This window comes from Phaenicophaeus curvirostris, chromosome 3, assembly GCF_032191515.1.
Source record: "Phaenicophaeus curvirostris isolate KB17595 chromosome 3, BPBGC_Pcur_1.0, whole genome shotgun sequence".
In the NCBI taxonomy this organism is placed as follows: Eukaryota; Metazoa; Chordata; class Aves; order Cuculiformes; family Cuculidae; genus Phaenicophaeus; species Phaenicophaeus curvirostris.
In genome coordinates, this window is record NC_091394.1 from 75,182,900 (window position 1) to 75,254,574 (window position 71,675).

Here is a 71,675-nt window from a genome sequence, read left to right on the forward strand (position 1 = left end):
TTCTAAAACAGTAAGATCTTCACTGGACTTCTTATGGGTGAGTGCCCAAACATCTCCTAGTTGTGTGTTTCATTGAATAATTATTCATTGCGAGTGCCTCTGTAATCTAAAATGCAACATGCTCTCTCACGTAGTAGAAGCAAGTCTCCACTACAGAAAAAAAATCCCTGGGTGTCTGGTTTTCTCTATTAATTCTTTACAACTCACAAAACAAGCTTCACATTCATTGTTCATTAGTAGGAAAAGCAAATGTTCACATGCATTTATTTTCTTGTACAATATTTTAAAATGAGATCGCTCATTTATTGTATTTTGCCTGTAAAACAAATGTTGCTTTGCAACATTTAAATGACCCCATGTAAAATCATACGTAGCACCAGTAGTGTCAAATGCCTTGGACAATTTACTCTCCAGCAATGATTAATAAAGGCTATTACCAGATACCTCCATTTGGTGTAACATATTGAAAGACCCAGCAAAATCAACAAAGACTCATTTTGACTTCAGCCATGCTGTTGTTCTCTATATGGGTCCTACAGCTGTGAGATTGAATGTTTCACATTGTTTTAATACCCCTACTCCCAAGTACTTCTTTGAGTTTCATAGTGTGGTTACCTTCATTTCACTGGCAATACTTGGATGCATGACAGGTTTAAGGTCTAAGAGCTAAGATACATTAAAAAACTGATTTGATGGTAAAATATCAAGCATGCTACACCTAACTTATAGGTTTTCTCTGCTCAAGGTGGAATATGAGCCATCAGCAGGTGTCCAGCCCAGCCTTCCATAGCACACTGGGGAGGAAGGACACTTCAAGGAAAGACCTCAAACTGCTTTCCAGTGCAGTTAGCCAAAGGGGAAAGCTGGAGACAAAGCCATCTCTTTAACACCCTTTCTTCTCCCCACACAGGCATAGTGCCCAGGTGCACCTTACCAGTGCCCTCTCCTGCAGCAAGGACTGCTGAGAGGGCCAAGAAGGAAAAACATGTCTGTGAAACATAATCTTAAGAATGATTTAGCCCCACCCTGTATTTCCTGATTGTGTGCTTTGTCTCAAAGCCTGAGGAAAAGTCAGCTTTTCACTCAGAAAAAAATCCTGAAAAGGTGTTCTTGTTGGTGGTTTTCAATAGACAGACCGATGATAAGATCTCTCCCAGAAATTCCTGCTGGTTCAGAGCTGCTCTCTGCCTGCAAGGACTTGAACCCCAGCAGTTTCCATAGAGGAAAGAGAAGCAACATCAGCGCCTCCTGCTGAAACTGCTCCACTTGACAAGGAGTCATTAAAGATCTCCCACAGGGAGAGAGCAAATAAGAGCACTCAACCTCTGAACTCAATCATTCACCCAGAAGAGGACACCAGGGGTCCCATTCTCGCTGGAACATCTATTTGTGTAGTTCTTGAAATGATCATTTAACATAGAATAATTAACTGGTCATCAGAGCACTGCTGCAATCGCCCTTCTCTGGCTAAACTCCTGCAGAGCACAACATAAGGCGTAGACAGAGTTGGCTCAACCCCTTCAGGCTGCATAGCTGGAACAACATCCAATTTAGGAGAGGTGTTGAGCTGTAGCAGTCTGCCAAAATGGAGATGTTCCTCAACAGGCAGGTGCAGAGTTTCAGGCACCTCGGTGCTAGGCAGCCACTGCACAGAGGGGTCACAGTTTTGGACTTAGGCCAAGAGGTCCTCATACAACATTAACAACATTCTAAGCTCCTCAGCACCAGGACTTCAAGCCCCAGGCAATAACTTAGGAAGGCAAAGATGCTCTTTTAACCCAGCTGAGTGCTGTACTGGTCACTAGTACATGAGCAGCTCTGTGGAGCCACACTAGTACGTCCCTCTTTTCCCAAGCCTTTGCTTCAACCTAGTTTCTCAAGTCAAGCCTAGTCTCTCAGTCCCAGGTCCCTCAACATTTCCATGCCCTGTTTGAAGAAGGACGCACAGCAATGACACCTCTGGAGGAAGCCCTAAGCAAGGCTCTCTGCCTCAGCCCCTTCATCTCCCCACGTTTGAGGAACATCTGTAAGGAAACTGTCCATCCCACTCTTACTACCTGTGTCCACCATGGCACACAGGGAAGGACCTCCCACCTCTTCTAGCCCACACTGAAGCTCAAGTCCAAGGGCCTTACTAGAAGAAGAGGTCAGTGACCATATGGACACCTCTGGCAGCAGTGGCTGGGTTCCCTGCCCCAGATGACAAATTTCACTGGCTGCTGTCATTCCCGTAGTGTTGGTGCTATCGAATTCAAGACAAAAACTGGGCCTGCTTAGGGCTGCCTGATCACATTGCACCAGAGTTGATAATGCAATGGCCTAAGAAGTCTAATTCATTATATGATTCAAATAAGAGCTAAACATTTTATTAAATCATAGTGACTCTTTAAGGGTGTTTGTTCCTCTGCGGAAAAATGGGTCTAAAAAACAAACAGAGCATAAATGTATACTGCCTGCCATAATTTGGCTGTCAGTTTTGACAGGGCAATTCAGCAGTGACAGGGGACAACAGAGGGCTGAAACCACTGGGTTCCAGTGCTCTGGCCAGGCTAGAGCCCATTTCTGTGCACACTGGGGCTTGCTTTGACTAATTCCCTGTGCCCAGCACACTGTTGTCCTCCACTCCAGCCTCCTTTCTTCCTGGTGCCTCCTTTCCTTCACAGCCATCCCCTGCTTCTCTGTCCTGCCCTTGGGCAGCAAACAGAAACACAATTGCTGAACATGAGTTTCTTAAACCCTTGTCCCAAGTCCTCTCACCATCTTGTCACCCCTTTTTTACTATCTACTTAATCTTGCAGGGCTGCTGTGACCCTGGCTCTGAGGAAATGCAGGGGTTTGGGGTTTTTTTTGCTAAAGCATACTTGATGGCCTTGGTGTTACAGAGAAAAAGGTGCAGAAGAGTCCATATTTGGTTGTATGGTCTGTAGTCGGTTTTGTGAGTCTAAGAGAAGGAACGTCTAAAAGAGATAGCAAAAACCAGGCACAAGAAGTAGATCATCTCAGGATACCAGCAGAGCAATTCTGAGGAGTGCTAGAAGGAAATGTAGGCACCAATAAAAAAGTTTTTTTCATGAAACAAGGTGGTTCTCAGTGTGGAATCACTGATGAACAGATATAAGTGGTTCAACACAAGACACACAACTGTGGAAGCATATTCATCTTCATACATTCCTTTGACGTTTTTCAAGGATTTTGAAAGCCAAGAGCTGTCTTCCCCCATCCCTGTGTGCCAGGAGAGCTGTGGCTAGATAGAAGCTCAGCAATCAAATCTTATCTTGCCTTTACATTTTTCTCTTAAACAAATGGATAAGCACCATCTTGTTTCACTACAGGAAGCAGCTTCCAGCTCATTTGTTCTTGCACGCTGGACTGATGTGGGTAAAGTGCTCCAGACTAATTGCAACTTCTCCTTATCATGCCATATAGGACTGCTGTTTCCAGCACAACTGGTATAGCTGGAGTCCAAGAAGGACCAAAAAGAATGAGCTGTTGATAGGACATTCCTGCTGGGGTTCTCAGCTTATTTAAATGCATGTCTCCTCTGAAGCCAAAACAGACATAGTCCTTGAAGATGGGCAACAAGGTCTACCTCTTCCTTGGGATTTGGGCAGGGACAACATGCTGGGGGTGCTAGGGAGGCGGCATGCAGCAGGCTGGGCTTGGAGGGCAGCCTGACGTGTTTGTGGCCTGGACCAGAGCAAGAGGTTGCCTCCTGCTGTTCAGGTTTTATTCTGGGACAGGAGCAGATGGGTCTGCTCCTGCTGGTACATTGTGGCTGCATTTCTGGCATATGCCAAGTGCCCTGCATAGCTCTGCTTTTCTTTCTTCTTCTTCTTTTTTTTTTCTTCTTTTTTTTTTCTTCTTTTTTTTTTCTTCTTTTTTTTTTGTTTTGGTCTGGTTTGGTTTGGGGGGGGTGAGGTTTCACGGGTTTTTTAATGTTCCTTCTCTTCTCTTCTCTTCTCTTCTCTTCTCTTCTCTTCTCTTCTCTTCTCTTCTCTTCTCTTCTCTTCTCTTCTCTTCTCTTCTCTTCTCTTCTCTTCTCTTCCCTTCTCTTCCCTTCTCTTCTCTTCTCTTCTCTTTCCTTTTTCTCTTTTTCATCTATCTAAGTACGGAAAAAAAAATTAAAAGAAGCTGAAAACTGAAGCAGAGAAATGATAGAAAGGAGAAAGTCCAAAGAAAGGTCAAGGTAATAATGATGACTTGATTGAGAAACTGTGACTGAGTATATTACTTTATACCTGATTTACACTGGAGTTCCACACCTGAGTTAACTGTGTAACAGCAGGAGTTTGTCTCAGGGAAGGGGGAAAGCTGAGGAGACAGCAGCAGCGTGGCTGGGTCAATTCCCTGGCAGCTGTGGTTGCAGCAGGGGCAGAGCCATGTCTCCTGGTGCTGGGTGTCCCCAGGGCCCAGCCGGTGACTCCCAGCAGCACCTCAGGGAGATCAGTGAAGCTGAGAGGTGCCTTTCCCAGAACGAGAAATACCAAAGCCCCTCCCAGGAGGGGGGCAAAGGGGCAGAGGAGAAAGGCTTGTCCATAAGAAAGTAGAAACAGGTCACTTTCCCATATGTTTCTGGTCCTGTAGGAGTATCTAATGAAAAATACAGGGTTACACTAAGCACTTACATTTTCTGTAACTAATAACAACAGAAAAAGCAAATTCTTGGCATTTGCTTGTAAAGTAAAGTGAGTTCCTTCACACTGCACATTTTTGACAAGTCAGGAAAATTCAGCTTTCATCTAATGCACTCCCACTGCCCCCCTCACCCCATGTGCCATACATACTTTCTGAATCCCAGACAACTGGCAGATAGCTGTACAAAGATGAAGGTAAAATAGTCATTACCTACATGGCTAGAGGGCATCTGATGTAAAGTGCATTCCCTAGGTTTTGGCTTGTGGTTTGTAAGGAGTGCAGAACACTTTCATCTCCCCTTTCAGCCTATCTGTGGCTTCAGCTGACAGGACTAAATGTGGCACAACAGAGCCAGACAATATACTATTGTACAGTGGAACAGGAAGAAACAGGTAATGTTTAGAGGAATTAAATTATTTTTGGATCTGATACTGATAATCACTTTAGTCAAGGGGTAGCCAGTGCAAAATTATCCAATGGTTTTAAAAGACTAAGAGCACTCAAAAAGCGGATAAGTTGAAGTGCAGTATAAATGAAACATTCATGAAGTCCTGGACTTCCTTGCCTGCATACAAAGCACATGAGAGCAGACCTTGTTGCCTGTCATCCTGGACTTTTTTTAATTAAGAATTGTGAGCCATTCTTCTGCAGTATGTCTGATACTGGAGAGAGAGCTTTATGCCATTTGCAGGGGAACAGAGAACACATTAACATGATATTCCTGGAAATACAAAAAAGTACAGGATATCATTCCATCTTCAAATATCTGAATTTCATCCAAATGATAATGTGAAACCTTCACATGATATTCATCTCTTAAAAACTTAGGCAATGGAAGTCAGGCTGATGTACAGCTATTTAAAACAGCTGCTAGAGCAATACTTAAGTAATTAATCTAATCTTTGTTATATCCTAGGTGTCTACAGATTGGTTCCCATGCAAAGCCATGCCAGTTTTTGAGAGTGACCACTGTCATGATCCAAATAAATAGGGACCAGTGTTCCCCTTACCTGTGCTAGGCAAAAAATGCTGGAATAACATTAGTGTCAGTCAGTGCAGCTCTCTGCTCTCATGGTGTATGTTTTTATTGCTATCATTATTATGATTTGTTTGTATTTAGGAAGTACCTGGTTCTGCAGCCCTTTCTGCATGGTAGGACCTGTGCACTGCAAGGCTGTGCAGGGTACTGTCACCAGCCAGGCAGCCGGAGGGGAAGGAGTGTTGATGCTTCTTTTCCAAGAGGGCAGGAGAGAAGAAAGAAAGCAGGCTTCCCCGGTTATCTGGTAGAAGCAATAAAGCACTTTCTGCAGCTGTCAAGACAACCCAGGGAGATCTACCAGACAGCATTAGCTCGACCCTGGTTTCTGTCCCAAAGCCAAACAGCTGACATGTCAAAATCTTGCTGCCAATCCCCGCATCAGCCCAGGTCTCCACGGGGACCGATCCAGCAAGGTGCTGAGCACCTCTGAACAGAAGCCTAGAGACCTTTTCGTCATAACATCAAAATGCATTATAAAGTATTATTTGCAGTCAGTAGGGCACAAAATGAACTGTCATTTCCACTGCCCCTGTTTTCATAGTCACTCTGCATAACATGTACATATATTTTCTATGGTGGGGTGAGTCATCTGATCAAGGCAAAGTCTTAACCTGGAACTATGTAACCACACATTAACTGAGCAAAGAGCAGCTCCAGCATCTATTCCTTGCATAGCTCCAAACAGCTATTGCAAATAAGGGGAATATTTGTTTGTGTGAGTTGTTTTCAGCTTGCCGGGCTCTAAGATGTTATCAGTCCACGTATGTGGAGGAAATTTGTAAGGACTGAGTTTGTGCTATTGGGGAACCTCAGAAACAAGGGGAATTCAAGAAGAATTCTTAGCAGATGCAACCTGAAAACAAAGAGTGGTTTGTTTTTTTAAAGAATTCAGACAAAAAAAAAGTCAATTATCTTCTGAGGATCTGGTGTGCCTTGTCTGGAGACAACCAAGTGGAAAACAAAGAGTTTTAATTCTACTTCAAGTAAAAATGTTAATTCAAACTGTAACATGGAGCTGCTACCAACATCTTCATTTTATAACATGTAAAGCACACATGCAACCACAGAGCCATTAATTTCCATGCACAGAAACTTTCAAAGGCACATCAGCAGCTGCTTAAATATGTCTATAATTATTCACGCATTAACACCTACTGAATTAACAGCATTAGCACCTACTGAATCATCTTGTATGCATTTATAAATTAAGGCTGGGACTTGGTGGCACTGGCCCAGGACGCTTTTGTTGCCGGGGCTATGGATGCAGTGCTGCTCGATCTGTCAGGCTTACAAAACAGGCAAAAGATGTTACAAATGCCTTTTTTAAAAAGCCTGCCCTCTAACTGGGGGCAGTGGTGTAACCCCTTTAGACGACATCAGTTGGCACTGGAATTTACTCCCTCTAATTCCTTGGTTTTGTTTCAATTGCAGAAGAATTTTTTTGCCTTTTTATTTTCCTCCTATGCTCTTCTTACTAGGCCCCATTAGGAAACTCACATTTCTCCATCTGTCTTAGAGCTTATTTTATGTGGAAATATTTCAAAACTCATGGAGCTCTTGTTCAGCCCTATGCAACTGAAAGAAGTTCAAAGTTGGGCAGGGCACCAAGTCAGCAAACATTAATAACATTACCTTGCAACCATTCAAAACCTGTCATTTGTTAAGTCTATCCCTCTCTCATTTCAGCAAGCATAAATCACGTGTATAAATGAGCTCCTACCAACAAAGGAGAGCTGACTCTAACATCTAAGGCTGCGCTGTCACCATCAGGAATTCTTTTTTTTTTTTTTTACTGTTTTTATTATTGAGTTCAAACCCAGAAGGGAGATGACTCAATGCAGATACACCCCATGAACATTCGGGGAAAAAGAGATAATCGACTTCTGCATTAAAACCTCCTTGCCCTTCCCACGCAGATCTCACATGAACATCTAGCATGTCAGAAGCACCTTACACATCCTATCATCAAAAGCTGCATCAGCAGAGTGGGCAGAGGGGCTACCCGAGGGAGGGCAGTGGGTGTTTGGGCTGCCCATGCAATGACAGGGCTCTGGAGGGACCATCCTCTCCCACAACCTCTCCTGCTTTTGGTAACTGCTCCTCTAGAGCTGAAACATCCTTGTCTGCTGGTCTTCATCAGCAAAAGTTCATCTTCACATCACCACACCAAATTACCATGGGGTTGAGGGCTGCGGGTTGCAGGAGACATTCCCACCTGTCAGGCAGCCCCTTGTCCCTTCCCTCCCCCATCTTCCGCAGGCTCCCATGCACTGTGGACTGACCTCACAAAGTGAAATACAAGGAATTCCACTAAAAACGTAGGAGAAAAGATTTTCTACAGTGAGGGTGTTCAAGTACTGGCACAGGGTGACCGGAGAGCTTGTGGAGTCCTTTACTGTACTGTGAGGCAACAGCCCTAAGAGTACATTTCCCCTGGGCGGGAGTGCCTGCTGTCCTGCAGCTTATAGGAAAAGCGGAAGTATCCTTCCCTTTTTATGCTTTTGTCTATACACCAGTTCATTGCTTACCTCTTGTGCCAACAGCTGGAGCATGGAGACCAGGCACTGGAACGACCTGATGCAGAGGTACAGCCCTGCAGCACCACTCCTTTTCCACGCAGACTCCAACTAGCACAAATGGCTGCACATGATCGTGGCAAGTGCTGTCCTAATCACAGACTTCCTGCCATGAGAAATCATAGTGAATAAGAAATTGTAGCTTTCTGGGACAAACCATTGCAAAGCAGCCCTTTAGAACCTACTCCAGTCTTTTATACACCAGTAAGTCTGAATCACTTTGGCTGGCCACTTGAAAGCCACTTCAAACTGCTCTTTTTGTTCATACTCTCAGCTATGAATTTGGGGATTTGAAATTGATCTAATCTGCAAAAACTCCTAAGGGTGTTTTTTTGCTGCAGCAAGCAGAGAGGAGTTTCCTGCCTTTTTTTATATCACTGGAGATAGGCAAACTGACTCATCAGGGCTCCATGTCATGAGTAAGTTAAGAAAGTGCTAAAACCAATCTTATTTATCACAGTAAAATCCAGGTACTCTACGACCACTGTCACCTCCAGTATCCTTCTCAGAGCCATAACGGAGTTTTCATTTCAGTCTGTTTCTGCTGACAAGTTTAAAACCATTTAAAAGTTTCTTGGGCTCCTTCCTTTTAGTGGAAAATCTCCCGTAGAGTATAACAATCAGATTATCAAGAACCTCAGCAAAGCCTTTGCAGACTAAAAATTATGTACCTGGGCAGGCTCCTGAGCAGGAGGTAGTGCTTTGTAGTGCTGCCTTCAACAACTTCCTATCTAAAGACTGTCCCTTTGCCTTTCTGGGAAATTTCCAGACACTGTTTTCAGTTTTTTGTAAAGCCCCTAGATCATATTATGCCCTCTTTTAAATCCTTCTCTGATGTCTCCAGCTGGTTCAAGTCTTAGCTCCAACTGCAAAGTCCATCGGCCTTGTTTTAGACATTGTCTGTGATTTCTTCAGGTTTTATCCTAACTCCAGTGAAGCCACTTAGATATTTCTGTTATTTGGTTTTTCTTAGTTCAATGAGACCATCAACTCACAACTGCTTTGCCAGGACTGATTTTCTGCCGGACTCCAGGGCTGTGCTACCAACACAGGCAGCACTAGGAGTTCTGTTCATTTCTGTTAAGAAAAGTAGATGGCAGAATTGTGGATTTCACTGATGTGATTCTGCTCAGTTACAAAAAAAAATAAAAAGAGAAAACATTCTACAAACACATTTGAACTCAAAGTAGCAAGATAGGATTTCTTAGCTATTTCTGTCTCCCATTCCCAGGCAGTACTCTATTCCAGTGTCTATCAGGATCACATTATGAATGCTTCCCTCTGGCTGCCCTTTTTGCCTACTTTTCTGGTGATCTGCCATCAGTTTTCACGTCATGATTCTACCACAGGTAACAGCTAGTCACTGGTTATCTGCCCTGAGTGAAACCTCTCTGCTCACAAAGCTTCCCTCCTAACAGAACTGCCATTTCATCAATGGATTTTTTTGTTTCACCTGTCATATGCCTACAATAAGCTTCACTATCTCTTAGAAATAATGTATAGGATGATTCATGTTGGTTTGTGTAGTAAGTAAGCCTAGGAAGTGTTCCCAGGTGACCAGTCCCTTTACCATCAAACAGCTGTACCGAACACTCCCTATGTCTTACAACATCAAAAAAGGGAGACCTGGAGGATGCTCTTACCCAGAGATAGCAGTGGTCTTGTTGCCTTTTCTCAGCCACCCTGGCAGTTTCTACCCCCACTTCCTTTTTGAAGTTTTCAGGTCCCCGAAATGGGAATAACCTGTGGCCAGAAGTAACTGAGACAAGGGATGGAGATACAGAGGAGAAGAAATGTGGAGATGAATTCACCAATCATTGTTTGTGGTATCCATGCCCACTTTCAAGGAAATCTTGTATCCTGACCTTTGCAGTCACAGGCTGTGTTGGACAGTCTGGGTCCAACCAGGCCTGGGGTATGGCTGAGGGGGAGTTCAATGGGGATGACACTCACTCGTCAGGGGCAGACTGCCAGGCAACAGGATAACATGGGCTTCTTCCATGACAAGTCACTTCTGCTGAGCCACCCTATGCCCATGACCCTCAAGGGTCACCTAATGCTGTTTCTTCTCATGATCTGCAGCAGAGTTGGGTTTTCTTGGGTCTACCTTGGCCAACAGTACCAGCTCCCAGCTCCTCACCCAGACCATGTGCATGCAATTCTGGAGCCTCAAATTAAGCACTATCCTCCCCATCCTTCTACTAACTCCCACCAAAGTGGGACCTCAAATCCACATACTACACTTGTTCCCCTCACTACTCCTAAAAGGTAGGAGCACATCTTCTCAAACCATCCTCACCCCTCACCTCCCAACTACAACACTTTTTGCTTTAGCTTCTGAACTCAACCATTGCTTCTTCTTGTCTTGATATATAAATACTTAGAAATGTCAAGACAGCAGCACCAGCTCTGCACTCTGTCAAGGAGCTTCCACTGGAGATAAAAGATACCTGCCCCATAGCAAATCTAAGAGCCCATACCAGAACTAGCAGCATCCTCTGCCCCCAGCTTTAGATATGCTGCTTTGAGGTGCTTCAAGGTCATTTGGGGGCCAGCTTGAGACACCTTGCTTCCCAGCAATCTATTTGTAAGTCTTTCAAAGATGAGTATATTCCCATAGCCAGATGTACATAGTTTTTACAATTTCTGCATTTTTGCTTGACCCTATACCCTCTTTCTGCTGTCCCAAAAGAATAGAAGTTGACTGCTACTGTCCTGACAAACCAGAAGCTGACTGTAGACCAGTTAGAATCCAATTTTTCTTTTCTTCTGAGCCATCAGCAGCAAAGCATTGAGTTTTGTGGGGCTGCAAGAGTGCCAGAAAAACAGTATCAGATGAATACAGATCTTAAACACCCTTCTTCCATCCACAGAGGCACACACATACACATCCAGAGCAGAGACCTGGCGGGACAATAAAAAGCTCTGTAGAAATATTTATTTTAAAATAGAAGCTATAGCTCAGCTCTGTACTGTCTTATAGGACAGTCATCTGTGTTGCTTCTCTGCAGGGGCCTGTGAAACATTGCCTGTAGCAGCCAAGTAGGCTGATAAAATCCTGGCAGTTCCTGCAGAGTTGGAAGGACTCAGCACAGCACTTCTAGCAGCCAGCCAGCACCACTACTCCATATTGACATTGGCAGGTCTGCATAGGTCCGTCAGAGGGAAACTGGTGACATCATGCAGCCTTCCTCCTTCCACGGTGACCCACATCAAAGGCAATTTAATCACTGCCCAGAGGAATGGACATTCTATAACACACAATGAATCGTATTTTAAAGTCCTTGGAGGTCAGACACAGCTCCTGGCAAACACGGAGGAGCAAGATGATGTGGATGACAACCCTTTACAGCAGATCCCAGAGAAACAGTAACTGTGATGATGAACTAGCCCCCTCAAAGCTTTAGCCCTCACATACCATAATGGCTGGCTATTGCGAGTTCATCAGTTGCTCTGCAGGGACACATATACACATCATGATTACACCAAGTGCTAACACAGCTCAAGAAAGAAAATCTTGTTGTAAATATTCTCAGTAAGAAATTATAAGGACAGTTACACCAACTGAAGATCCAAGTTGTCTGATTTAGCAGAGAACAGCTTGGTACCACAACAAAGTTCTAGGCTGCCTTTCTAGTCCTATGAATTCATGCTTGCTTGCTTGAAAAAAGTGTTATTTTTCAGCTGTGTTTTCCACCAGCAGCTGTCTCCTCTGCTCTTCTTGATTCAGCAGTACTCCTGCACCAGCATGGGCATGATGGAGGACCACTGCTTGCCCGGCCTCATCACACTGCAAATATCATAGAATCATAGAATCATAGAATCACAGAATCATAGAATCATAGGATAGTTGGGTTGGAAGGGACCTCAAACACCATCCAGTTCCACCCTCCTGCCATGGGCAGGGACACTTCCCACGATATCAGGCTGCCCAAGGCCCCATCCAACATGGCCTTGAACACCTCCAGGGATGGGGATATGAGACCTTGGAGTTTGTACGCTGCAATTGGTGCCTATCTACACTGCTATCAGCATCTCGTAGCATGTCCACTTGGCAAGGCCAGAAGATTTGGCCTAGTAGCTTTGAAAGAGGTAAGGAAACCAAAAACACTGGCCAGATACAACCACAAAAGCTCATGACATTTTCATGGTTTCGTTAATAATGAACATGCATCTGAAAGGTTATCTGGCACTGATAAAGTTAAGCCCTATCAGTGCTCTAGAAGAACCATACAATACATAACTGTATCTCAAGGATAACTTGAAGCTATACACAACCATTTATATATGTTCATTGTTGACCGCTTCCACATATATCAATTTTTACTCAAATGCTTACAAACACACACTCCCACATACACATATGCAAATAATGTATTCTTCATGGCTGGATAGTAAAAAACTGTAAATTAATATCTCTGAGAATCCATTTTATTTCAAGATCTGTAAAATATTAATTAAAAAATTGCAAAATGTCCAAATCATAAGCAGAATATAGTATCCCTAATGTTCAGTCTTATTACTCACTGCTAGCTAGGCCTGTTCGGAAAACCAGGACTCTATTTCATGCAAAACACGAAAGTCATGTTATTTCATTGAAATCAAAATACAACCTTATCCATGAAAGTTTTCATGTAAAAACAGACCGGCAAGACATCTGGTGGCCCCAGAGGATGACCTGGACTCTCTAGTTTGGCTGAGGGACTTGAATCTCAGTCTTTGATATCTCAGGCTCTCCCCAAGGAAAGGTAAAATTCCTTCTGAATGTGGGAAACCTACTCAGCAGCTTCATTTAGATACTGCTGTGTTTTAGAAAAATGTTCCACAATGACAAATTTTGATGAATCTGTGATTTCGCATTAAAAGCCTTGTTCAGCTGGACATCAAACACTTTGTTCTGGTTAATTCTTTAGACGAACTCATTGAAGGCACACCTTTTCTGTCCATGGGTACCACCTCCACCACCACTTTAATACATCTCTGAGAGGAAAGAGCATAAACACAGAAAAAGGTGCAATGGGAATTTCTGGATTTCTGAAATCAATTGAATGTGTGTGGGAACCTCTTATGATCCAAGTGGATCTGCCTGCTGGTACCGCCTTCCCTCTCAAATCCAAGTTCTGCAAGGCCATGGAGATGGTTCCCAGGGAGATGGTTTGTTGGCCATATACTGCCACCATGGGCCTTCAAGCCTCACCAGCTGAAAGCTTTCTGGATTCTCAGCAGCTAACAAAACGTTAACTTGCAGGTACTTCAACATGGTAAAGACCAGGACATTTGTGAACAGCTGCTTGAGGGACAGAGGTGAGTGGAGACCTTTGCTTTTTTTTTTTTATGAGTATATTGCAGCTGCTAGCAGGCGTCTGTTCACAGTTGACAAAGGAGCAGAGGAAAACAGAGGTTGTTGCTTACAGAGGGGAGGAGGCCTGTGTCTGCATCTGCAAGGGATTGGGAATCCAGAGATTATTCACCGCAGCTGCGAGCTTCATCATGGGCAACTTCAGCAGGAAGAGTTTTTCTACTTGCCAAAAAAGATCATCTCAGAGTGTTTAGTTGTCCCTAGCTGTACTGAGTGAAGCAGAAATGTCATGTTCACTTTGATCAGCTGTTCGAAGGACTACTCAGAGTGCTGAGGTTGTTTACAAACTCATTTTCAGCTGAACCTAAAGAAGGTAAGGGCAAAGCTTTTTCAGAACTCAGTTACATGTAGTGATCCACTCTCCTCACGAGCTTCCAAACAGAAAAGTGAGGGTTTCCTCTAAAAGCCTGCCAAGTCACAGCTCCCCTGAGTCAAGTGAGAGAGCTACCATTTGCATAAACCTCTCTGAAAGTCCTTCTGTGTGTGAAGAAGGTTTGGTTGTTTTTTTTTTTTCTGGTCTGAATCTGACCAAATAAGAGCATTACAAGTGCTCAGCAGACTTACAGAAATTCCTCTGGTTATCTCAAAGGCAAAGTTGTTGGTTTGAGAGGAGCTAGGGACATATTTCCCATTGACATCACTTTCCTGCCTGTGACAGGAAATCATGATGTCCTTATTGTTCAGGTGTTTAGTGCAGTCAGTAATAAAATATAATGACTCTGTGTATATTTTGCAGACCAAAATTCTGTGATATAAAATTCTGTGCAGTCCTCAGGCTCCCTCCGTGCACTTCTGTCAAAGTCATGAACCTCTGCTGTGCAGTTCTAAAATACGTCTTTTTTGTATGAAACATAATTACCAGTGTTTTTTCCTGAAAATGGTGAGACTATTTCTCCTATTTACTGCACAGTTCACCTCTTTAAGAACTCCCACAGAAAGTGGACATTACAAACCAAGAATCCAGAGATTATGCTGCCTCCAGGGATGCCAAAGTACACCTACCTGCTGCCTTCATTGAAACACCTTCTCATGTCTTTTACAACCATTGCTAGTGGGAAAGCTCCTAACTTTTCTTCTTCACCGTGCTGTGTGATTTAGCCAGCTATTTAAGAAAGACAGGTTTGTAAAAAATTGCACTTCTGAGGACATGCCTGTGCTCCTGGTTTGACCTCAACCCAGTCCTAAGGCCTGCAGACAGTGGTACCCATATTGCAAGGCTGGGTCTACTGTGAGACTGGCCCAACAGTACATCTATCACTCAGACCCTTGGCCGTGCCCTAGACAATGATCAATGCTGTGCCAGCAAACCCTCAGCAGTCATGGAAAACAACCTCAACTCCTGTTTGGAGATATATTGAACTGGATGTATGTTCACTTTTTTACACAGTAAGTAGGATTTAATTCCCTCAGCATCAGTTTTTGGGGCTATTTGAGATGTCCCAGCCAGTCTCAGCTGGCCTCAAGCAGCTGGAGAGCAGAGTCTCCTATAAGCCCTCTCTCCATCAACCACCAGCAGATGTCTTGGTGTGTCAGGACCTCTCAAATGGCACTAGGCACCTATGGCTGAGAAACTGCCCTGAGCTGGTTGGAGCCTTCGCTCCAACTCCCAACTAGGGGTTAGATCACACATCTAAATGCCTAAATAGAAATTCGTGGTTTAAGGCTGGGCTACCCATTTTCTAATTTGGTTTGGAAGTGATTTTGTTGTCTGACTTAATTTGCAAATGCAGACAGTAGTGAGTGCATTGGCTTACATATATGAATGTAGATTTTGTTCTCTGTAGGTGTGTCTGTTAATGGGTGTGTGCATAGCAGGCCCAGCACACAGATGACACTCAACGAGCACCAAAAGCAGGTAGAGATAGTGCAGGTCTGGCTTGGCTCTAGACCTAGATCTGAATTCCTTCAAAGTCGAGAGGTGTTGGGATCTGAGGTTTCGCAGCAGACAGAGCCCTGCAAACCTCACCTTTCACCTTCTCCCTCCCCCTGTCTCCCACTGTGGAGTGGCAGAGGAAAACAGGCAAAGCTGACTTTGCCGCTTGGGCACAACAGTGCATGAGGAAAAATATTCTTCCTGATCCCTGCGGAAGAGTTTGTGTGTACATTGGTGCAAGAGGTCTACTAACCTCAGTCTTTTCTTGCCCAGCTCCATGTTTAATTAATTGACATAAAATTATCCAGCCATTTTTCAAATCCTGACTCATCGTTTGAATCAGTGACCTCCTGCAGTACCAAATTCCACAGGTTGACTACATACTGTGTGAAGTAATATTTCTATCCATTTACTAGCCATTAATTTCTAGCCTTTGGGAAATCTGAAATATGTATGATCATGAGGAGGATCTTAAGCCATTCATAGTAGTGTGCTGTGCAAAACACATTTGCTCGTTTAATTAACTCCCAAGATCATCTGGCCCTGACTAGAGCACCAGGCAAGACAAATCAGTCCAGAAAGCAAAAGGAATAGCAAGAAGCAAGCTGCCAGCTGTTAGACGAGCAAATGGGGAGCTAGAGAGATTCCCAGAGCCAAATTCTTATCTTATTTATGATAGCATAAATCTAAAGTAACTGCACTCAATTATTCTGCATTTGCCCTTCTGTAAAAGAGATCAGAATCTGACACTCATTTTGGAAACTTCCTTCCTCTGATTTCCATTCTTCCAAAAAACAGAATGAGACACTGTTGTGCCACAGCTTTCTCAAATATTTCTTTACGGAAAAGGATCAAATAACCGACAGTTCTGGGGAATAAAAAGCCCTTGCAAAACTTTCAGTAATCAAAAGAAATCTCACAGTTTTGCAAATCCAGAGAAATGCCAAGAGAACTAGCTGGAATTAAAGTTTTAAGTGTCCTTTGTCTATTTGTTTAGCCCATGCAAGTATGTGTTGTGAAGTCCAGTTATGGATCTCGGCTGATCCTGTGGACCTGAACTTGATGAGTGGAAAATGCAGACAGCAGGAATGGAGATATTGCAGATGAAGCAGAAAAAGTTGCAGACAGGTTTGCATATGCACTAGAAATGCAAATGCTCTGTCACCTTTTGGGTTTTTGTATCTTTTTGTTGTCCCTTACGAAGCTGCTGTGAGAGAAAAGATGTAAATGCTGCAAAAGAAATACAGGGCAGGCTGTAATGCTGACTTATGTAATAACATGTTGCTACAAACCAGACTGTCCTGAAAAGAATATTACTGCTTCCCTTGTTTCTTGTAAAGCCCCCAGCTTCATTATTCTAACACATACTATTTTATTGCCAGAGTGTTTTATGTAAGACATGCCTGATTTGCAAAAGTAGTTCTGAAAATTTTCTTAAACCATTACCTTGCAAAACATTCTGGGACATTTAATTGAAATGACATCACCCTGTTTTAAAACGTTGTAGTGTTAAATAAACTTGACCTGTAGCACCAAAGCACTCATTTTTCTCCAGCTACGTCATACCTTTGAAATGCGTATGTACGTACATAACACCCTGACTTCTCCAGCTGAAAGACAAATGCAAGCCCCCGTTTAAAAATAATTACTCTCCCACCTTTCCTCTTGTCATGGAGACTAATGGAGGAAGAGGCCCTAAGAAAGAAGTGGCTTGATCCTAATTACCAATGGAAAATGAAATTGAATGAGACAGGTATTTTAAGCATACACTTGCGCTGTGAGTCCAGCTCCCACTCCAGCAGTTACAGAGCTCTGCCTGCAACAGTCCGCAGGCAGTCAGCTCTGTCTGTGCCTGTGTGCTGGGGTGGCAGAGGGCAGGGGTGTCACACCAGGGATGCGAGGATCAGAGCATCCCTGTGCCACAGGGCCATGGGCAGCAAGGGGAGAAGGCTCCTGGAAAGACATGGGGCAAGCCAGGAGCACTCACCATGGCACAGCCACCATGTACATGGTCTCCACATCACCAGGGCTGCAGAGGTCTCGAGCTGCCTGCCAGGGACCATCTCACAGCCCTCGCAAAGTTTGAAAGGGCAGAGTCCCTCACCCTTTCCTATACTCCAGACTCTGCTAGCCACCCCTCCTTTGGTGCGCTTTTGTCGGTCAGAATTAAAGAGGAGGAAAGCGCAGCTCAGCCCAGTTACTCAAATCGCATAGCTGTGCTGTGAAGACCAATAAAACTATTAGCTGCTGGCATCAAGCCAAGAATCCATTAATGACAGACTGGTATCTCTCCAGGAATGTAAAATGTTTTACTAAATAAACATGAAAAGCAGGAAGCATTCAACTTCTGTCATTAGGTAAAAATCCAGTGTGATTCTACCCCAAGGAGGGATAGCCAGGAGGTGAGCAAGAAAACGTTGTTTCCCTGATAAAAAAAACTATTTAGTACCAGGAGGAGCTGGTGAGATGTGTTTTATAGTGCCTTAAACAGTGTAAGGAATGAAGCTCGATGCATTTGTGGGATGAAGTCGCTGACTGCACAGAAGGGAAAAGAAGGCAGCAATGGTCTGTACAGGCAGAAGTCTCCATCACGCAGGATGAGACTCAAAAATCAGCTCACCAAATTTTGTACCTTTTTCTGACTATAGAAGCAAATCTGAGAACAAATGAAAGGAGAAAATTTGCTAAAACCCTACTGGGCTGTTTTTTCAGTTTTCTTTTTATTTCTTTTTTTTCATATACGTATCACTGCAGTTTCCTTGCAATGTTACACCTGCGAAACATGATGAAAAAATATAAAAAATATACAAGTTAACATTCCCTTCCCCCAGCTCACGTCACTTCCAATACCAGAGAGCCTCTATCAAGGACCTTCCAGTGCTAATGTACGAGAATTCCACTGGTGGCAAAGAATACTGTTCTTTAAGCCAGCTGTCCACTCTAGACCCTAAAGAAGGCCCATGCCAAAGGCAGAGCACTGTGGTATCAGAGGTTTTCCAGTGAAAATCAGAAACAAGGATATTTTAAGTTCCCACAACCCACAAGGAGGCAACTTACCCCCATATAGCTGAGAAACTGAATTAATCTCTTGGGATTCAGAAGAAAACAAGAAAGCATGGCTAGATGGCTACTTCCTACAGATTATGCCATTGAAAGTATTACAATGTACAGCAGATGGAACATCCAGTAGATATGAGATAGGCTAAGGGGGGGAACTTAAATGGTGGGCAGCTAAAGGGAAAAGTGCACAGCAAGAAATTTTAAGACTATCAGTGGCAAGGCACATGCAAGAAAACCTGTGGCTCTTCTAAACTTAGGTAAAGCCATGTATGCTGCCACCTACAACCAGTATAAGCGAATATAACCCTTCTTGAAAAGGGGATGAGATTTCCCACAGAAACTGAAGTCTGTGGTGGCAATACTGGGTGCAGTCTCAGTGCTGGCCAGGGAAGACCCAGCTCCAGGACACCCAGCCCCAGGGATCCCAGCGGGTGCTTTGAACTCTGCGCAGCTTTGTCCCCAGAGAGCCCGCAGAACAATTTGGTTTGCCCTGCAGCCTAGGAGTCTCTTCCATCCAGGTCTGCCTCAGAGAAGGGACCTCTTTGGTAAGTTCAGAGCATGAAGCTCTTAGATTCCCACCCCAGATCTGAAACTACTCCTGCAGCCTTGACAAATACTCTCATGTCTCTAAAATACCTTTTACACAAGATAGGGTCTCGGTCTTCCCATGCAAACCTGAAATTAGAGACTGTACAGAAACTGGTCTGCGGTTGAAGCAGCTGGATGCAGTCTCAGCAGCAAGATGCCCGTGAAAGCCACCTGCAGGACATTTCCATCCAACTTCCAAAGCCAGCACAAGAGCTTGTTTGAGGAGCATATTCAAGACACAAGAAGGCAGAAGGAGCTACTCTGCTAGGGAGGAATGCAGCCTGCAATCCCCAAAGGCAGCTTGCTGCTGCCAGGGGTGAGGGGAGGAGCTACTGCTTGAGCAGAGGTTGAGAGGCAGCAGCTTAAGGGACTTAGGGATCTGTTTGCAAGGGGACAGGAGGAAAAAAGACTCAGAGAGGGAGAAGCGTAGAGTCCAGATCAAGTCCTGTGGCTATTGAGAAAGTACCACCCAGAGCTACAAGGTACAGGTCATTTTGGTGCACTTTGGGCTAGAGGCAGGGTTTAGCTGAACACTGACATTCAGAGCTTGAAACATTACTCCCCTATTTACTCTCTGTTGGTTTTTACGCAGAATGTTCATCTGTACACACATGTACCAATGGGCTTGACTATAGCTACATCTATGCAGGAAGAAAACGGTTTAGAGCCAGATCCTCAGCTGCAGTAAATCAAGCGGCTATGGATTCAGGCCAACAGAGATCATGCATGAGATCTCACGGTTTCTTCTTTCTCAAACTAAACATAAGATTCAGTAGCTCCCTATCTTTGCCTTGTTTTTGCACTCTGACATTTTGTCTGATTTCCCATGCCAAGGAAAATACAAGAAAGATGACCACACCAGAATTGCATCTAAATTGCTAGTGACTCACCCACTCAGACAACTACCTCTATAAGGAAATATGGGGATAGTTTTCACCTCTCACTGTTTTAGGAAAGCAGAAGCACAATCCATGTGGTCTTGCATAGATATCATCCCTGGAAGAAGATCTTTATAATTCTGCAGCCAAGTGTGCAGGATCTAAGAGCCAGTCCTGCAGGTACAATGGGGTCTGAGCAGCCCTGCACAGGTTTCATCTCTCTTGAAGTTCAGCAGTGAAGAGGTGCTGCTACACCACAGGGCACTGCTTGCACGGGACTGCCTGAAGCTGGGACAGGAAAGCAAATACCCAGCAGTCCACCTCTTTCTGGGGCTTCTGCAGGATACCTATGCTCTCCATGTCACCTCGAGCCACCAGAAGGCTGCTGCCACTTGTTTAGTAATTTTTACAGAGCTTGATGGGCTCTGTGAAGTGTTGGTGGGGGATACATCGATGCTGCCCTTTCTGTGAGTAAACCAGAGTTGTTGTACAGTTTGTTCCATCAACAAAAAAAGGACCCCCTGGCATCACAGGCACCTTCTGCTGGTCAGGCAGATAAAACAGCAAGGTGCTTTGCATAAGAAGACACAAGCATTGAGTAGCCTTTGCAGCATTAGAGGTCTCATACCTGGGAATCAGAGAGGAGCCGTGAGTGCTCTGGCACACTGCAACTTGGGGTTGGCCATGACTACCCCATGAAGGCACCTCATCTCCTCCTGTGCCCAAGAGGGCACCCCACAGCCCAGTCCATTCCTCCAGAACTGGTTAAACGGGCTTTTATGCTCTTCTGAAAACTTCTCGGGTGCATTACATGAAAAACGCCACCTCTACATAAAGCTCACAGCCAGCATCAGGCCTCTTGGCTCAGATTCCTTCTGGAGCCCTTCTTCAGTGAGGAAGGGTTTGAAGATGAAAAATAAAAAAAATCCTACGTTTTCCCCTGACAGCTTACAAATGGTATGCGAGCATGTACTGACCTGGACTTCCTAACTACATAGAGATAATTCACGTGTACAGCCCATCTAACAAATAGATGAGCAATGGCTGTGGCATCAGAAGGTGACTAGTGGCTTGCTGCTCCGCAGTACTCAGGGGAGGCTTTTTGGTTTTCACATCTGGGACAAGTTGTTACATTTATGTGACCTTTCAAAATCAGAGGAACTTTCTGTGAAATACACAGGCAGCCAAATATTTAGGTCGGCAGATACTGTGGGCCATTATTTACTTATCACAAACACATGGCTCAGGAGAGACAGAGCTCTCCCACTGTCTCTCTGGCACGAATAGTGAATCTTCATATTAATGTACTTTATCTATCATTGAAGAGCAATACTCTTTTTCCTCCAAGTACTTAGTCAAAGCCCATTTTTTGTAGGAAGAGATATCCAGCTCCATCATTGTAAGGTATTGACCAGACTTTTCCTGTATTCTAATTTCAGATCCTGCTCTGAAAAAGCAGCTCGTCTCCCTGTCACAACACCACTGAGCAGTATTCCACCTTAAGGGCTAGGGAAATCAAAGCTTGTGTTTCCTCATGGGGCCAATAACAGTGCGTTTTCTCCGTGCACCACGCTTGCTTCCCTGCCTGGCACAGGTGACAAGACACCCTCCTACAGTTGGGTCACAGGAAGACTTGCCACCAACTAAGCCTCGCACAGACCTTCAGACAAGATTGTCTGCTGGCTCTCACAACCATGTGTTTTAACTCCCAGGAGCCCTCCTCTAGGTGAAAGGTTTCATGCTTGATGCTAAAAGGTTAAAATAGTTTAAGAGCTCTTTACTATATTAATCCCAAGGAACAAATCCAATGCCAGTTGTTGCTGGTTGATTTTTGAAGACACCTGATTTGGGAGACTTTAAGGGAGTGTGACACACAAGACGTTCTGAGAATCAGAACTGTTAAAAAATCAAGGACTTTTTAACAGAAATGGAAGACCTTACTATTGCTTTTGTGTGTGGCATCAGTTGCTCGGGGATGTGCATAGCTGCAAGCACTCAGAGTGAACCCTTTGCTATGTAGTAGCTTTTGGACAGCTTCCAGCAGCCATACACTGCACCTTCCAACCAGTGTCACCCTTCCTCATCAGTTGCTTTCCTCACTTTCAAGCAGATGCTGTTTGCAGAGCTCGGATCTGCTTTGTTGCTGTAGCACATGAGCCATGACCTTCACAGAGAGCATCTGCCATCTCAGAGAATCGATATACCCACATCCTTCTGGGTTTTCCTTGCTCTAGATGAGCAGGAGAGACTTCCTCTGCAGGGTCTGGGGACCAGGGAGGGTCAGGAAAGGGACATGGCAACGAGCTCTTTGAACTCCCTCCATCAGAGTAAGATCAGGTGGCAGCAACTAGACACACTGGAGAGCTATGACCACTTCCACCAGCTACCCCAGAGGCCCTGAGGAGACCTATAGTCATTGCTTGGGGACGTGTCTGAGCCAAAACCCAAACCAGAGTGTTCATTACACTTAATGACAAATGCCCTGCTTTTCCTACTCACTTGGCATTTATGAGGAGCTCGGTCCATCACATACCTCTAAGCATCACCTCTGCTCAATTGATGGTTGGTCTTCATGATCTTAAAGGTCATTTCCAACCAAAACCATTCTATGAATCTCTGATTTTGACTTGGTCACAATTATTCAGAACTAGGGCTGTGTTTCAGAGCCACTGCTGGTGTCACATAAGTGACATGACATCCTCTCTCCTCTCAGCACACAAATACAAATCTAAAGCAAGAGAACTCTGCAATTTTTTTTTCTACCTGCTCTTTTTCATATAATATTTTTAATTTACTTTTTATTGTTAATAAAATTAACATTTTAAAAATCTGTTGGGTTTTTTGCCTGTGGAACCCAAACTTTGCAAATTTTGTGCATGAAGGAATGCAACCACATTGGATCTATTGAAAATTGCAACATGTACTGACAGAAAAAGCTTGTCGCAGTTTCCACACTCTCTGTGAAGGACAATGCCTGTCTTTGTGTTACTGTTTTCAGTTCTCATTGCAGCAAGGAAAACCTTTTAGAAATATTCAGTGTAATTACAGCATTTTCTGCATTGAGAGACATTGCAGGCTATCTGAGGGAAATACCGAGTTACTCCAGAGGTCTCCAGCACAGGAGCCACCTACCCCTGCCCTCAGGTCATGTACATATTTCTCTGCTTCCCACTGCCTTCTAGGAGGAATCTCTTTGAATTTGCGAAAATAGGGGAGGGGTTGCACTGTGCAAGTTGCATCAGGTTAGGTCAAATAGAAGCCACCAGTGTGCTCGAGAAAAGCCAGAGAGGCCAAGTGTGGTGCCTGTGTTTACCAGTTAGCTGTGCCAGGAAGGTGTGTTCAATATGGAAAGGCACAGTCCCTGTTCCCCGGGGCCACCATCACTCCCTGGGAAGTCCCACAGTGCACAAAGGACCAACACATTCACCTGCACCTGATCCCTGCAGCACTGAGACTGCCAGAGCATCCCAGTTGCCCCAGCAGCTCCTGCTGCAGAAGGGAGCAGTCACTGATACATAAAAATACATAAAACCGTGATAGGGTGAGGAAGATTGCTAAGCAGCTTAGTTATTAATGTAATAAAAATGCTCACTTTGCTTATAAAAATAACTTTAATATTTTTACGGCATTGTCTTTTCTTACTTTGGTTGGTATTGAAAAAATGGAGAAGGCAAAGATGAAAAGCCACACAAAGTGGGATTTTATCTACATCCTGGCAACAGCTTCATTAATACCAACAGTGAATTTTTTTTCAGTGATATTTCTCCCACATAAAAATCCCTTTTATTCTTCTTAGAAATCTGTCTTTTCTAGTGGGAATCTTAGAAATCTGTCTTTTCTAGTTGCATCAGAAAAATAGTAGCCATTTTTATATAAAAATGAGAAAGCACAAAACAGGCACTGGTGAAAACAGTTTTTTTGCACACAGATGGCTTCCACTTTCGCTATCAGCATTTTGCCAGGTCACTGCTGGGAGGGGGTATGTGAATTGAACTAGCAGGATTTCAAGGGTACAGGGCTCCTGAAGAAAACGCAACTTTTGTAGCTTTAGGATTTAGGATCTGGGAGTAGGGAGGTACGACTAACATGGAAAAAGCCACAACTGGGAGACGAAAAGGCAGAAGGAATGAGCAGATGCCATGACGTCTGAGGAGGGCCGAGAGACTGTGCCCTGAGAAACCACAGCATCCAGACTGGTAAGTGGCTGCACGAGGTCTTGAAAGTAAAACTAAGCATAAAAGGAACGGAGTCTGCAAAAGAAAAGGCAGAGGGATGGGTGTGAGAGGGGAAGGTTATTAGCCTGAGCAAAAAGAGAGGGATGGTTATTTACTAGCTGTGCTTGGCTAGGACGAAGCCAAGTGATGTCAGAGCCTGGACGGGTGCAAGGGTGCAGAGCAGGGGATCTGTAGGCAGGGAATGGCAGCATTAAAAAGGATGGATCACTCTAGGGCAGCGGTCTCTACTTGCTTCATTATTTAAAACTAGGCTGAGGCAGGTAATTACTCATGAGTTTGACCACGAGGTATTTAGTAGTTGAACCACAGAAGAAAGTGCACGCACAGCCTACCTCTGCCTGGCAGGATGCATAAGTTGATGATTAATACACCCTAAGTAACTTACAGCTCACCTCTCCATGAGCCTGTTTTCTTTGAGGAATAGGTCTGCCACATGAAGCTCGGCTCCTGCCAGCCTATGGTTACTGCAAAGTGATGCTTGCATCTTGTAAGGCGTATGGCCAAGCAGAACCACAGTCCCTCTGTCCAAGCATGAGGTGGACTGAGGGTGGGCTCTGCTGAAGAGAGTGGGTTGCGCCGGGGGATGCCCTGCGCCCAGGAGTCTGGGGGCAGTGCCTAGAATTTGTGTTGTGCCCTGAGCCAATGTGGGCCCGGGACAGCAAAGGAGAAGACACGGCCATGCCAGCCCAAAGTCACTGTGCCAAGCAGTCCAGCCTGTTTGCATGGGTTGGCTTCTCGATATGTACTTAGTGGTGCAGAGTTCAGCAACAGATTTTTTTTTCGGTTGTGCTGTGCCTGTTGTGACAACAGGAGGCTTGATTTTGAACAACTCTATGAAACTGGCGAGATAGACGTAAGTATTAGCTGATACTCGATACCAGGAATGACTTGTCTTTTATGTCGTCTCACTGTTCTGGTAGTAGCCTACCAGAATGCAGGACACATGTTTTCCAACTTAATAGCAGGTATCCAGCTGGAGAAATGTGTTTCCCTGAATTATGGCCATATGCTATATATCCTACTTCAGCATATCATATCATGTTCCATCTGCACAGAATTTGACACTGCATTAAACAATCTGCTTTGAATTTGAATGCATATACTTCCTCACACAAAACAAAACCCTCTTGCTAGTCTATGAACCTATATGCCCTGGAGTTTCTGGTGAAGCTTCTGCCACAAGCAGAAGAGACCAGAAACAAAGATGTAGGAAGGAGAAAGCATTACCACTTGGCTGTGCCACCTGAAACAAATTCCACCTTCGCACCAATGAACTTGTGCTGGTGGTGGCTGAGAGTGGACAGCACAGAACCCAGAGCAAGAAACATTAGCAGACATACTAAGACTAGCAAGCTGTATGAAGCATTATACATAGGAGTACATTGTTTGGGCTTTCTCTAAGCTGCTCTAGGCCTTTCACATCCATAACAACACACTACTTAAAGGACAGCTAGACAGTAAAATCAGCAATTTCTGATACAATAGCACTCAGAAGTATAGACAAATGCAAAAAATTTTCATGCATGTTGCAGACAGTTTCTCCTTGCACAGACTGACTGGTATGCAAGTCAGCCGGGCATCACAGAGTGGTTTTTGCTGCTTTTCAAGAAAATGTGAATATTTTCAAATTGTTTGTCACAGTTCTAATGGCCCCAAGGTGATCCCATCTGCCTCACACCCTCAGACATTCGTCCTCTCCTAAGGAGGCCCATTCCTTTCTAGGAAGAAATGTGAAGTCAGAAATACTTGTGAAGTCCTTAAATGATGAACACTTCTCCTTTATTTCCTCTTTCGCTCACAAAACCTTTCAGCCAGACTAGCTGTAGCTGCTTTATGTTTGATGGCTCCACTGCCTGTTTTGTCAGTGATGAATTTGTTTGCATTGCCTCCCAGCAGACCAGCCTTTGGCAGAGGTATATCCCAAGTTAAACAGGTTTTTAGGCTCTAGTCTAAAAGAAAAAAAAGAAACAGCAACTGAATGACAGAGAAGGGTCAGTACAACTTCAGCACCATTAATGAAAAGAGTCTGCTTGTAAGGTATTGACAAAAGGGCACAGGAGTATGTTTTACAGAATTCCAGTTGTGGATGACGGAAATCATTTATTTTACCCCAAAATAACAGAACAAAGCAAGTAACATTTGGGAGCCTGTGGAATACTGGATGCTGATCTTCACTAGTGAAAGGAGTGGATTAGCAGGTACACTGTACCCAGTTCAGAGCTGTGCCAAGGTCCTGCAGACACATCCAAGACTCGCTTCCCCTCAGGTCTGCAAGGGTTTCTGGTTCAAGATAGACCAGAGCTTTCCTTTGTTTTTATCTGACTGATCACAAGGTCCAAAACTCCTCTCCAGAAATCCTCATCTGAAGCAATATGAACACTAAATGACAAACAGGACAGCAATGCCAGATTAAAGCTCTTGAGGACAAAAAACACAGTCTCTGAAACATATTTGGGAGACAGCTGTAGGACACAGTACTGCTGGGTGCAGAATATCTGCTAGAAAGTGGAGATAACTGGTTTTAAGCAGATTGAGGTTTGGGACTTATTTGTCCAGCATCAGCTTCAACAGCAGATCGTGCCTGGTGAATTCACAAAAGCCCATGAAAACAGCACATTGTTGTCATGCCATGAGCCATTGTCTGGTTTATGATGGCAACAAGAGACTCTCATCCAGCACAGGACTCCACTGGAGTGGGAGCGAACAAAGGGTCTCTCTCATTCTGAAGCATTCAGCTGATTGTACTAAACAGAATGGCTTATGTAAAGTTATGGGAGACATTTATTCCACTCTGTTCAGTACTAATGACATCCCAGCAGGAATACTGTCCAGTTATGGTGCCACAATAGTCATTGCAATAAATCCCCTTTTTCCCCTTTTAAGAGGGAAATTCAGGCCTGTATTTCTCAAAGGAGTTGATGGCAGAAGAGTGCATATCATTTTTTTGGAGTACCACGGCATCCAATTCTCCTTGGTCCCAGGCAGTTTATGATGAAAAGATCTCATCTCAGGCACTGTGGCACTGCAGAGAATGCTCCATGCACTGAACTTCTGGGAGCTCCACTCCTTCCTCTTCTGATGATGAACGACCAACCAAGGCTCATCCTTGTAGACATATTTGAAAATATTTCTCAGAGCACAGAGAGAAACAAGGCAAAGAATGCCTGCAGAACACAAGCTGCCCAGGGTTACATAGATATCTGTCAGGCCCAGCTGTGTTTACGTCCCAGTCCCTGTTAGTCAGTCTGTGGTCAACAGACCACCAATGGTCCAGAAGACATCAGAAAATTACCTCCAAAAGCATGACCCCTATAACTAGACACAGAACTTCACCTAGGCCCTCATCAATCCAGAGCACTATGGTGTGTTTCTGACATCTAATATTCCAGTTATTATATTCTGGAATATCTGGGGCAACAGCATCATTTATTACATTATATTCAGAATTCATTCTGCTGCAAAGCCCAGATTGTTTCTTGCAGATTCCACTATAAAGCCCATATTCTTTCTACCTAGACAGATTTTCATCTTATGCTTGAGGTTATCCTTCCTAAAGCATAATATTTTGCATTTGCTGCTATTACATTTCACTGTACTTACATCAAACTCTCCCTTTAATGCAGCAAGATGATTTTGAAACCCCTTTTCTTAAGTGCTTGAGTTACATTTCACTCCTATCAAAGAAAAACATTAGATTAGTTGGATATGATTTGTTCTGGATAAATTCATGTTGGATGTTTCTACCACATGATCATTCTACAGTTGCTGTTCCATGAAGCACTTGAATGTTTTGCAGTAGTTTGCAAAGTATTTGAAACATTCGGTCTCATCAGGTTGGCTGATCTGTTATTCTTGGTACCTCCTAATTCTTCTCTATGTGTTATTAAATAGACTTGTTCTATCTTAAATAGACTTGTTAATATTTCAGAAATGACAGTGGTCAGTTCTTTAATTATACCAGAGCAAATCTCCCCAGGACTTCCTGCTCTGAGTACGTGCACTTTATTCAGATATTCCTTCACTTCTTTTCCACTACCTGCATCTGAGTTCCCTTGCCAGCTCTGTGTTCAGCCCCTCATATCAGGCGTCCCCTACTTGCAAATACCGTGTTTCATGCCTCAGCCCACTCTGTCGTTTGCCCGTTGTTCACCATCCCCATGAAGTGATAATCCTTTTCCTTCTTCTCATTTATTTTTCTGGCCCTTTTTGCATTCTTTATACTTCAGCCTTTCTCTTTTACTTTTCCTAGTACAGCGTCTTTGCTCACTGTTTGTATGATGGGGTTTTGTTGTCAGATAACTAAGCGGCTCCTGACTCAGACTTCCTGATTTCTTCCAAAGCTGTCTTCCTTGACAGCAGGATAGCTTCCTATGGGTCCTTTAAACAAGGACTTCTTCCAATCTGCCTGTTCCCTTAAACTCCTTTCTCCTTTCAGTTCCTCCCTACAGAACCTTCCCTATCAATTCCACAACATGAGGGAATCTGCCTTACAGGAGTCATTCGGCCTTGCTCTTCTCCTTTCAAGCCTCCTTTTCCACAGATGCATCAGCTCAAATTGCCTCATAGCAAGTTTCTCTTTATTAGTCATATTTATCATAGCTTATCTGGCCATGTCTCCTTTAACTGCCTCAACTCTTTGAAACAAAAAGTTGTCTCAACACATTCCAAAAACTTGAGGAACTGTCTGTGCCGTGCTATTGCTTTTTTTTTTTTTTCTCTTACAGCAGATATCTGGTCAGATAAAGTCCTCGATTACCACTACCTCATATCCTCAGGACACTCCCGGTAGTTACTTAAAAAAACGTAACATCAACCTCCTGCTCCTCATTAAGTAATCTTTAGAAGAGCTTTGCAGTTCCTCTCCATTTTATCTCCAACAACTCTGTGTCTCCCCTCTTTCTGGCCTTCTACGCATTCCTAATATACCAGATAATACTCCTTCCTCTTTTTCCTGCCTGTCCTTCCTTAACAAATTATGCTCTCTCTGCTAATATTGAAGCACTGCAGCTTATTCCACTGAGCCTGTGTGATGCCGATTAAACTGTAGTCTTTGTTGTGTCCCAAGACTTCCAGTTCTTCCTGTTTATTCTCCATTCTCTTAGCATTACCGTAAAGACATCTCAGATGTTTGGCAGTTTGCCCTTACGTTATCCCTTTTGTTCTACGGCCCTCCTGCAATTTCCCACTTCCACTCTAGAAATGTCAACCAGACGCCCAGTTTTCATATTCACCTGAGGTCTTTTCTGCTCACCCAGGTGAAAAACAGCCTCCTAGGAGCCTTCTCACTTACTCTCTAGTGATAAAATACTCACATTCTGAAAAACAATCATTTTTCACTGATTAAAAAACACTCCATAGCATGGAGATTCTCCTAACGGTCTTCCTAAAAAAAGAAGCATAGAAATTTGTTAGTAGGAAAGTGGTCTTATGGGATAAAAGTCTCCAGTCCAATTTCAGACTTCTCAGTTCCAGAGAGAGGGCTGACAACATTCGTAAACAAATGCTACTTTTGTCAAAATGCTAGCACGTGGGCAAAAACAGGGTCCCACACTCTGCATCAGGCTGATGTTGTACAAAATTAGCTCCAGTTAATTCTCCAGCTAAAAAGTTCTCCAGTTAAAACCTTGGGAGAACCCCTTCTAATTCCTAGCAGTACAATACATTAAACAGTAATGTTAAATATTAACTAAGACAGTGGTACTTTTCAAGGCTGTAGTCATCAAGGAATAGACAGATGATGAGCATAGCAGGGATAACGTGTTGACTCTCCTCCCCCACAATTACGAACAGCTGGAACATCCTCAGTTTACAATGGGTCTAACACTGCAGAGGAACAAGAACAAATATTTGGAAATCTAATCACTTAATATAGTTGAACACTGACAGAAGGACCCTGCTCCAGGGGACTATACTCCTTTATAGCACATGGCTGCTATGTGACAGAACAAATTACATGTTATTGAAATCTGCTGTCCGGCTGCCCAGCCTCTGAATGATTGACAAGGGTGAAGTTCACTCACTCGACTTTTCCAAAACCTCAGATGTGCTTCTGAACCAAAGATCAAGAGGTTATGAAGGAAAATGTTTCACACAATGTGACCAACTCTGTCCCTCAGCTAACATTTGAGTTTAAACATTGAGGCGCTGAAAATAAACATGCTTATTTTATGCACTTCAGTTAAACAGACCAAACTATCATCTATGTGAAGATAATGAAGAGGAAGATTGGATCTACTCTTTATGGGAAGTTTCCAGCATATTCCCACAAAACCAATTTACAAAAATATACTCCTCCCACAAACCAGTTTAAGAGGGATTCTGCGGTCCAAAAAGGAGTAGTATTTACAAAGAATGGGCTTAAACCCCACACGATTTTTTTCATTCGTATACTCGGAATTTAATTGTTCTGATACACATCTGTACTTCAAAGATGAGCCAGTGGCTTTCTTGTGTTTGAGCAGCACAGCCAGTGCGATGGATGAATCATGTAACATCTGCTGGTATGTATCACACCATCAGTCAGACCAACTTCAGCTGTCTTCTGTCCGCTGGTATCTATTCCCACTACTTCATAGATTCTACTCCCTCTTCTGGCCAGCAACATAATAAAAGAAATCATTTCCCCTTTTTAAGTATGATTTTGAGCATGGGGAGTTGAGAAATGGAAAAGAAAATTCATATTGCTTTGGCAGGACAAAGAGATCTGAGCTGTGCATCTGCTCAATTTCCATATTTGTGTTTCTCTGTAACAAAGGCTTGCAGTATTTGTAGTAAAAGCAGAAAAAAATAATTACTGGTGGTTTTTTGTTCAGTTTACTGGTTAGCTCTTAGGGGGAGAGAGAAGGGGAGGTGCAAGGAAGGAAAGACTATCAATCAACTTTGCTGTATGTTTTCACTTCTTTCCCAGCACCATACTGCCCCTTCTCAGTTTTGTGCAAAAGAATATTACAAACCTAAAAAGGGAAATGAGCCACGATCCCATCTTTAGGAACAGCAGATTTGCCAAAACAGGCTCAGATAATGTTATATTAACTACAGTATCCAGACCACTTGCTCAGAAAGGCCAGCATTTCCCCTCCTTCAGTAAGTAAAATCAAAAATGTTTGTCTCCAAAGCAGATACTGCAATTTCTGACTATTTCTGCCATTTTTCAGGTCCTGTCACTTCCCTTGAAGGCTGAGAAGCACAGACCAGTCATTTGGGACAAAGCGCTTTCAAACCTTTTCTGGCCATTAAAGATGTCACCAAAAAATCAGCTAATGTAGAAGAAGGTACGAACTGCTCTACGCTGTACATCCAAGACAGTAAAATCTTCTCTGTTGCTTCTTTGAGAACTTCCCTTGAGAAAAGATTTCTTAGGCCTCCCACCGCTAAACTGTGACGAATGTCTCCAAAGCCACAACTGAGGCAGAGTAGAGGGGACAGCTCAGGGACAGTACAGCTTGCTACGAAGCGTGCAATTCACAGGCTTGCATTAGAATCGATACTGGTTTTGAAATGGAAAGGAAACTGCATTGAAAACCTCAGCATAGGGTTTTAGTCAAAGCATTGTCTCTGCAGGCAGTAATTCATTTGCTCACTATACAGCAAAATAAAGAGATGATTCATTCAGCCTTCACTATCTGGGAATTTTGTAAAATTTCAGATTTTTACATCGTGTTCATGTCTAGTTGATGGTGTCTTATGTATCTTGATTACCTTTACACAGAGAGCTTATTGCAGCTTGTTGGTCATCATTTACCCATCACTTTCCTTCATGAAGAGAACAGGAGCTTGATCCATAGCAGAAGACTGAACCGGTGTGACTGGAGCAGCAACGGAAGTTCATACCAGTCAAAGTTGCAAACAGTGAACCCAGCTTTAAAACCAGAGCTCCTTTTAAAGCTGCGCTTTCTGAATCTGCTGCTAGTCACGAACTTGAAACGCTATTAAGTACAAAAAAGAAATATTCCTCTGCAAGTTGTACCCACTCTAAGGCTGGACTCTCCTACAGGTCTCTCAGCTGCTGCTATTCAAACACTCTGGCCTCGTTCTGCACTCCTTTGTTCAAGCACCAGTCTAAGGGAGTGAAAGTTGGCCAGCGGAAAAAAAAAAAAGTGCGATCAGATCTTGTGATACGGTAAAAAAAAATCCACTTTCCATGAAAAGAACCTTGTTTTCAAACACATTCCACAAGGTGAGCAGCTCTTTCAGCCCTTCTGCATATGAGATGAGGTGCTTTTTTTTTCTGAGAGTGCAGCTCACAGCCCTCATACTGCCTGCACCACCTTCTCCACACCCAGTGCTGCGACAGAGGAGGGGAATCCTTCTTTTACTGAAACAGCTACTCATTGAATAGTTCTTCATAATCTAAGGGATAGCCAGGAAATATTTAATAAATATATTACCCATTGCATCAAAATAAATATCAAAATTTATAAAACATTCATTGTCTTTTGCTCATCATCATACAGTGTATATAAATGTGCCCAGTACAGATGAGATTTACAATGGTTTGCCTGATTTTTTCCCCTTAACGCATTCTCCCAGTTACAGAAACCATTGCATAAAACGCATAAAAACATAATGCAGCTTTATGCCACCGGCATATACCAAAGACGAAACTGAAAATCTCGTGAGAGTACAAAAAGTCTTCAAATAGGAGGAATGGCTTTAGACACGTCTTAAAGTGGCACTTGCTCCAACTCAACTCTGCAGCATTTTAGAACGAGAGCCAGTATTTACTTGAGAACTCAGGATTACTTAACCAAATAATAGAACATATAAAAGCAAGCTGACTTTTTGGAAAAAAAAAACGTTTAATAATACAGTAATAGTTGTAGTATTGTCCAGTAAAGATGTATTGTAAAAATGTTCTGAATATTAATTTACCTCAGATAACTTTTAGAGTTGTAAATACTTGCATTATAGTGAGGTAGACAGTAAAAAAAAAAAAAAAAAAAAAAAAAGAGTTCTTTTCTCCATTATTATCACAGAATTTAAATCTTGTAATAATATCTTAAGGAAATGATAATGTTAAGTAAGGATGAAATATTTGATTAATGCTTAATTCTGTACAACTCAAATATAAACTTTTAAAAATATTAGAAATTATAACATTTTGAGTGCATATAATGTTTTGTACATTAAAAAAAGAAATGCCTGTTGTTCATCTCCATTTTGCACTTTTCAGTCTGTTTAAATAAACAAATATTTACAACTTTTATATGAACAACAGCGCATCCAAAGCAAAATGTGCATTTTAAATTATTGCTCCTGGTTGAGTCTTTTTATTAGCATTTTATATTATTATTCTCTTCTCTTTTTTTTTAATTATTATTATTTTTCCACCAGTTTGTAGCTCTGTGAAACCAGATAAGCCAGCAATTCTAGAAATCAGCGGAGGAAAGCCTGAAACTAGGGACATAATAGTTACATTAAGAAAGGGCTGGGCGAGCTTTGAAGTGCACTTCCCTCAGGTGAGACCAACGATGGGAAATAAACAGAAATCTTACACAAAACGCCTTTTTTTCCAGCACAACATTTGCGTGTAATACTGCTGCAGGTTGCTGCCGAGCTAGAGCTACCTAGAGATGCGGTGACAGCATCCTCCGTGGAATCCGAAGGAGTTTCCTTTCCCAATCCACCCAGGCTGTGTGCGCTTTCTGTAACACTTCGCTCTTCACAGTTTTTCGTCGCTGTCTTCAAATAAAACCTAACCGGTAATTACAATCTTGAGTAATTTTTTTTTTCTTTTTTGTTAACTCGGGGGGGGGGGGGGGGGGGGGGGGGGGACGGCGCGCAGCCTATTTCTGGCTGTTCATCTTCCAGGAAGGTGAAAGAGAGGGGCAGAAATGAAGCAGCCCCCTTCAGAGCAACTTGAGAGAGAGGGATCGGGGCTGATCCGAGTCGTTTCGCCCCCGGTAAATCGCCTTCCCCTCGGGAGGGCGGAGGGCGGCGGCCCCGGGGCGGGGACGGGCCCGCTCGGCGCTTGCCGGCCGGACGCGGCCCGGTGCGGGCGCTACCTGCAGCCGCAGGACTCCACCACCATGTCCTCGTACTGCTTGTACACCACGTTGTTGCCCGCGTCGATGTAGAGGATGCTGATGGGAGTCAATTTGGTGGGGACGCAGCAGCTGGGCGGCGTGGAGCCCGGGTCCATGGAGTTCATGAGGGTCTGGATGATGGCGTGGTTGGTGGGCTCCAGGTGGGAGCGCAGCGGGAAGTCGCACACCCCCTCGCAGCGGTGCGCCTCGTACTCCAGGGGGGCGATGATCCAGTCGTCCCAGCCCAGCTCCTTGAAGTTGACGTGCAGCGGCTTCTTGCCGCAGCGCAGCCGGGACTTCTTCCCGTGCCGCTTGCCGTGCCGGCTGGCGAAGGCCGCGCGGCGCTGGCGCCGGCGCCGGGGCGGCGGGCGGAGGCGGCGGGGGCGGCGCTGGGCGGCGGGAGCGGCGGCGGGAGCGGCGCCGGGCGGCGGCGGCGGCGGGGGCGCGCCCAGCTCCGCGCGGAGCTCGGCCAGGAGGCTGCGGCGCCGCGCGCGGGTGAACACGACGAGCAGCGCCCGCTCCTGCGGCGGCCGCGCGCGGCGCCCGAAGCCCAGGCCCCGCAGGTCCAGCCAGCGCGGCGAGCCGCGCCCCGCCGACGCCCGCAGCTCCAGGCACAGGCGCTCCCGCGGCCGCCGCCGCCGCTCCGGCAGCCCCCGCCGCACGTCGAACACCTCCCAGCCGGCGGCCGGCGCGGCGCGCGGGGCCAGGGCGCGGGAGCCCAGCGGGCGCGCCGAGAGGCAGGGGAAGAGCTGCACGTGCGGCGGGGCGGCGGGCGCGCGGGCGCGGGGCGCGCGGCGGAACAGCCGCAGCTCGGCCCCCACCAGCTCCTCCGAGTCCGACAGCGTCGACACGTCGAACACGTAGCGCTGCCGCCGCAGGGGAGCGGGCGGGAGATCGTCTGCGAGATAAACAGAGAGTTACGGTCGGTGGCGCTCGGGGGCATCGCCGAGGTGGGGGGGGGGCGCGGCGTGACAGAAGAGTCTCCCCCCGGAGCCGGGACCTAGACGGGGGGTGACGGGGGAGGAGGAGGAGGAGGAGAAGGAGAGGGAGGAGAGGGAGAAGGAGAAGGAGGACGAGAAGGAGAAGGACGAGGACGAGGAGAGGGAGGAGGAGAAGAGGAAGGAGGACGAGGAGGGGGCGGAGGACAAGGAGAAGGAGGACGAGGAGAAGGAGGACAAGGAGGACAAGGAGAAGGAGGACGAGGAGAAGGAGGACAAGGAAGACGAGGAGAAGGAGGACGAGGAGAAGGAGGAGGAGGACGAGGAGGAGGAGGAAGACAAAGAGAAGGAGGAGGACAAAGAGAAGGAGAAGGAGGAAGAGAGGAAAGGGAAAGGGGAAAGAAGGAGGAGACGAGGAAGGACAGAGAAGGGGAAGGAGGGAAGGAAAGGAGAAGAAAAAGGGAGAGAGGAAGGGGAAGTGGGAGGGAGGGGGAAGGGGAAAGAGGGAGGAGAAGGGGAGGTAGGGAGAAGGAGGGAGAGGAAGGGGAAAGAGAGAGAAGGAGGGAGGAGAAGGGGAAGGGGGAAAAGAAAGTGAAGGGGAAGGAGGGAGGAGAAGGAAGGGGAAGAAGGAAGAAGTGGAAGGAGAACGAGAAGAAGGAGAACAGGAAGGAGAAGGGGATGGAGAACAAGAAGGAGAAGGAGAAGAAGAAGGAGAAGGAGAAGGAGAAGGAAGGGGAAGATATAGAAGGACCCACACCAAACAGGAGACCGCTCTTCCACACCAAAGGCAGCCCCGGCTCCCCACACATCCTCTGCCTATCAGCCCCACCACCAGTGTGGGACTGCCAATGTTTGTGTTCCTGTATACTGCAGTCACCTATATACATATACGCATATATATTTTCCTTCAAGAAAAAAAAAGAAAAACTGGACTTCTTTTTTGACACACTAATGCAGTAAATGCAGCGCAGAAAGCAAGCCAGATTCCCCTGAGCTGCTTTCCAATAAAATGTTTACAACCCAGCAAATACAAAAATTCCCAAAGCTCCTGGGTTTCCCCAGAAGCTAGTAAAGCTTATGTAGACTTCAACAGTAAAAGTGTCACCGAAGCCTCTGTTCAGCAGCCCTCTCTGCTTTTACCTCTGCCCACTCCAGAGGTAGAAACGAAGACTAAAGAAATACATCCCTTGTATTTATTTATATCAAAGGTCATTGCAATCCCTAATCATTGTATTCACAACCTCGGCTCTACCTGACAGGTCTAGGGCAACATTCTCGGAGGACAGGAGGGACAACGGAATGATTTATGCCAACCAAGACCTTCAGACGCGCCACAGCGAGTAAAACTCAATGCGGATTAACATGCAGTTAATCAGTGCGGATTAGCATACTCCAGAGTCGCCCTGCGCTGCCGCGTGTTCCCCCAGACGCCGACAGGGAGAAGGAACCTAGTCAGGGAGTCCTTTCCAGGCCACGGGAGCTCAAAGCGGAGCCTGCTCGCGGGCGAGCGCATCCCTCCTGTCCCTCAGGAGCCGCCGTGGGAGCCACCGGCGGCATCCCCGACGGCATCCCTGGCGGTATCCCTGGTGGCATCCTCGACGGCATCCTCGACGGAATCCCCGGCAGCATCCGCGACGGCATCCCCGGCGGCATCCCCGGCAGTACCCCCGGCCGCGGAGCGGGGCACCTGCCGGACGCCCCGCACCTGCCCCGACCCGGCGCAAGGAGTCCGGAGCGCGGCCGCTGCCCTGTGCCTCGTCCCTCGGCAGCGAAGAGGGAGCTCACAGGCTGGAGCCGCCCCCGCCTTGGCCGCGCCGCGTTCCGCGGGTGCTGCGAGCCGGGCCGGGGCTGGGGTGGGGGGTGGTGAGAAAATAGGTCAGGCCCTTAAGGCGTCCCGGGGAATTTGGACCCGGGCCGGCCGCATCCCTGCCCCCCCCGCCCCCGCTTCGTGACCGGCGGTTTCCCCGCGGCGAGCCTGGCTCTTCCCCAGGGAGGAGCGGGAGCGAGAGGCAGCCCGGCCGGCCGCGCATCCCTCCGGGGAACGCCCGGAGTGCCGAAAACACACACAGAGCCTGAAAAAAAATGTCGTCACAGCCCCAGGTGACGACAGCAGGTGCTGGATCGATCTGTTGAAAAGAAAAGTGAAATCCAGCGGGAGCTGCCGGCAGGCGCTGGGCGGTCTCGGCAGCGCTGCCAGGACGGAGCGGGGTTTGGCCCGGGGGTCGCCGGTGGGTTCGGGGACGTTTGCTGCCTTTCACGCGCTTGTGGCCGGGGGCTGAGATGCGCCTGGGTGGCGAGAGGAAGGTCTGGCAGCTCAGGAGGGCTCAAGGGCTGTTGCACATTCTTCGAGGAGGTCCCGGGTGGGAGCGGGGGCTTCAGACAGAAGGGGCTGTGCGGATCCCTTCCTCCTCATCATCGCGTTTGGCTTTCTCTGCGCCCGCCGTCTGTGAGATGCCCGGGCATCCGACGTGGCGCAGACGGGTATCCTGCTTCCCACTTTCCTCCAACGGCTCCAGCGACCGTCGAGGAAACCAGATCAGCGCCTTCTCCTGCCCCTACCCCTGTCTTTAGGGCGTCGGCAGAGCCAGGCCTGGGCACAGCTCCTCTTTGAAACCGTCTGTCTGCTTGGAGGGGGTGGGGGGCAGGTCAGGCTTGGTTCCAAAGGGAGATGTGTTATTCATCAGGTAGTCCCTGTCGGGGGAGCGCTGCCTCTATCCCGCTGTCCCTCCGGAGCAGACACACCCCCTCGCTCGCCCTTGTCCTGCTCCTGCTCTGCGCCGTCCCGGGATGCAGGAGCGGGAGAGTACTGCTCGGCCACCCGGCACTTCGGGAAAGCGAAGGGCAGCCCTTTCCCGGGGGTGGGGGGACACGGAGGTGACAGCGCTCTCCTCAGCTCCAGGAGCCCCCCCGCGGCAAGGCGGCTGCGGCGAGGGGACGCGCTCCTCTCCGGGGTGGCATCCAGAGTGTTGGTTAGACGGGAAGGGGCTGAATTCCCCGGGGGTCCCCGCTGCTGAAAGCGGCTTATAAGGGGTGTGCAGGGCCGCGGCGGGGGTCGGAGGCTTGCTCGGGGGTCGCGCCTACAACGCGCTCCCCAGCACCATCCTTTGTCGCTCCGGCTTGATGGAGAAGTTGAACGCGTCACACGGCTGCTCCGGCTGCCTCGCTGACACGACGTGGTGGGGACACGGCCGAAAGGCAGAGAAATGTGTCCCCGGGCAAGCGGATCTCCGAGTCGGGCTTAGGCAGCGCTGATTCTGCGCTGAAAAACTCCCACTGGTTCCTGCAGTTTTCGGCTCCCGCTCCTCTCCCCGAAAGGAGCAAGGCTCCCGGTTGTTTCAAATAAGCAGCTTTCAATCCGATCAGATAAACGGTATTTATTCACTCTTGTAACCTAATAATTCCAGATGAATACATAATCCTAAACCAGTACTGGCTCGCTTCCAGCGCAGTGGAGAGGGTGGGAAAAGCAGCGGAGGGCGGGGAGGGAAAGCGGCACCTCCAGAGCCTCCACGAACGCGAGAGAGAAGAGTCTGGTTTGGGGACCTTTTGTTCCAGCGAAGCTGCCGCCCTCCCAGCACACAAAGAGCGGCAGCAGCGACGGCGCGGGGACACCCCGGCTGTCCCTCTCCCTTCGTGTGAGGAGCACACACGGCTCGGGGCTTTTCCTCTTCGGTTTTCCTTTAAACCCAAGGAGCGGCTGGGGTGAAATGCGGGTTTTCTAACAGCCAGCTCGAGATCTGCCTTTTCCTCAGGACAGTTTGAGGCTGTCGTTATCGTTATTCCCGTTACCGAAATATTTGGAGAGAGCAGCAAAGTCATCTCACATCCAGCCGGGCTGGGAAAAGCCGCATTGCAGAAAATGTACTGGAGCGGGGAAATATTAGTAACGTTAGTTTGGGAGAATGTTAGTTACGCAGTTAAGTATTAGTATTATTTCAGCTCTCCGTTGTTTATTTTTTCGAGCCAAGACAAAATACTGGGAGCGAGAACGAGAGGCAGAAGCATGGAGCAGATCAATCTGGAAACTGGGCTTGTGTCAGCGGTGGGTGACGGAAGTAGCCCCGCTCTGCCCTTCCCAAAGCTGGGACCGGGGTTGGAGGGGCTGGGACCGGGGCTGGGGGGACAGGGACCGGGGTTGGAGGGGCTGGGGGGGGCTTGGACTGGGTCTGGGGGGACTGGGACCGGAGCTGGGGGGGCTTGGACTGGGTCTGGGGGGACTGGGACCGGAGCTGGGGGGGCTGGGACCGGGGCTGGAGGGACTAGGACCGGGTCCCCGCCCGCCTCCGCCACCCCCTGCCTCCTCTTTGCGGTGGCGGCGGTTTGATCATCTCCAAAGTTGAATTAATGCCTTGGGTTGGGACGTTTCCTTTAAGTCCCTGTGTGAACCCTGTCGCGTCCCGGTTCGCTTTCCCGCGGGCACCTGGGCTCTGGGGCGAGCTGGGGGTTAACGAAGCCTACACCGAGTTTCCCTTTTCATGGCAGATCAGGTACTGGGCTCCCAGCCAATTCATCAGGGCTCAGATCTTAACTTTACATCGCTGCAAATTATACCCAAACCACATTCAAGAAGAATTTTCCCATTCCCAAATTCTCTTTCAGTCCGTATTTAAACTCGCAAACCAAAAGCACATTTGCAGTTTAAAGACCCTTCGCAGGAGCTCGCTCAACAATAATCTGGAAATTAAAACATATATCCCTGTAATTGCGAGGGGCTGCCCACACATTGTCTGCAAAGTCGCAAGGCTGACAGGTATTCCTTTCGGAGCATTCCCCGAGCTGTGGAAACGAGGGGCTGACTCTCCATGTGTGGTATTTCTCCGAGTCTCAATTCCGCATCTCCCGGCGCCTGCCTCGCCGCGGTCTTTTATTACATCGGGTGATTAGATTTAAAAGTTTTGTTCGCTTCGCTAAGTAAGTAGCCGGGAAAGACCACACCTTCCTCGGACGAGCTCCGAGTCCTGCGAGCTGACGGAGGGCTGTTTCCACTTTTTTTTTTTCTTTTCTATTTTTCTCTCTCTCTTTTTTTTTTTTTTTTCCCCTTCGGAGCGGGGAGGCACCTGGCTGCGAGGGAACTTCGATCACCGCTTTACCCGACCTGCTGCCTGCCCGCCACCTCCCCGGTTCCCACGAGCGACGCTCGGACTTGGGGCTCAGAGGGGCGGCTGCAACCAACAGCTGCGGGGCATCCCGCGGGGTCTCCCGACATCGCCCCAGGAGATGCGCCGAGGCTTAGAGGAGGGGGGGTCCACCTGCTGTAACCGAGTTCCCTTCCCTTTCCCCGTTTGCGGCGGTTTCGCCACCCGAAATACTTGGATTGAGGAGAAATAATTCCTCCAAAATTATTCACGTTGAGAAAATCGGACTGAATATTCCCAGCGGTGGGAGCTAAGAAACGGACCGAGAGAACGCTTTGGAGGGTATTTCTGAGCCATATGTGTGGGAGCGCAGGAATAAAGCAACACAACACACAGACCTGGCCGCAACTAGCAAAGACCGAAATGTCCCTTTTTGCTTATAAACCAGACTTGGGGCACGGAAGGACTCCCAACCTCAGTTGCAGCCTGCCTCGAAACAGCCAGGAAAAAAAGCATTTCTCTCAGCGGCTGTTTTGTTTGGTTTGGTTTGGTTTTGGTTTGGTTTTTTTTTTTATTATTATAGGACTACGAGGAGAGGAGGAAAACGATGCGGGCGAGCTGCCGGGCTGGCCCCGGGCTGTGCCGAGTTTCCTCCCTGTTGTGACCAGCCAAAAACAGACAAACAAACAAAAACCCACTAACCAAACAAAGAAAAAACACCAACCAAACAAAGAAAAAAAAAAGAGGGAAGATAATAAATAAATAAATAAATAAATAAATAAATAAATCACACGCGGCCTCTTAGCGAGCTCCGCAGGGGAGCTTCTGGATTTCAAAATTAAAAATAAAATATAAGGATCCGGTCCGAAACGAGCCAGCGGAATAGTTTGATAGGCTTTAATTGCTCCTTCTCCTTAGCTGTGCGGCTCCGCGGCCGCGGAGAGCCCCGCGGAGGTACCTGTGCGGCTCCGCGGCCGCGGGGCTGGCTCGGCCAGCGCTTGCGGGCTCCGCTTCCCCCGCACCGGCCTCGCGTTGCAGCCCCCGCGCCCCAGCAGCAGCGAACAAACAAACGGAAAGAAACCAAAAAGAACTCGCCCCCGAAACGCTCCAACAGCGAGAGCGGCCGCGGCTTCCGAGGGGACGCGCCGCTCCGCCGCCCGCGCAGCGCTCAGCTCCCTCCAGCGGCTCCGGCAGCTCTAGGCGGGGGGGAAAAATACCCCAAACCCCCTAAATCTCCCTGATGTGCAGCGCGCTCCCCGGCCGCCCCCGCGCTGCCGGCTCCGCGGGCGCGGAGGCTCCTTCCCGGGGCGCGGAGGGGACGGGACGCGGCTCCCGCTGCCGCGCTCGGCCGTCTGGTCCGCATTAGCTTTTTTATAAGGGGCTCAAACAAATCGAATACAAGGTCACCAAATAATTAACAGTTGCGAATTCCCTCCTTCCCCGTTAAAATACTTCCCTGCTTATATTTCATTTTCCTTCTGCCAACGACAACACCGCCTGGGCAAAGGCGCTGCGCGGATCACACCGCACTGCAGCTTTCGGTCCACCCAGAAACACGCTGTTTTGCTAAAACGTTTTGCACTCGATGAACTCCGAGCGGGATTTACGCTCTTTGCTTCTGCCGGGGCATTTCCAGCTCCTGCAGGCAGGATCTCCCGTTCCTCCTGCCCCTCTCCCCTCGCTTTCTTCCCGACCTTAGCGGCAAGAGCGAAATAACGATGGTGGGACCCTCGCTCATCTGAACCGTCTGCCTCCCAACTGGAACACGAAGCTGCACAAAGAAAACGGGGAGGGGAGCAGGAGGCCATCTCGACCCGTGTCGGTTTCCCCGTCTCCCCAGCTCCGGGCAGCTCCGCGGACACAAAAAGGGGAGGCGAGGAGGAGCCGCGGCCGCCGGCCCCGGAGGGTTCCCCTTCCCACGGAAGATCTCTATGAAAATCGCCCTCCCTCGCACTCCGGCTATTTAGTTTTTGTTTTCAGTTTGTCCCGAGCCGTGCCGCGTTTCTTCCTAGCCGTGGATTTGTTTGTTTATAGCTCCCTTCTCCAGCTCCCTCCCGCTCGCTCTTTCTCTCTATTTTTTTTTTTTTTTTCTTTTCCCCTGCCTGGTGGAGTCCTTGCAGCTCCTAATTGTCCTGCCTCACTGTGGAGCTCCAATGCTGGGGGTCCCGAGGCCAGCGAGAGCACCATCTGCGTTTTAATGAGTTACTTCATGTGCCAACAGTAATTTTCCTACATTCGGCTAGGTCCTGTCTGATCTTGCGACCGTAACAAGGGGGAGCGAGTGGGGGGCGGGAGGGGGTGGAGAAGGAGGAATCGCAAACCCTTTCCCCCCTTTCTGAGGTTGTTTTTTTTTCACCACTGGGGGGGGGGGGAATCTCTCTATAGCGCAGTAGTGTGGCTCTCCTCCCTCTCGAGCCAGCCTGAAAGAGATCTTATTAGCGTCAAGCGGGAAGGAAGGGAACGAGAGCCGAAGAGGAGCAGTTGCTGGTGCCCGCAGCGACGGAGCCGCGGGGGGACGAGGGGCTCGGGGGATGCTGCCCCCCGCCCCGAGGGCGCCCCACGGACACGCAGACCACGCCATGCGGGAAGGGCTTTTCTCGGCAGGACTTGAAGCTGCTTCGCTCTCCTCTCTGGGCTGTTATTTGTGTGTCCCCCCCTCCCCCGAAATCCTACGGCGAAGGATGCGGTGCGGGCAGGAGGGGCGGCCACCGCCGTGTCCCCGCAACGGGAGCTGCCGCTTAGGTAACGCGCAGCCCATCTAATTGGGTCAATTTGGGGGGCTATTTTGTCTGCAAATGAATTGACAGAAACTTCCCCCCCCTCTTTCCCTTAGCAAAGACCGTTCATCATCAGCACAACTCCAGCTCGCCAATTAACTGGGCTAGGAGCCCACGGGGAGGTGGGTAGTAAAATAGCTACCACTTCAGAGGAACGGAAGCTCTCTTGAAGTTTTTTGGTGATGTGCCATTGGCTGGTCTGCTTCATTATGGGAGACTAGACAATATTTGATATGTTATGACATGAACACTCAATTAGATCACTGAGTTGAAATACTCCAATCAGTGGCTTGATGCTAAGCAACCCTCAGAAGGTCCAGCAGAAGGTCACAGCCTGTGACACATCAAATCAAAATCAATGGGGAAAAGTGAGGCTTTTCCTTAATCAAACCAGGACTTCTGTTAGCAAATCACTTCCCCGGGAGTCGAATCTCCCATGCAGCGAGATGAGCTAAATTTGTTAAATTAACTGTCTTTCTTATCAAGAATAAGATGATCTCGAGCGCGGCTCCGTTTCCCCGCGGCTCGCGGTGTTCGCTCCTGAGGGGCAGCAGGACAGCGCGTTTCTGACGGCTGAACTTTCGCTGCCGTATTTCTAGAAAGCGAATCCTCTGTTCCCCATCCCCCTTTTTTTAACAGCGACGAAGAAAACAACCCCCATAAGGCGAAAGCAGAAAACAAAACCCCCGTGTCCTTCCTTTTCTCGGGAGCGGCTGGGAGCTTCGGACGGCGGGGGGCAGCCACCGTGGGTGCTTCCAGGGACCCTCCTGAGCCCGGAGGGGCGCGACGGACACTGGGATGGGATGGGAAGCGCCTTCTGAGCCCCCTGAGCCGGAGGCGATGGGGCAGGAGGCTGAACCGCGGGGGCCGGGGAGGAGGAGAAGCTGCCGGCTCGGGGACTCCGCCGGGGAGATGGCCGGTTTGGGTTCGATTCAGCGGCTCCAGTAGCTCCAGGGAGCCGGGAGGCATTCCCGGCCCTACGTTTTTGCCCTGAAAGGTCTGGGAAGCGGGGAGGTCGGCGCGCTTCCCCGGCTCCCGGGAGCTGCGGGTCGGGGCTGGCAGCCGCAGGTACACGGGCAGCGTCCCGCGGGGCGGGGGGGCGGAGGGAGGGTCTGCATGTCGGGGAGGGGGGAGAAGGAAAGAATTCACAACCTTCATTAAGAAGCTGTTAATTAGTCTGTCGGTAACGGCTCACAAACCAGGGTAACGAAAAATAAAAAAGAGGACGGAGGGGCATTTTGAGGGAAGGAAAACTCTCTTTTCCTCTAGATCGTCGAGAAACCTCCACCCGGCGCCCCGGGTCCGAGCGATAAAACAACGAGAGAAAAGCAAAGCGGGGTCCCGGCCGGGTCTGCAGGTCGCGGAGGGGTCCCGGGAGCCCGCCCCGTCCTCTCCCCCCCGGCGGGGGCGGGTGAGGGCCAGCCCCGCGCTCACCGCGCTGCGAGGACGCGGCCCCCGGGGCCCCCCGGGAGTCACCTGGGCTCCGGGCTGCCCCCTGCCCGCCGCGGGGCCGGGGCTCTGCCAGGTAACCCCGACGGGGCGACCCCAGGCGAGAGCAGCGAGTGTTTGCCCTCGGTCAGTTTGAACTTTCTATTTGCCTTACAGGCGGCGGCGATAAGCGCGATCCTTTCTTCGGCTCGCGGAGAGAAACCACAAGAGCGATTTTTTTTTTTTACCCGCCACCACTGTTGCATTTACACCCAAATCGCGCCTGCGAGGCTGCGGCGCGTCCCTCGCCACCCGGGGACGAGCACGCGTATTTCCCGCACGCAGCTGCCCCGCACCCGCTTCGACGCGTTCGCTTAAAAACTAAAGCAACGCGCTCCACGATTTACCGAAAGATCCGCTTTTCTGCCGTGCCGAGGGTCGGGGGGAAGGACCCACCGGGGGACCGATGCGGCGCGCCCCCCGCCTCCCCACCGCGGGGCTCCGCGGGAAGGGGTCCCCGCCGGCCCGAGGGGACGGTGAGGGGCGGGAGGGCAGGACTTACCTCGTCCCCGGTCTACAAAGCTAGTGATGGTGTTGGCGGATTTGGACGACTGAAAAAAGCTGGCGTTGATGCCCAGTTTCTCCGCGACGGAGTAAGTCCTGAACAGGGACAGCATGTACTCGTGGGGCTCGGCGCGGGGGAGCCGGGGTCCCTCCGGCCGCGGGCGGGTCTCCCGCGGGGACCGCGGCACCTTGCGGCCCCGTCCGCCCTTGGAGGAGGCGTCGAGCTCCGAGGCGGCGGGGAGGGAAGCCGGGAGGCAGCAAGGTAAATCCCAGAGGAGGCTGGCGAGCAAGGCGGCGGCGAGCAGAGCCCAGCGCGCATTCATAGCGAGAGGCGGCGGCGGCGGGGAGGAGGAGGAGGGCGGCCCGACGGGCGGCTCCGGCGGCCCACGGAGCGGCGCGGGGACTGCGCGGCGGCGCGGAGCGGAGCGGGGACTGCACCCGGGCGGGCTCGGCCCGGAGCAGCCGCCCCGCCCCGCCAGCGCCGCCCCGCCAGCACCGCCCCGCGGGGCGGGACACCCGCCGTCGGGTGCCCGGGGTCCCGCCGCTCCCGCCTCGCTGCGGGGCGCGGGGCCTTGGGGAGGTGCCGCGCGTCTCGTCGGGGGCCGCTTCTCGTGGGCCGAGCGATGCTCCGGCGCGTTCGGGTGCGGGGCTGGCCGGGGGCAGGATCCTGAGATGCCAGCGGTCTCGCTTGAGGCTCCCCGTGATCCTACGGGTGTGCGACTGAGAGCTTAGGGGTCCCTAAACAGAGGCTGCATCCAAAGCAGAAGATAGTGACTGCGTGCGTGTGCTTGGAGGAGTGGGAAGAAGAGCCATGCGGGAGCTTGTACGTGGCTGACACTGGATGCCACAAACGTTGGGTTTCATTGCCCAGAGATGTTGTACGTGGCCCTTCACTGGGAACACTCACGATCAGATTGAAAGATGTCCCTGCTCATTCCTGGAGGGCTGGACTAGATGGCTTTTAAAGGTCCCTACCAACCCAAACCATTCTATGATTCTCTTAAGAAGGAGAATTTGGTGGAGAGTGAGGTTCTCACCTTGGGATGTGCTGTGGCCCAGTTAGTGGGCAGCCCTGCCACCCATCAGAGAGAAAGAGAAAGCATGGAAGCGAAGAGCCGGAGAGTGTTCTCCTTCTCTTAAAATCTGCACAGCTGCTAAGAGGGACCAGCCTGAGAGGAGAATGTTGCCAGGCTGAGCCCTGGGAAAATGCAGCAATGGGCAGTGATGGGCAGGCAGAACCGTCCATGTAAGTGGGGCAGCCTGGGGCAGGCAGGACAACCTCCCCTATGTGAGGCACAGATAATTCTTGCTCTGGTTACACAGAAGAAAGCCGTAGATCATCTTCAAGAGGATTTATTCTGCCCCTTTCATTTGGCTCATCAGAGGTGCATTCCCCAATATAAGACTGGTGTCTGCTCTCCAAATGGTTTCATCCAGCCACCTATCCAGGGCTCACACACATGAGCATGGCAACAAGTTTGCTTTATTCTACCTGTCTTATTACCGCTTTGCTTCTTCCCAACCTCCTTCTCATTGTCCTGCCTGAACCATGGCACTCCTGCTGCTGGCAGGTACAAGCCACCCTCCTCTGCTTCCCCACATTGCTTTCCTTTGCCCCGTGCTGAGCTTCCCTCCTCTCCTGACCTCCCATTCTCCACTTCTTCCTAACTCTCCTATCTGCCCCAGCTTTGCCACTGCTGGATTTTCCTGTCATTCCAGCAAGAGATGCTTCAGCCTGAAGGGCATGGACATTTAGCAGTGAAAGCTCAGTTCATAGCAAATAAAGGGAATCTGTCTTTCACCCTATGTTGTATCTGACATCTCTGACTGCATTTCTCCATAAGCAACTGTTCTTCATGGACCATGCGGTCATATACTGGACCTTCTTTGTCTTTTTCTTCCCTGTTCTCATTTTCCACCAAGAGAGAGCAACTCACATGTGGGCTCTTGGCACCACTTCCATGCATTAGTGGGATGAGGCAGGCTCAGTAAGGGCATATGGAGCAGGCATCTACCCTGGTAGGTCCCAGTTTGCCTGTAGGGACCTCAGTCCCACTGTGCTCCTCAGCACTTGGGAAGAGATGCTGGGGAGATGCAGAACGTGAGGCAGACATTCAAAGCAAGTGAGGGACTCCAAGTGACCCAGGCTGCATCTCTGCTAAGGAGGAAGATAACTCCAAAGCAGGGGCTCCTGTGCTGCCCTGCAACCCTCCACACACAGCTTAGAGGGTTCCCTGGTGTGGATTTAGCCCATGACAGCTAGCACTTTCCCAACCAGTGCCCAGGCTTGTTACAAGTTACAGTTTGTGCCAGGGGCTATCTCTAGATGGCTCTTTGAATGCAACCATGTGGATGTGGGACGCATTGTATAGCCTGGATCAGAGAACAGGCCTGCCATTGCCTTGGTGTCTCTTTTAGTAGGATAGATGTACAGCGAGGTGCTGTCAGATGAACTGTGAAGAAAGAGGTCTACGCAAAAGTATCAGTGACAGCGTAGCAATGAGGCAAGTGTTCTGCAAAACGGATTCCCACATCGCTCCATCCCATTTTTTCACCCTCTTTTATTTATTGTTCCTTCACTCCTGCCTATCCCTTGGCTTCACAGCTGCCCTCCTGACAGTTTCCCTCTCTTTTCATCAGCTGCTTTCTGCTCTGGGACCTCCCCTCCTCCTCCTGTCCCTTCGGCTTCACTTTTCTGATGCCTCAGTTTTTTGATACATCTGCTCCCCTTTGCGGCTCCCATCCTTTCTCTTCTGTGCTTAGCATTGTGGCTATTTTTTCTTGCCATGACCCAGTTCCTTCTGAAGCCTTATCATCACTTTTTTTGTTTCCTTCTGCCCCTTTTGTGCCCTCTTCACTTATTCCACGCTCCTGCCTGCTATCTCCAATCAGCTGCCCAGCTCTAGTTTCTTCTCCGCCAACTTCTGCCCAACCCTAGTCCCCCAGGCCTTTTCTTTTCTCTCCTGCTGCATTTCATTGTCCTATTTTCCTTTTCTAATATTGTTTCCATTTCCCACATCCCCTCCTTGTGGTCTCCAGTGCTGCTGCTGCCCGGCTGCCCTTTACCACTCCCACCCTGCTGCTTTCCAGGGTCCTCTTGCCGCTCCCAGCGTGTCTGTTCCCTTCCTGCCTTTGTCTTTCTGTCTGTCTCTCCTCTTCCCTCTTTGTTCTCAGCTTTTTCCTCCCTTGGCCTACTCCTCTCCCAAGGGAAGGTGGTTTCGTACTAATGCAAAGCTGCAAGGGTTGAGCGCTCTTGAGAGCAACTTCCATCAGCCCGATTTCTACCTGATGCTTTCGCATGATTTAATGCAATCTCTAAAATTGACTCAGACGGCTGCTTTCCACCTTTGCTTCTTTACCAGGGGCCTGACTCGAAGCCCTCTACATCCAACAGAGGTCTTTCCCCTGGCTCTGGTAACCTCTCAGGCAGCACAGGGGCTGCGGGAGGTGCACACCCTGTTGTCATCACCCCAAGACACCAATGCTCACCATACACAGGTAGAGGTAACACCCATAAAGCAGGACGTACTGCTCTGCTGCCTGTTTCTCACAGCGGTTGCTCAGGGTGTCCCCTTGCCATTTCGGAAGACAATGCCATTGTTCAATACTAATCGTCAGAACCGTCACTTAAGGGAGCGACCGAGCATCGGGAAAAAAACAAGATGTAGCAATTGTGGCACCTTACGCAGCTACACAGTCAGATCACTGTGAGGGACTTGAATACATCAAGCCATCTTAAAAAGTTTTTGTTTTGATTGGCATTGAGATAGCCACGTGGAACTGAACCTGGGAACCTCAGGCAGGAGCAGGCACCTCGCAGGGCAGCGGGAGAATGAATCAGCGCCTGTGGAACACTCCGGCTTCAGAGCCTGGCAAAGGGCTTAATAGCAGTAACAATAAAAAGAGTGAAATAATAGCCTCCACCAGAAAAGAAGAATAACTTTTAAAAAATTATTTCTCTTCCAGTTTTCTGAATCATAGAAGTTGTCTGGGTTCAGTTTATAATTGCATTATAAATGTTTTATAACTACTTTCTATATTTCAAATATATTTCTCCAAACGAAAGCAACTTGGATGCTCCAAAACTGCAGTTTTAAAATCAGTTTCATTAATTTCCTTGCACTAGCATGCAATTTCCATATCTTCTGATTTTTTTTCCTTTTTGTGAATTTGCTATTCTGGGGAAAGGAAAAATCACCAGAGGCAATTCTGGAAGCCAGGAGACAGCCAAAATCAAATATAATTCCCACCCCCCCAGAACTTTAATGGAAACTTCTGTGGTTATAACCATAAAACAAGCAGCAATGTTGAGGGCTAGTGGTAGAGGTTAAAATCCATCCCTGCACAAGTGGTCAAGCCAAGGCCTAGGCATAACTCACTTCACATCTAATTTGTGGCCTTTTAGAAGACTTACTGTGGTACGTAAATGGCATTAGTACAGAGCTGATCAGTTTTTATACAGTCCCTCTTAATATATTTTCTTTAATTTTTTTTTTTTTTACAGCTAGATTGTGGCTTATTTTAACATGAATGATGCATTGTAGGGTTTTTATTTTTGTGAACCAAAATCATTCTCTATTAGGATGACTGGAAAATGTACTTCTTCCCCCTATACCACAAAAATCTTTGAAAAGGCTGTGGTCACACCACATAATCAGGGAGTAAGGATTCCTACTGGCAGGGCAGTTAGCACAACGTTTTCTGAAATGCTCGTGTAGTCCATATGTACTGGTTTTCAGCAAAACACCAGCCTCCACAAGGCTTAGCTTTGAAAATGGGACTTGACTTTTGAAGGCCCCAGATTTGAGCCATTAAACTCCCGTTGCTTTTAGTTTCAATGTTTCTAGTATCCCTGTTTCCTTGTCGCGGTGCTCCTGAAAACATTGGTTTTCCGTGCTCCATACAAGCAGGAATATTTGCTTTCAGAAGGTAGATTTTCAGCAAGAATTTGCTTCCCGTTCCCCAGATGGACCTTCCCTGGTGGTAGTGAACCAGCTCCTCTCCCTCAGCTGAGAGCATCCTCAGGGAGGGAGCATCAAGCTTCCTTCTCTGCTGCCTGCATCCTTGACCACATTAGCCAAACATATATATATACAAAAACTGTTAACGTAAACCTCAAAAGTCTAAGTGAACTAAGAATTTTAACAGTCAAAACTGCAGCATGTGAACTAACAGGAGATTAAGGAGCATGCTCAAATAAATACGGAGAGTCTGAACCAGCTCCTGCATTGTGGTCCTCCAAAGAAAGTTCTGGTTTGCTTTCCAAGCATCCTGTGAAGGATTTTTGCCTCTCCCAGAGTTCCATGGCTCGGGGGTCTTTTTCAGGCAAGTTCCCCGCACTCCAGCCTGGCAAAGGCTTGTGCAACCTCGCACAGGGACAGGCTTTCCCATTTCTCTTGCTTTTGCTCCTGCTTTTGACAGTTAATCTTTTCACAAGAAAAGTCGGGAGATGTAGCAGAACTAACCTTATGCGACACTGTTGCTTTTTACAGCATTTTATTTTGCCACAAACCAGTGGCAACACTGCTTCTCTGCAAGCTTTCTGCATTTTTGTCACTGTTTTAGATTAGAAACATATTGTCTCTCACACACAGTGAAAAACTTAATATACGGGCATGAAGAGTGAAGCCACTTTTGCATTCTTGATGCGTCAAAACTTATCCTGGTGTTGGGGGAAAAAACTTCAGCATATAGAGGAGGGAAGAAGCTTGCAAGAGCGGTTCTGCTTTCATTCGCTCTGGTGTAGAAAATTAAAATGATGTAGGAAATAGTCTTTCCTGTTTAGGATAGATTTGGTTTTGAAAAATTACTGCTAACTTTGTAAACATTAAAATAGAAGCAATAAAGATGTGAAATTTCACACAGGGGATCTACAAAGTTTGTGTAATTATAAGCATATGGTTACTTTACATGAAGTCTCTGTTATACTTTTATTTACTAGTGCTTGGGGAAAACAGAGGTTCTCAAATTCAGTGTTTATTTACATGTATAGGGAATGTCACAGTCCCTATTAACCTGTCATAATCCGTATTTCTGCCTCGGAGCCCCAGCTATATAAACTGAACCCCCGGTTATACTATAATTTCTAATTTGTTCAGCTACGTTGCTAACTCAGACAATTTCTGACATTTCTAAATAACGTATATCCTCTGCTGCTGGTGGGATGGGAACCACTTACTGCCTCAACGCCTGCTCGTTTAAGCTCTCGGGGGCTAAAAGCGAAAGGCCGTTGCTTCAATGCAGTTTTCACTCTTCTGAGGAGTTTGATGGCACTTTAATTTATTGTTTTCTTTTTAGTCTGGCTTTCCATTAGGCTGCAAACCCAGCCCCAGAGGATACTTGGCATTTTTTTCCTTGGTGCAGAGTATCCACAATTCCTAATTTTGTAGGACACAAAAGGACTTCGGCCTCAGCAGCATCCAGACCTCCATTTGTGGGATGAATTGAGCTATTTGTTGTCTTTAATACTTAGTGGCCATATGTCTATGGCTGCCCTTTGCTTCACTGCAGTGAATGCGGGAGCTTGTATATACAGAGAAATTTCTGATCTTAGAAAAAGTGTGGAATAATTTGCAGACACTTCTTGCACTTTTGCATTCTACCTAGGGATACTTACAGCTTCAATAAGGTAGATTTAACTGTTGGTATTGGGCTTTTTTTTAGGGGGTGAATACCCCAAATCGGGCTTCTAGCTTTGGCTTCACTCAGACTGGTGCTATGAAGAGATGCTCACAGTCACAAATGATCAAGCCCACACATTCTGCCTGGAGAGGGACAGGGACATACAGCAAATTACTTTCTAAAAAAACATAAAGGAGTCTGTACAAAACATTGCATCATCAAAATTTGGCCTAAAAACACAGAGGAATTTATTTGAATCCTTTTATTTTACAATTCCTTTCTCACTGCTCTCCTTTTCCTTGCTTCCCTCTTGTCACTTCAGCATGACATGGGCTCTTCAAGCACAGCAGGTGGGTTTTCTTGCAGACCCTGAGACGACTTTAAGGCATCTCAGTTACTGCCCTGTTGCCAGTGTTAGGATGCAGGCAAGCAGCTTACCTGAGACCCCGAAGATGCGGGTAACCAATCTCACCTGTGCTAACACTACTTCTGGAGTTTCGCTCCATCTCTCCTTGCGTCTGTTTCTGCCTCTTTCTTTGTTTCAGCTCCAAACTATCCAGGATGCCTCCCTTCACAGTACTGATATTTATTTTTTTCTTCATAGGAAAAAGTTATTTTTTCCTTATATTTCTTCAGTTCAAAGCAGTCCACCAGTGCCAGCTCCACCAAGCCCACTGGATGTTTTTCATTGCCATCCTGGTCAAGGACCTCAGTGGTGCCCTGCAGCTGTTTCCCCTTTAGAAGCAGTGCAGGAATCTCACTGCGTATAGACCCAAGCCAGGGTGGGCCAATGAGGCAAGCTCTGGCAAAGGAAATCTATTCCCGGGCAGTATAAAATTCATGTTGATCATTATTAATGCTTTGGTATCAGAAGGGGATGTGCTGCAGCAGCCCCCAGGCTGGGGACATTCCCTGATACGTGGAGGTTATGCCTGAAGAGAGTCACAGGGGAAGGGGAGGTACAGATTGAACAGTGTGATGGTGACAGCCATCATGTTATTTCCACTTTCTCTCCTTGTTCTTTTTTGTTTGTTTTATTTTTTGTTTTATTTTGGTTTTTTTTTTGTTTGGTTTACTGAGGTGAGAGTAAACTGCAAAGGGGAAGAGGAGGGGATCAAGGAAGGGAAGGAAAAGGCAGGCTGACATTAGTTTTCTATCAAAAGGTTGGTTGTCAGCTGAATCTTTTCTTCTAAATAGAAGGGCACCCTCAGTATGAATTCAGCTCCATCTCAGAAGACATCTTCACATGCTGAAGTGTTCCTTTCCCTTTGCATTTCTATTTTGGCTTTTTAAAATCTCAGTTATTTTAAAAGCTACTTTTCCTATCCCTGGTACAGCATGAGAGACGGGCACAGCGAGGGGAAGCTGCTGACTTTCCCCAGGGAAACAAAATATTTCTCCACGGGGGCAGTGATACCGCACACAGCCCCATGACAAGCTGGGGAGAGCATCCTTGGCATGCAGACCAGCAATGCCCGTACCTGAGCCAACTGTGATGTCCACAGCCTTTCTCGCTCTCAAATTAACTCAGTTGTTTTGCTGAGAAAAGATGATTAAACCAGCAGCACGATGGTATCGTTAGAGGCTTCCTATTAAACTATGGTTATAAACGCTGGCACAGGGAGGATAAAGCTTCCTCAAGCAAAGTATGTTAGCAGCTAATGTTTCCTTAAACGTTGTCTGCAAAATGTACTAGCTGACCAAAATGTTTATCAGTGTTACCTCTTAGGAAACCAAACCAGTTTATTTTCAGTTCCTTTGACTGCTTTATACTTAGTGCCATAATGTGGTTACCCTTTACATAAAACTGCACCATGATTTTTACATAAAACAGCAAATGATTTTCAACACCACAAAGGCAAAGGACTAATACAAAAGAATGATGAGGCTGAAAAAGAAGCATTTACCAGGCAGAGTACAGCAAAAACCTCTCACCCATAGCATATTTTGATCCCTTTGCAGCTTAATCATAATTCTGCTTTCAGTGGTCCAATCCTTGAGTTACTGATGTGTACATTTATTCTTTCTTTTGTAGGGTGTTTTTCTTCTATATACAGTAGCAAGCTAGCAACGCCAGCGTGCGGTAGTGAATAAAGAGCTCTAAAGCAGAAGAGTATGTTGTAGTGTCCCTCCTCCTTGCTGACGCCAACACTGCCCTGGTGCAGGGAAACACGCTCCTGACCCTTCTACAACCACATGTGCATGGCTGCTGTGTTGGGCAAGCCAGCAATGCAGGAGGGAATTGGGAGCAATGGTAGACTAAAAATATTGGTTTTATCTGCATTTAAAAGCAGAAAATGCGGGCATTGTTCTCAGCCTGGGTATTTCACCTATGACAACTGAGCAGTGAAAAAGTCCTTTAAGAAATCAAGCTGAAACTGTGCTAGTAATGTAGATTCCAACACCCATGCTCGCTGCAGATGAAACAGAGAATAAATGCACAATACTTTGGGAGGTGCTGGTTTGCCTCTGAATTTCCAAACCCTGGAGAGATTTATTCATTTTGGGTCTGAGCCCAAAGCTATCCACAGGCAAGGGGAGTCTTGGCTGGGGTGGAGGGTCGACCTTTTTATGGCAGGGCTGGTCTACATTGATCGGAAGAGAGCTGCTTCTGTTCAGTCTGCGTCTCCTTCACATGGAGAAATGTGCAAATGTTGTTCTTACTGACATTAAGGGGAATTATGGTTGCAGTTTAACTTCCTCACGTGCCAAGGTATCCCACAGGTAAAGGCCCGGGTATGTGTATATTAATCAGTTCTTAAAGCCGCGTGCATTTCTCCTCTTTTATAAAAGACAACCAGGCACTCTATAACCGCTAGGAACAGGCTGTCTGAAAGGTGTTTTATTAACTAAAGTTAGGGAAGAAAATGAAACTGAAAAGAATACGACTGCATATTAAACTACATGAAGTGGTCATGACAACTGGGGATCTCAGTATCATAAAATTTTAACAGCTGGATGCAATCAACGGGGTTTTTCCATTTTTATTTTTTTTTTCCTTTTTTTTCTTTTTTTTTTTTTGTTGAGCTTAAGAAAGAAAGAGACAGGGGAGAAAAAGAGAAAAGCTTCATTTTACTCGAGCAAGCTCTTTATCCAGCTCAGCTTTCTTTGCTTAATATCAGAAGTTGTCTCTACTTCTCTATAAATCTCAGCACTGCCTGGTGCTGTCCTTTTTCCAGGGCATGGATTCCACAGCAGGAGGTGTTCAATATCCCCAGCAGCAGCATGACAAGGAATGGAAACCAGAGAAATGCACACTATAGGGAGACTTCTCCAGTGTGTATACAATTTTCAGAACTTACCAATAATTATTGAAGTTTTGCCTCAAAATTCATCAAGATTCATTTGTGCTTGAATTCCACAGCATTTCATCAGCAAGAAGACTAAGTTCCAGGATAAGTCAATTGGAACATTTTATTGTTTGGCTGGTATCTTCCATTTCATCATCTGTAATCACAACCCTGCCTTTCCCTTATATGTATTTCTTTTGCTCTGGCACTGCTTTCTTCTTTGTGATGTCACCACTTGTTCTGAGGTAGCTGAAGAAATACTTCACAGACTGAGCTTTATCAGAGCTATAGAAAAGGAGAGCATTGGTCAAAAATAATGTAGTCTTATTAAATAAAAAACACATATGTTTATGAAGCAAGTCCAGAATTGTATATCACTTACTGGAATCATGTTCCTTGATAGCTCCATTGAAGACTGCCTTATTCATTCAGGGAGTAATAGGATATCAGTCAGCATAAGTACATTTGGTGGCTCTCAGTCTGACTCGTATGGCTTTGCTCAGGCAGCCTCACAAACAAGCATGTTTCCTCAGTTGGTTGTTATTTCTGTGCCTGTTAAAGTGCAAACCAACTCCAGACTTCTGACTTCACCTTTCAATGGTTACATGCGAATGTTTGTTTATTAAAATAACTTCATTTTTCATTTACCAATACCTCATGAAGCCTACAACAGCAGCCACACATCTGAAGAAAATCTGCTGCTCTTGCTGCATTTTCAGCCCATTCAAACCCCACTTGTCTCTGAAGTCACAGTTTTTCCAGAGCAGAAGTTGGGTTCTGGATAAACTCGTAAGCTCCAGTTTTGACAACTGTGGATGGCCCTTCCCTTTCCCGAGGAACCTGGCGCCACGTGCTTGTAGTGGGGCTCAGAGAAAGGCAGGATGGAGCACTGAAGCTGCAAAAAAAAAAAAGTAGATGTCAGGCTGAGGAATTTTCATCTTTCATAGAATCATAGAATAGTTAGGGTTGGAAGGGACCTCAGAGATCACCTAGTTCCAATCCCCTTGCCATGGGCAGAGACACCTCCACCAGCCCAGGTTGCCCAAGGTCCCATCCAACCTGGCCTTGGACACCTCCAGGGATGGGGCAGCCACAGCTTCCCTGGGCAACCTGTGTGAGTGCCTCACCAAGTTCCTTCAAAAAGTTTCCCTAAACCTTGTTTTCCATGTTTCTCCCACAAAAGTCCTTTGGAAACACCTGTAGGAGGGCCAAAACAAATACCAGCGGATGGTGACTGGAAAATGTCACGGGCTGCCCTTTGCACCTGGGAAGGGACTGGAGAACTTCGCAGGGGGACCTGACAGTGGCCGCAGCAGTGGAGAAAACAGCTGGGGGGCAATGAAAAGTTGGCTGGACTCGGTGACTGCAGAGAGCTGGGGCGGGGACCTGGTGTCTGAGTTTGGGGGAACCCCAACGTGCTGCATTTCTGGGCGCTGTGCTTACCTTGAACACTGAATGTCCCTGAACCAAGGTGAGTTGTTGCTGAGTGATGCTGTGAAGCGTCTTGAGCAGAGAAGGGAGCTCAGAGCCGCCAGCACAGAATAAAATGGGCTGAGAAACCTACTTGTCTGTAGAAGACCAGCCCACAGTGGGACCAAACCACGGCGGCTGAACCACGCCGTGTGTTTTAGAGGCTGCTACGAGACGCCGGGCGGCTAGAAGGATTTCGCTTCTCGGGGCGGCAGCGCCACCTGGCGGGCAGAGCGAGCGGCCCGGAGGAGAAACGGCTCCGAGGAGACCTGGGAGCGGCCTGGCAGTGCCTGGAGGGGCTGCAGGAGAGCTGGGAGGGGCTGTTTACAATTCTGGTACTGATAGGATTGGGAGCAATGGCTATAAACTGGAGAGGGGCAGATTGAGGCTAGACATAAGGAGGAATTTCGTCACTATGAGAGTGGTGAGGCACTGGCACAGGTTGCCCAGGGAAGCTGTGGCTGCCCCATCCCTGGAGGTGTTCAAGGCCAGGCCGGATGGGGCCCTGGGCAACCTGGGCTGGTGGAGGTGTCTCTGCCCATGGCAAGGGGATTGGAACTAGGTGATCTTTGAGGTCCCTTCCAACCCTACTGATTCTGTGTCTATTCTTGCCGGGATGGGGCTGTGCATGGTGCTGAGCTGCCAAACCGCCCTGACTTCACGAAAATTTCTGACCTCATTTCTCTGTTCATTTGCTCTGTATGCTCATTTCTGAGCATAGAGCGTTTCTATCTGGGTGGAAGTGTGGATCTGCTGAAGGGTAGGGAGGCTCTGCAAAGGGATCTGAACAGGCTGGACCGCTGGGCAGAGTCAAATGGGATGAGGTTTAACAAGGCCAAATGCCGGGTCCTGCACTTGGGGCACAACAACCCTGTGCAGTGCTACAGACTAGGAGAAGTCTGTCTAGAAAGCTGCCTGGAGGAGAGGGACCTGGGGATGTTGGTTGACAGCCGACTGAACATGAGCCAGCAGTGTGCCCAGGTGGCCAAGAAGGCCAATGGCATCTTGGCTTGTATCAGAAACGGCGTGACCAGCAGGTCCAGGGAGGATATTCTCCCTCTGTACTCGGCACTGGTCAGACCGCTCCTCGAATCCTGTGTTCAGTTCTGGGCCCCTCACCACAAGGAGGATGTTGAGGCTCTGGAGCAAGTCCGGAGAAGAGTGACGAAGCTGGTGAGGGGGCTGGAGAACAAGTCTTATGAGGAGTGTCTGAGAAAGCTGGGGTTGTTTAGCCTGGAGAAGAGGAGGCTGAGGGGAGACCTTATGGCTCTCTACAACTACCTGAAAGGAGCTTATAAACCCTGTGAGAACTCTGTGTGCAAAATGATAAAGCCAGCATGAGTTTCAGGAGTGGTTCTGTAATGCATAGACACTTGAAAGCAATGAGTACATATTCTCATGAGGCTGTGCCGGAGCCAAAACCCTGCCATGTGTGTCACTCACCAGTGTCAGAAATACCAATTGTGTTCTCAGATTGCTCTATTTTGATGGCATGAAGTGCTAAACTCTGGCAGATACAGTCATGTCACATGCAGTTTTGTCACCCCTGCTAGGTAGCAGTGGCGTCCAGCAGACCAGCAGAAGTCTGACACCTGAAACAGGTTCTGTGATGCCTAAAGGAGCCTGTCCTGTCTGCAGAACCTGTGAGATATATAGTCTTAGCATGCTAATGACATGTGGTGACACTATGAGGTGACACATACAGCTCAGCACTTCCACTCATGTGGCCAGAACTCAGGTGTAGCACTGAAATTCCTTTGTGGCACCTAAGCCATGCAGGTCCCTGTTTTCCACTCATTGGAAAGATTTCTTCTTGATGTAGAATGGCCTTTTAATGATTTTTCTTTTCTAACATTCACATACATTTTGTCCTTTCAACTTACTGATAAATGCAGCAGCCTGCTTCCCATTTTCACAATGTGTTTTGCCCATGAACCTAATCTTCTCATCAGACATTGAGAGCTGCAGAGGCACTTGGAAAGCTCTCAGCTCACATTTACTGCCCCAGACCACACCTTCTCCTTGAGGAATTCCCAGGCTTTCAACTCGAGACTGTGATCTCGGTAAACCCTTGTCTGTGATGTTTGAATATTTGTAATGCTTTTCATTGTGTAGGATTTAACATCGTCCAAGTGTACAGGGCAGCTTGCCATTCACTGGCAGAAATGTGCTGGGCTTCCTCCAGGAAATCTTCCTTACCTCCCCAAGCATTCCTACGCACAAGGAGGACTGGGGGTAGGAAATCACAGCTCTGTCAGCAGTCAATAGAATACTATCCACCAGCTTTTGCTGAGTCCATAATCTGCCTTCCACACAGACATCTCACCCTGCTGCCCCCATTGGCACTTGAGCAGCACCTCTGCTTGGTTCCCAACAAGGACTTTAGCTTTTCCCTACTGCAAGTGGCACTTCCGTGTGGCTGATGCTGCTGTGGCCAGACAGGGAGTGCGAACCTTGCTCTGTGCTGGTGTCCTGCTGCATCAGCCACTGGTCACCTCTGTTAGATCCAGGGAGCTTCACAGCTGTGGACCCTGAAGGAGTTTGTGGGTTGGAACAGAAAAGCATCACTCTTAAATATACTTACTCTGGGCATGAGAAAAATTGAGTCTTCAAATTAACTACTCAGTGCTTCATAAGCTTTGGCGCAAGAAAAGGGAGAGCCTGGGAGTTCCAGTGAAAGAAAAAAAGATCATGATACATAAATAAGATTTAAGACTAATGGAGCTGTAAGAACAATAATTGCAGAGCTACATGCTGGTAAATTTTTATCACACAATAATACATATGGCACCAGCAAAGAGAGTCTCTGATTTCTTTGCTTAAGCATACAAAGTACCACACATTTATAAAAGCAACCATTCCTATTTTGTTATGCTGTTCGGAATGTGTTTGAAAAGCACATTAAAGTGTGGGGAATTGTCCAAAAAAGTTGGATCAGTCTGGTTTATGACTGACAGGAAAGGCCAAGCAATTATCTGAACTCCTGATGGGACAATTTTGTTCAGATGTATTTTGGGGTCAGGAGGCAAGGATTTCATCAGAGAGAGTTCTTCAGCTTATGAAACGTACAATGTGTCCAAAACAAGGTCTGAAGTTGATTAGACATAAGTATTCAAGAGGAAATGATTTACATGACAGCCCTGGATGTATCGTCCTCTCAGAAAGATCTGACCAAGCAGGTCTGAGATAAACTTACTTATGAAATAGGGCTTGTGAATGCAGCTAAAAGATTCTTTTTTTTTTTTTTTTTTGTTATAATGCTTTGCAGGGAATTAGTATATAAATCTTCATGAGCCAGGTGAAAACAGAGGAATAGTTCCTCAGCTGGTGTAAATGTTTGCCTACACCAACTGTGCTGATGCAAAAAAACTGGGGCCATGGTTTGTAAATAAGCTTAAAGATTTTGCTGTTTTCAGATTCTGTCAGGTGCTTTGAAAGAGGCATTTTGGGGCATTTTTACTCCATTTCTAAGTAATTACCATGGATAAGTGACAGGTTCATGGATTTTTGTGGAGCTCCAGTAAAGTGATGCCAGTGTGATTGTGTTCAGCATGCAGGGCTCCTGGCTGGGCAAATACAGCAATGACAGGCATGTGCACAGCTTTGGCCGTTGGGACATAAGGTTTGCTCAGGAACAGATGCCAAAGCCGAAGAGATGGCTCCTTTGCCACATGGGGCTTTGTTGTCATGGGCACATTGGGGACATCTGAAGTTTACACAGCAGCAGGCAGCATGAGGACAGGTATTGTATCCGGTGCATCATTTCCCTCTTCTTTATCACCCAGAAGACATAGTGTCCGAGTGCTTTCCTATGGAAAGATTGCATAGAAGGTATTAAAAAGCAAATTAGTTTTCCTGCATTTTCTCCACTTCTTTATTTTTCCTGCTATTTTTTTTGATATTGCAGTAGACAACACAGACTTCTTGCAAGTGTTTTATCCTTGATCTGCTTAAACATTGTTATTTATTTCTATCCCTTTTGCATTCTTGTCTTCAAATTCTGTCATGCATGCAGAGTTTGCTGTGAAAGATGGAGAATGGAAATTCTAAAATCCAAATGCGTTCACTTTTATAAGCTTTCTTCTTACAGGTGAGATCCCTTTCTCACACCTTCCTAGAGGGCTTTGTAAAGTTCCCTTATGCTTTTAGCAAGACAGGCTGGATTTCTCTGGAAGATTTATTAGGAGTCACAACTTAATCAAGGAACCAAGAAAGATTCATTTTTCGCGCAAGTTGTCTAGCATCATCACCTGAGAGACTCAGCCTCAGTAAATCTTGCTGGCATACTGTGAAGGGTGATCCCAAATTTTCAGATACTCCCCAAATGCAAAGTGAAAGGATACATTGCTTTATGTCTCGTTCCAAGCTGAAAAGAATTATGTTTGGGAAAAAAAGCCCTTTAGATGGTAATTTAATTTGGGGCAGATGTACCCAACAGCTATGACATCATCCTAAACAGGTCTTTTCTCCTTCTCTGCCCCGCCTCCTCCCCAGCTTTACAGGAAAGATATGGAACGTTAAGGGATTTATCAGGTGTCTTATCATAAATGTGCTTTATATCCTGAAGTGCCTCTGTGAGCTGATTTTCATAGGTAAAACCAGCTGTTAGCTCCAAATTAAGACAAATAAACAGAAAGAAAAAGATTGTGCACAGGAAAGAAAAAATTACCAGCAATTGTGTATGTTGCAGGAAAGAAGAATAAAATCAAATGTACATCTCATTTGTCTTATAGCATGAGATTTCTTTTGCTGTTGGAACCACAGGTGAATTTGCTTTCATCTGAAAGTGAATTAAGCGCTGGATTTAGCAGCAAGCAGTGCTGCTGGCAGTGATCTTGGGAGAGACCATCTTCAGCTGATAACTCAGGCTCCATTCGTTTAATCACCAGCAGCTCTGTCAAGGCAGCCAGTGCAGGTGTAAAGTGGTTTTGTCCATCACGGTGGTTTTGAACGTTCCTCCTCAAAACCTCCACCCACTACCAAATTAACATCAATTGACAATTACCATCATGCCTGAGGGTTGTATGGATAGAAGAAGTTAGATGCCAGGAACCTTGGAAGTGCCAAATGAATGTAGATACTTCCTGGGAGGAGCCAACAACTATACTAAATCACAGTCTAAGACCTAGGTGGATTTTTGAGTCTGGAGTCCCAAATAATTAGAGTTTTAGGTGCCCCATGTCTTGCCTGTATTTCATACTGAAAGAAATATATTTGAAGGAACAAACAAAGGTCTTCAAGATGTAGCACACATAAAGGCAGTCTGTAGCATGCTTTTGTAGGTGTAGCATGCAAGGCTTTTTTGTTTTCATTTTCCATAGGTGTATTGGGAAACATGGAAGCTCCATAGTCTTTTCTCAGAGGGGTTTTTTTTACCTTATGCTTTGTTCTGATGTGAAAGTCTTTAGGTTTTGACAGGGCAGTAACATACAGCCTTTCGACAGAATTGCAGAGATCTCTTGGAATAGGACAACTTGTAAGGGAAAACATGTAAGATGCTCCATCTTTTCAGCCACTGTTTGTGCCCCATCATGCTGAACACGCTCCCATCATGTGACAGAAAAACCCTGTTCTTTCATGACCCAAATCCCACATGTTTTGCTGGGTAAGGGGGAAAAGTGCTTACCCCGAGGAGAAAAGCTATTGGGATCAGTTTTGCTCACCACTGTGTGGCGCTTGCCAGTGGCCCATGCTGGTGCTTGGAGGGCTGTGGGAAGATCTTCATGTCTGCAAAAATCTGTTTAAACGAAAAAAGAGGAGGGAAAAAAAGATAACTGGGAAAAAAAAAAAAAGCTAACTGCAGTACTTACCCTTTTTACTCTTTAAATATCTGCAGCCAGCACTACTCAGAGTGAGTGCCAGGAATACGAAAAGGCTGATGAAAGGTGAGTGCCAGCAATCTTAGCGTTTTCACACTTGTTGCTGCTGAATCATACATAACTCCATGCAGCCTTCTCTGGGGCTGTGCCAGTCATTGCCAAGACAGTGACATCTTCGGACCAGCTGAGGCTTTTGGAGTGCAGAGGGCTGTGTTGACCACATGGAGGGAATTGAGTGAGGGGAGGCAGGATTTACCAAACAGGACAGAAATATGTGTATTTGGGAAAAAAGAAGAGATCAGGACAAAATTAATTTTTGCTGCAGCCATTTAGGTCTTGGCTTTGTGAAAACTGTTTAAAGCCATTGCCTTTCCTTAGGCAGGTCAGCGGGCCAAATCCAATGATAAATACAAAACTCTGAGATCATTATTCCCTTCTTGGATTTTAACTGATGAAAAGCTCCATTCTGTTTGGCTGGGCTGCAGTCCAAAGCCCAGTGACCACCCTGTTGCAGCAAAATGCTGAATTAGGGTATTCTTGAAAACCTGAAACATCACTTACAGTTTTCCTGATGGGAAAGAGATAGAAGTCCACTGTGTCTCTTTTCTTCAGTTGTTCTTGACCTTTCAGTCATCTTCCTTTAGGCTTGAAAATAACACTCTAGCAGTTGAAGGTTGTAGCAGTCAGGGCATTTGGTACCAGTATAGATTTTTGCACTGAGATTTCACTCCTGGAAGACAGGGGAAGGCTGGCTGGCAGCCAGGCAGCACGTGAGCAAGGCTGCCCAAAGCCCTGCAGCAGGCTGGAGTTGTGCCACTGGCTAAGCAGTCGTTAGGACATCCACCTCTGTGCTTTTGTAAGGTGTCCACCAGAATCTAGGTAGAGAGCATCATCTTCACCGACGTCAGCAACGTTGACTAAATCTTGGTTAGAGTAATGTTTTTCATCTGCAGGTTTTAAACTGCGGAATGAGTTCAGTGCATTTTCTAAGCAGTCTTAAACAATGGTTTCCGGTGGTCCAGTATGTTCAAGCTGGAATATTTTAACATTAAACTTCTGATTTTAAGTGAAGATGAGCATTTCAGGACAAAAAAGAAACCCAAGCCCTTTAAACCTCTCCACCCTTACTGCAGTAGGTGAAATTTGCTTTCCACAAGAATTCCCAAGCCTATTATAGCAAATTTCCCCAAGCTTTCTGCAGCTGTGCTGGCAGGGGGCCAGCAGGCTGAAAGCAGTATCAAATTGAATGTAAAGGTGCAACATACATAGCCCAGAGCTACCAGCACAAAAGGCTCTGCCCCAGATCCCACGGCTGCAGAGGCCACCATGGCACCCAGCGCACACGCCGCCCCAGGCAACCAAAATCTGTTCTGAAAATCATCTTTCTCTTCCCTTATGATGAATAACAAAGTCCTGTTGCTCTTGGAATGTCTTCTTCAAGCTTGTGTCTGAGGAGTGCAGCCAGACTTCTCACGTGCTCTCCAAGGAGGATGTTTCTCCTCCCTCTGGAGGACCCTCCACTGAAGGAGGATCCCCCAGGCTTTTCTTCCCTGCAGTGGTTACCTTTATTGGTCTGGGTAAAACAACATTTCTCCATTTTCTGGACTCCCTGCGAGGGCTGCATGGAAATGTTAATCCTGTCTTGAATTAAGGAGAACGATTTTTTGCCTTGAAATGGCAACAGTATGACATCACTTGGCCTTTCTGGGGCTGTGGGTGCTGTTGCTGTCACTGATGGCTACCAAATGTGTTGGTATTTGGTTTGGAGGGGGCTATGGATGAACCTAGGTAAGGGTGTAGGGTGAGGGAAAGAGTGCCAGGATGGGCTGCTGCCTGTGTGAGATGCCACCTTATGCTCTTCTTTCCATCTTAGCTGTTTCCTTGAGTACTTGCTAGTAGCGTTATAGACTCATGATCATTGCAGACTCCAGCATTTATCAGCAATAAGAAATGCTGTATTTAACAATATGCATTTTTACAGTTTTAAAATAGCTATTACCAAAAACTTTCATAACCCCAATAGATGCTTTGCAACTGGTTTAGTAGGAGTCCTCCTCCTTAGAGCCAAGGCAAATCTGATTCAGAAGAGCAAAGATATTGCCTCTGTTTAGTGACAGCCAAGGAGCAACAATACATACCTTGACTAGAATGGGGCATGTAAATGTGTCCCCCATGACATTCTTATAAAACCAGCTAAGGAAATACAGGCCAGATGAAATCATTAGTTAGTGGGTGCACAAGTGGTTGAAAAACGTACTGAATTTATCGCGGCTTCCCATCAAACTGAAAATACATGTTTAATGGGGTCACCTAGGGTCTATCTGAGGCCTATTTCTTTTTGATATTTTCATTAGTAACTTGGATAATAGAATAAAGTACGCTTATAAAATCAGCCCATCATGCTAAGCCAGGAGGATTGTGAGCATATTGGGGCCCAGGATTAAAATTCAAAATAGCTATGAAAAATTGGAGAGGTTTTCCAGAATCAACAAATGGAACCGAAGAGAGACACATGCAAAAAAGGTAGTCAAAAGGGCTTATATCGAAATAGGGGATGACTGACCAGGTGGCAGAAGAAATCTGAAAGTAAGCACGGACTGGCTGATCACAATGTCATCCACGAGTGTACCCGCAGGGATGGGAAAGCCAACAGCTGGATGGTAACTTCATGCTGCCAGGAACTACTCGGTTTAGGTTCTGTTGCCAGCACTGAGCGTCACCTTTTAAGATAGATGTAAATGAAATAGAAAGCCCTGAGAGACCAGCAAGGGTGTTAAGAGGTTTATAAAACCTGACTTGTGAGGAGAGGTTGAAAGAGCTTGGGGTTGTTTAGTCTAGTGAAGATGGATGGGGCTGGAAGGAGCAGGATAACAGCCTTCAAAGATTACTGTAAAGAGGATGAAAATCTGTTGCCTTGATGTCCACTGAGAGTGGGACAAGGAGTAATAGGTTTAACTATAAGCAAGGGAGATTTAGATTAGATATTAGGACAAACTTTTCAACTACAATCAAAGATAAGCTCAGGAGCAGGCTACCTTTATGGGCTTGGGAGAGCACAGTCATTAGAAGTTTTTAAGAACAGATTAGAAAAATTTCTGTTGGAGACGGTCTATCACAGCTTGTTTTACCTCAGGGTAATAAGGGAATAAACCATCAGGGAATAAGCCACATGGCCCTACCTTGCTGGGATTATTTTTATCCTTCCCTGCAGCAATTTGCTGGAGTTCTGCAGAAGGTAAGGGAGCTATTCCAATAGCTCTTGGTCTGTTGTTTGGGAAGCAGAGAAGCTCTGGCAGGAGGAAAACCCAAACATCTACCTGGAACATGAGTAATGTGACCACATTATGGCTGGGCCTTACACAGACATTAGTCACAGCTGCATATTGAATATCGTGTCCAGTTCTGGGCTTCCCAGTTCAAGAAAGACAAGGAACTACTGAAGACAGTCTAGCAGACGGCCATGAAGATGACTAGGGGACTGGAGCATCTCTCTTGCGAGGAGAGGCTGAATGAGCTCGGTGTGTTTAGCCTGAAGAAGAGAAGACTGAGAGGTGACTTTATCAATGTTTATAAATATCTAAGGGGCAGGCATCAAGAGAATAGGACCAGACTCTTCCCAGTGCTGCCCAGCAACAAGACAAGGGGCAATGGGTACAAACTGGAACACTCCAAGTTTCACCTTAACATGGGGAAAAACTTCTGTAGTCAGAGTGTGACAGAGCACTGGAACAGGCTGCCTGGGGAGGTTGTGGAAGTTCCTTTTCTGGAGATATTTAGAACCCACCTGGACGTGTTCCTGTGCAACCTGCTCTAGGTGATCCTGCTTTAGCAGTGGGGTTGGACTAGATGATCTCCTGAGGTCCCTTCCAACTCCTGCCTTCTGTGATTCTGTGATTTTACAATGTTGTTGCTTATCAAGCAAGACATTGTAGAGCTTTGCTTAAATTCAAGCTGTCCTTGAGCTTCCTTGCTCAGTGGAAACCTTCCTTAACATGTGTCCTAAGGCATCTGAATGCAGTGATGAAGATCTTTGCTCAAGCCTCATTCCTGGTATTTAAGCAGGTTTGATACTTGGAAGCAGCTGTCACAGGAAACATCTAACACCACAGTATTGAGGTTATAAATTGAGTCAGTTTCCATGACATAGTGCTCTCCATGACCCTAATTTAAGTGCTAAAAAGTAAAACAGCAAAGATTTGTATATCAAACCAATGGTACCCTGGTAACTCATTATCTTCCTATCTCTCTGCGTTTTTTCAGCATGATACAGTCTGTGATAAAATGGGCTTTAAAAAGCAGATGGTCAAATGAGATGTGCCATCTGCTTACTATTATAGCTTCTGCCTGAAGCTGTGGATCGGTGCCTTTTCACTGCAACAGTCCAGGATTATTCAAGCATATAGGTTTGTGTTCTAGGGAACACTAAAAATTGTCTACTCAGTGATAAATAATTGCTTCTTATTTAGAAGCACTTGTTATCACCTCCTCATACTGAATATTTTTAGTACTACCAAAGTATCTTCTTTTCAGCTCCCTTGAGATATCTGCTTTCCATATGGTGGACTTGCCTTGGCTTCCACAGCCTGTTTCTGGGAAGACTCCTTCTGATATGACAAACTGGAATTATTTCCAGGTCTTCAAACACTTCACTAGTTCCTGACTCTTGTAATTGAGCCTAACAAATTCTGCACAATTGTACATGTTTTAATCCCTCTTGCCTACCTAATTTTTGTGATATTGCTTCTGCTGTCAGCAAGCTGCCCTTAAACCATCAACGCGAGGTTGTCGGTGGCAGACAGACACTTAGAAGTCAACGCCGGTGCTGAGCCCACCTAGGGTACATTGACTAACCAGGTCATCATACTCCTGTGCTTCTTAGAGGAAACTCACTGGAAGCAGCACGGTTGCCCCAGCCCAGCCATGGTGGTGGATCTGCTGGCACAGGAGCACAGCCCCTTCGAGCATCCAGGCCAGATCCTTAGCATCATGACTCATTCAAGAAAAAGTGGGCCATCCCATTGCTATGTACCACACTGTTTGCTTCCTATGGTTTCTAAACCTCATTCTGTGGAGCAAAGACTCCTGCGATCACACAGAAAGAGGACAGCATTTTTCATCTGTTTAGTTTGCAGTGAATGCCAGATGATGGATCAAGGGCTAAAAAATAATCACTCATGTTTGTGTGTTGTGCGTATATCTATAGTTACCCTTGTATTCCCCATTGTGGCCTGTGGTGTACGTGTACTCTTTGACCTTGCACTATGAAACACGTGCGCTATCCAAATATATTTCCTCATGCCTTACTAGAGGAACTGTCAGTTTGAATTTTTCTAGAAGCTGTTACAGTATAAAGAGACACAAAGCTCTGTCAAGTAATTAATTCTGCACAGCAACGTGGTATCACAAGTAACAGCAGAGGAAAAGCATGCAGCTAATATTTTCAGGACTAGATCTTCATAGAGAATCAGTGAGCAACACTAAATATTGATACCTCTGACTTGTAATGTTTGCATATTTCAATAACACCCAAAGCACCCCTTTTCCTTCCATGCTCAGAGAAATTAGGGCGGTGCATCACCAGCCAATTGGAAGAAAACTGTGTGCATGAGGAGAAGCACCAATGCCCCACTGAGAAGCAGAGAAGTAGGAAGCACTCAGCATCAGCGGCCCCCACATTGTGCTGACCCCCCAGCACGACTCCTGTCTCAAGTTATACTGAGTTAGCTGTGATTTTGCCTTGAAAATCTAATGCTTTAAACTATCTACACAGTATTGTTCCTGGTACCAGCTTGGAGCCAAAACTATGTGGCCACAACAACTGCATATAGCCATTCTATCTTTCCTATGGTATATATTAAATCCTTCTTAATTAGAAATAAGATAAGTCAATTGTTTTGGCAGCTGAGTGCCACATCCAAAATACCCTTAGGAAAGAAAAGTGTCATGGATCCTATTAAAAATACTGGGGACAAAGTAAAAGCAGAATAACCCAGGTGAAAAAAAAAATTGAGAAAACCTCCAATTTTTCCTTAAATTTTTGGCTAGTGAGAAACTAACCAACCTGTCTTTTTATCCCTTGAGTAAGACATACAGAAGAAAGATTTTGTTTCTTGCAAATTAAAATAATATATAACTTACTCTCCTGAGATAGCTTGGAAACCTGTATTTTATGAAGATTGTAGCATCATATACAATGGCTTGGGTTGGAAGGGACTCTAAAATTCATCTAGTTCCAATCCCCTTGCCATGGGGGGCACCTTCCACCAGATCAGATTGCTCAAAGCCTCATCCAGCCTGGCCTTGAACAACTCCAGGGATGGGGCATCCACAACTTCTCTCGGATACTTGAACCAGCACCTCACCATCCTCATAAGGAAGATTGTCTTCCTTTGGTCTAAAAGGAAGACATGGTCTAAATATACCCTCTTTCAGTTTAAAGCCATTACCCCTCATCCTATGACTACAGGTCCTTGCAAAAGTCCCCATCCATCTTTCTTGTGGGCCCCCTTTAAGTACTGGAAGGCTTCTATAAGGTCTCCCTGGAGCCTTCCCTTCTCCACGCTGAACAATCCCAAATCTCTCAGCCTGTCTTCACAGGCAAATAAATTTCAGATACAAAGCAGCAGATAGGGCACATTTAACAAGCACGTTATAGCTTAGCTTCTGCATATAAGACAGTTTCTGCAGCTAAACAATATTAAATGTTTTAGTAATTCATTGCATCATTAAGGACCTAAAGGGCAAAGACGTGTCAAACTGAGTATGCTGCTTTGTCTCAACATTTCTTACATCCAAGGTTACAGCAGGACAGTTCAGTGGCATGTTCCCAAACACTGAGCTACTGCCAACATTTTCTTAATAGGATTAAATTGTGCCTTGTTACTGTACAAAGACATATTTTAAGTGTGCTTGGCCATTTATTTGATGTATGATTCTCTTTGGCTGAATTATTTTCCTGGATTTGTGAATAGTCAAGTCTTTATTTCATTACTTGTTGTAATTCTTCACCTAAAATTTGTCCAATTAGTGACGGAGATACTTACAGACTGGAGAAGCGAGATGGGTCATTTAGAGGTTTTCCCCTTCTACTAGTATCTCAATGAATAATTGAATACATACTAGGAGAGGTACAGCATCTTGATGTACTTACAATTAAAAAAAAATATTGAATTGATAAACAACTGTCTGGAAGGACTGTCCTGAGATGACACTCTGCTTTGCAGAACCAGAAGGAAGAATTTACAGAGGGCAGCAGTACTAGCCACAGCTAAAATAAGGCACAGGCTTGTCAGGGCTCGCAGGGTGAGGTGGGGATGAGGAAAGGACTTCAGCCAAAACAGGCCTCTGGCATCTTTCTGTCACAGGCAATAGAGCAGCAGGGATCATCCCTCCAAGCAAAGTCATCCTTGGGCTGTGATACAGGTGGTAGCCACAGCCACAGCAGACAAAACATGTTGAAAATTGTTCTGGTTGCTGCAAATTCTAGGTGAAGTTGTGACTAAGAGGCAGTTTTCGCTTCCTTTAAGCTGTCCAGACAAACATCTACAGCATGCTTAGGTTTGCCAGGCTCCTTTCCTCCCAGCTCACCTCTCTCCCATGAAAGCAGCAGCTCAGTATTCCAGCCTAGTGCAGCACAGGTTAGTTTTCCCTGCACTGCTGAGCAGCTGGAGTGAGCCTGGCCACCAGAGCCCCACATCTTGGACAAAGCACCATGGAAACACGCACGCTGCTGCAAGGACTGTTTTCAAGGTCTCATATCAAACAGTTTGTTGACTGTTGCTTTTGAGCCCCTATAACAGAAGTTTGCAGACAGAGGGGACTGTTCCCTGCTCCACCACCTGACTGCAGTAGCTCCGCAATGGTGCCTTGTCTGCACGTCAAGACCAGCACTTGGCCCAGGCAGAAATACCCAGCCTGATGCAGGAGGGAGCAAGTCTGTGCCACAGGAGCAGCGGGGACTTCAATCAGACTAAATAAATCACAAATTTTCTTTATTATTTATAATTTATTTTATTTTATATTATTTTATTAAAAAAATTTATTTAATTGGCAGGTTTTGCCTCCCCCACCAGGCAGGTGACACCCCAGCTAGAAGGGCTGGACACCTCTGCATGCCCACAGCGGGTAGCTTGCTAGAGAGCAGATGCATGCTAAAGCCTTCTAACAGCTGCAATCTGTACTACTGCGGACACAAATTCTTACTGCAGAGTTGTTAACCATTGTAAAATGTGTTCTACAACAATTTTTGAGAACCCAGCACTCAGCATGAACATATCACGACTGGGTCTCTACACTGCTTGGTTCCCGCACTTGTTCAGCAGTTGAAGTCCTTCACTCACTTAAACATTGATTTATTAAAGATTTGATTCTTATTTCACAGCTATATAATTCCACTGCTATGATGTTATCCCAAATGACCTTAAAATACAATGCATAAACGTGAAAAAATTAGGAGGCTTGCCAAAAGGTGCATGTACAGAACATTCATATATTTGATTTTGATACTGAAGACCATAAGCCTGATTCTTCCCTTTTGAAACCAAGATGACTATATTGCAGTTATGCTGGTAAACATGAGAACATAATTAAGACAATGACTTATATCACAGATCGATGTTTTCTGTCTTTCGTCTTATTCTAAACCCCTTTCCATTTCTCTTCATAATCAGCAAGGATGAGGATTAGTGATCAACTATGCTTTATAACGAAGCAGGCCGCTTGGCTCCTCCCTCCAGAGGATCTGAGAAAACACTACCAAGGTGTGCACTGCTAACAAGGACTGCACCACTTCCAGTGCAAAAGCCACCACTGGTAGAACTAAAACAAATTTATGGCAAAAAATTAAAACATTTATATTTTAACATCTCCAGACTTTATTAGGTGTTCTTTATACAGTCATCTGGTATGTTTAAAGAGTGAGCAATCATATAAAAGGAAATATGGTCATAACTGATTGAAGTAATAAAACCCTGAAACTAAATAACATCTCATAACTCATTACACAGTATATATTAGATTTCATTACATCAGTATATGACTTAGTAGTAAATTCTCTTGTTGGTCATAAACCTCTAAAGTGTTGTCATCCTGAAAAATGAAATTAAAAACGAGAAGAAGACAATGCCAGGGCTCTCAGACAGTGCTTGTACTGTTACAGCACAGCCCCACCTTGCGTCAGGGTGAGCTTGCCTTGATGGGCAATGCTTGCAGTGGGTAATGTGTTTCTCTCTGCTGATGATGAAATCTCCCTTCAGCAAACCTGTGGCACCTGGGAGAAATACCTGCTAGGCTATCATCCACCTGGCCTCCTTGCACTCTGCCAGAGGCTGTGCCACTGCAGCGGTGTGACACCGCTTCCAGCCTTCATCTGACCCCGTTCACAGTCTGATGTACTGCTGTGAACTGGTGAACTCAAGCTGGTAGCC

General features: G+C 46.7%; 1 protein-coding gene across 1 annotated transcript; it reads right to left on the minus strand.

The window, feature by feature from the left end:
• Positions 1-34,214: 34,214 nt before the first annotated feature.
• Positions 34,215-45,468, minus strand: GDF6 (growth differentiation factor 6). The gene is made up of 2 exons (XM_069853131.1): positions 45,049-45,468; positions 34,215-35,166 (listed from the first exon to the last, which is right to left on the minus strand). Exons 1-2 carry the CDS (start codon positions 45,371-45,373, stop codon positions 34,244-34,246), a joined length of 1,248 nt encoding a protein of 415 aa, XP_069709232.1. The 5' UTR covers positions 45,374-45,468; the 3' UTR covers positions 34,215-34,243.
• Between the last annotated feature and the right edge of the window lie 26,207 nt (positions 45,469-71,675).

Coding starts and splice junctions, on each gene's coding strand:
- GDF6 (XM_069853131.1), bottom strand. CDS start 45,373: ATGAATGCGCGCTGGGCTCTGCTCGCCGCCGCCTTGCTCGCCAGCCTC. Junction 35,167..45,048: donor CTTTGTAGACCGGGGACGAG/GTAAGTCCTGCC, acceptor TTTATCTCGCAG/ACGATCTCCCGCCCGCTCCC.